Here is a 72,089-nt window from a genome sequence, read left to right on the forward strand (position 1 = left end):
CCTGGCTAAACTGTCTACACTATTGTGATTGTTTCTGAGGGGATATTTTAAAATTGAGATTAGCACTGCAATTGGTGGACTTTGAGTAAAACACAGTTTCCTTTGTGATATATTGGGTCCACATCCAGTCAGCCAACCTGATTAGAACCAGAGACTGTATTTTGAGTAGATGGCTTAGGCCTCCTCCAGTCTGTACTTTAGATGTACATGCAACGTAATATTGGCAGGTTATTTCCCCCCTCATAATCATGACTTTATTGGCTTAGAATGAAGACAGTTTAAAACACTGGTGGTACAACATGCTCTGCACGGCAGTCAGTACATTTTACTGAAATAGAAGTGGGTGCATTTCTTTTTGTCCTCATTCTACATTTCGATTACTTGACAGGGAGAATATAAAGTATTTATAGGAAAAACGGCCTATGTTGCACTTGCATGCCTTTCCTTTGATAATGATTTGATATGTATCTTCTAGTGGGTTTTAAATGGTTAGAGGAAAAAAAAATTACAGTGTAACGAGTAAGAAAACCGCTTAGTGTAAGTAGGAGTGAATCCTCAGTGTATCGATTTAATTTTTCTAAAGTTCTAAAAATTATTTTTATTATTCCTTGACCTCCTCACAGAGCCTCTCAATTTTGTTCATTAAGCTGTCACATGGACAAACTCAGAACATAAGGTCAGAGAAATGCACCATACTTCAAAGGGAGCTACAGCTGTGTGCCACTGTGGGGACAGCGAAACAGGATGGGAATGATTGAATCAGTTGCAAAGAATTCCATCTCAACAGTGAGTCAGGCATCATAAGTACAAACACATCCAAAGGTTACAAGTATCTTATAAATGCAATAGTGAATGTACCCACAAATGAATCTTTAGGCTTTAGCCTTTAGTACCACGAAGCACTGAGAGATACACAACAACAGATCTAAAGTGAAATCATACAATAGATCTATGAACAAGGACCTTCACAATACCAATAAACTTAAACGGCATACAAATGGGCTTTAAGAATGTAACTTCAAGTCTTTTTACAGAGGAACTTAAGTGTGACACATCTAAAAGGAAATAGTTGTTAAAATATAAATATTCATCATTCCCATCCTATCTACATGGCAGCAGCTAAGGATACCTGTACAGGTTGAGAAAGGAAAAATCAGTTTTCTCTAAAAATATAGTCCTTGACAAGTTTTCCATGCTCTGGAAGACCACATTTCGGCACCATAAATTGGCCTTGTTTGTGTGTGTGTGTGTGTGTGTGTGTGTGTGCTGTGTGTGTGTGTGTGTGTGTGTGTGTGTGTGCTGTGTGTGTGTATGTGTGTGCTGTGTGTGTGTGTAGGGAAGGTGGAGTACAGCTGGAAAGTATTGGGAGAGGAGAGTGTATTATTAAAAATCACTGGAGGAAAATTCTCAAACAACTAATGAAAATAGAAAGTAAAGGAATAAAAATCAAATATTCCCCTTTAATAGACAGATCTGTAGATTTAGAAATCTCCATCCATTCCTAAAGATTAAGCAGGTGAAAATAAATAAATAAATAAATAAATAAATAAATTAGAAAAGATTAAGCAGGTGAGCATTGTGAAAAGGTCCCATTATGTAATCTTCTTATTCCATGCCAGAGAACAAGATTTCATTTTGGAGAACAGATTATAGACAGTGGAGTGTGTGAAATACTCTGTGTATAGTAAACTTGTGCATCCTTCCAATTTATAAACATGCAGTGAGCACTTTTACTGCAAAATGTGCATGGTAGACATCTGAGAGATACTAACATGGAAAGAGGACCGCTTTCTACCATTGTTGAGCCTACACTCTAGTGGACAAAGATAATTAACATCTATCCGCTAGTATAGAACAGATGTTTTTAATTTTACAGTGCCTATACAGGAGAGCACAGGAGTATATACATAAAATACCTTGGGATGATGGAGTTGATCGATGTAGAATTTTAGTAACGTTTTCAAAGTTACCATTGAAACTTTGATGTTGTTGAAAACTGAATTTTGACTTAAAACATAAAAATGTATTTTCACTATTATTTTTGACCTAGAACATGTAGATATCAAGAATTTGACATCTCCATAAAGTTGAACATGTGATGAAACTTCTAATTATCTTATAAAGTTGATTTAGTAGTTGCAGTAATTGATAAGAAATGAGATTTAATCATTGTTCTGCTCCAGTCAATATGAATATTCTAATGATGACTTATGCTTACTCACATAATGTCTATTGTGCTAAATTAACTAGTAAAATTACATTTAAATACTGAAAAGATAGGCAGCATATGGTTGTAAAGTCATGAAGGGCAAAATTAAATGTAAAATTTTCATTATAATTAAAAGTAATAACATGATGTAATACATATACAGAAAATGGAGGATACTGAGCCTGAACTGGCTATCTCCAATAACCAGACAAGACTTCCAAAAGAGGAACTTGGACACCAGCTCAGCTACAAAACCTTTGATTTACAATTTGTCCTGCCAGGATGATGTGCTGAGGTATAGGTGGCACAAATATTTGTTTTTGAAGTACCTTACCTCAAATCCTTTCTTTTTTTATTTTATTTTATTTTTTTTGATGATTATTTTTTTTATTAATTTATTCTTGTTACATCTCAATGTTTATCCCATCCCTTGTATCCTCCCATTCCTCCCCCCTCCCATTTTCGCATTATTCCCCTCCCCTATGACTGTTCCTGAGGGGGATTACCTCCCCCTATATATTCTCATAGGGTATCAAGTCTCTTCTTGGAAACCTGCTGTCCTTCCTCTGAGTGCCACCAGGTCTCCCCCTCCAGGGGACATGGTCAAATGTGAGGCACCAGAGTACGTGAGAAAGTCGTATCACACTCTCCACTCAACTGTGGAGAATATTCTGACCATTGGCTAGATCTGGGAAGGCGTTTAAAGTTTACCTCCTGTATTGTCCTTGGCTGGTGCCTTAGTTTGAGCGGGACCCCTGGGCCCAAATCTGCCTATCATATTGTTCTACTTGTAGGTTTCTAGGACCCTCTGTATCCTTTTATTTTGCTATTCTCCCATGCGTCTCTCATTTAGAGTCCCAATAGGATGCCCTCCCCTCTGTCCCAGTTTCCTGGTAAGTGAAGGCTTTTGTGGGACATGCCCCTTGGGCTAGTATGCAGATATAAGTGAGTATATAAATTCTTTCTTTAAGATAACATGGTATTCCTACTTTGGCTTGAGAATGACACAGTGAGCATAATATCATGGAAGAATTAAAGACAAGTTCAAAAAGACTAACATAACCCTGACCAACTTGGAACCAAGACGAATTCACAACACAGTCAAAATTTTTGCTTGACATTGATCCTAAATTAAATGAATAAGCATCAATGACAAGTAAACCATCATCTAGTTGACATTTAGACAAAATAGATAGAATGATTTGTCTCCTGTCATTTTTGATGTAACAACTGAGACAAAACAAATTGTGAAGCTTGAGCTCCATTTTTCATCATACTTGTTCAAAAGTTGTCAAGAATAAATTACAATATAACATAATAACTTATTTATAAAAGTCCAATAAAAAGATGCTTAATCTCAGAGTAGGCAACATGAAATTTGACATAAAACACACACATGCTTACACAGAGGCCCCATGACACACATACACAGAGTGAGAGAACAGAGAGAGACAGAGACAGAGAACTCAAGCTTTATAGGGACAATATGATTCTACTGTTATTAAAGCTGAAAACGCCAGAGTTCACCTCATCTCTCCTCTTACAGCACAAGCTCTATGAAGCCAATTTTTATGCACAATGAGAATTTCAACTGAAAAATTATATCACAAATATATCACATATCTGGAACGCTTATAATAAAATATTGATTACTTGGGGTTTTCTCCCCTAATGAAATACTTTGCTCAGTGTATTAAAGCAAAGATAAAAAGAAATCCCACCCAACCTTATTTGATCTATTTGAAGTATTGTTTTCATGTGGTATAATGTGTTAGAACTGCGATTTCCTTGCTGAATTATTGTAGTCCCTAAATGCAGTGTTAGGTCATTTCTTTCACAATCTATCATGTATAAAAGATAGTAGCAGGTAAAACAATACATACAGAAGTGCCAAAACGACCATCAACAATACATTACGTGGCATAGCTGGCAGCAGATATTTCTCTGGCTCCACCCTCTATTTCCAACTGTTCTTTTTAAACAAATGTTTCCAGATTAATAATGCAGCAATCGTCAATAACCAAACATTAAGCACTTTCATTCTGCCTCGTTCCCAAAAGTTTGTATGTCTGTGTTCTTCTGCACAAACAATGAAAATATATTTTGTGCTGAAGCAGCTTCCACTGACTAGGAGCAGAAGGTTACGGGGCTTATGTACAAACTTCGTGACCTTGATGTAGACAGTGTGACTTTGAACAAAATGGCTGGCACCAGATGCTCAGGGAGCCCCAAAGTAAACAGCTCCATAGAACTCTTCTTGGCAACATGTTTTTGTGTGTGTGTGACTGTATAATAATATGCCTGGAGCTCGTGGACCTTACCCTATCCCTTCACCCTCACCACCAGCCTTCCTATGTGTGTCTGTCTCTAGGCCTGGGCAGCTATGTGCCAGGCTGCGTGTTGTTTGCGCCTACCTATGTGTGGCCCAGAGGTAGCCCAGATGGCTTGAGCCTTAAGTGTCTGCTGTTGGCTGCTGAAGCCTTCCTACATAGTCCTCTGTGTTCTGGAAAATAAAACATGGGCTATCTGTTGGGCACCAGCAGTGTGTGCCTGGGGCTCCTCCCTTCTCTTCAAGGCACTAGGGTTTATAGTCCTGCTCTTTACCTGGCATGGGAGCGTGGACTCACAGCCTCAGTTCTTCAAAGCCTCATTTTCCATTGCAAGCACTGCATGGCCATTTCTTATTTAGTACTCATCATTGAAACAATAATTTAACACCATGAATGCCCGCCTGGTAATCACTTGTAGTTTCTGCTGGCTTTGTTTGAATGGATCTCAGAAAGGTATACAGTCATCCTCAAGTTATTTAGCCTCCTTTATTTCCAGATTTTGCTTGAAGTCCTATCAAGGACCTGAAGCCCTCAATGCTGAAATATTTATTTAGAATATATAATTTACCTGAATGGACTTGTGAAGTAAGGTAACCGCAGACAAAGATGAAAGGAAAGTGAAAGGTTATCAGTAGGAAAGGCTTCGTGTTGCTGCAGACCTAAGAGGAAGCGACGTGGGAGTGAGTCAGCACAGCACAGTGGAACGGGGTCTCATTCAGAGTTTATGGTCACAACTTGGGGAGTGGAAGAATGCAAACAGTAAATGTCACAGGCTCATCTCAATCTCACAACGTATGAGAAAAAAACCCCTAAATGATATGTAGAAAATGTTGTTGTTTCTGTAATCAATATTTGTTAGACATCACTCTGTTGACAGCTAAATGACAGTGGGTGTGACTGAATAGGCATCTCACGTCTCCCGTAGATGCCTTTGTGACTTTAAAATGAACACACTGGGCAAAATGAAAGGTGTGTGCTCAAGAAGGACCTGCCTAGCTCGTCAGTTTATTATAGATCTTCAAAACTGAATGCGCCTTGATTCCAGACTACTAAATGATTATTTTCAATATATTTATATCTTCTGATAATAATTCAAAGAGTAATAGGTTCAGGTTTTAAGGTTTCAGGGGGCTGGAGCGATGGCTCAGCAGCTAAGAGCATTTACTGATCTCTAAGGGGAGCCAAATTCTATTTCTAACACCCATATCTAGCAGCTTATAACCAACTATTAACTCCTTCTCTATTGTCTTCTGGCCCCTGAAAGCACCAATACACACACACACACACACACACACACACACACACACACACACTCACACACACACACACTCACACACACACTACAAAAATAGATTAAAATTTATGTGAGTTCAGGTTATACTTTTTGACAATCTTACTCATTTTACTTGTTGAAATATATCCAACTTTCTGAGAGACAGCATCTTAGTCAACAAAACGGAACACATATACAGTACAGAAAATTGCAATTCTCTTTTCTGCTGAAATGATCCGTGCTGCGATCTGGAGATTTTTATGTTTTATCTCCATCTACAACATGCATTATTTGTCAGAAACATAATCTCTATTTAAAGCTGCTTTCGAGAGATGATATCCATCTCATGATCAAATTTACATAAATTTTCTATCAGTACTGTGCAGTGCAAAACAAGCAGCACTACTGAGTAACTGTTCCCGCTTAGAACATTCTGGATAGACTTGGACAAATTTATCCACTTACGTTTTATAATATTCACAATTAATTTTTTTGTTCCTCAATTTATGAAAAGAATAATATACTTTCCATTTCAATTATTTTTAGTAGAAATCATTGTTCCTATGAATAAATGTGCTCACTTTGGAGAGTTTTTAAGTGGAATTGACCTTTGGAAAAAAGTAGCAACTTTTCTGCTAAAAATCCATATAACATACATATATATCCTGAGACCCCTTTTCTTCATACTGCCACTAGGCTAGGTGACATTATTGACTTTTCTTTCTTACATTTGTAAGGGAACTCTGGCCATTCGATAAACACTTGCTGATGGATGACTTGAAAATTCTTATTCTAGTTCAAAGAAACCACACAATGGCTATTTATCACCTTTATCCATAGAACTATGCAGTTTCTCTTCCTTTGTATACTGCTTCCAAATCTGTTTTAAAGATAATTGTGTTAGAACAAACATATTTAACCATAAATGTATGTGTGTGTGTGTGTGTGTGTGTGTGTGTGTGTGTGCGTGTGTGTTCCCAATAATTATAATGTTTCCTTATTTGTATAGATGAGATTTGAGAAGTAAGATGAAAGGAAGAAAAACGGTTATTATGACCTGTTCCTACGGATGTCATATTTACATCTGCTTTTAAAATTAACTTTGCCTGAGTGTGGTGATGCATGCTTGTAATCCTAGGACTTGGGAAACAAAAGCAGATAGATCTTCATACACTTGAGGTTTGTTTAGTTTACGTAGTGACTTTGAAGCCAAAAATAGGAGATGACTCCTTTCAAATAATTACACACACACACACACACACACACACATACACACACACACACATATATACAAAGGTTATATTGTTCATGATGGCATTCAATTTAAAAAGAAATAGGCAATTTATCTATATTCAATATAATGTGTTCATTCATGTTTTCAGTTCATTTAATCCCTTATTGGAAAATACTTGGAGTAAGCTGTACAAATAATTTTCATATCCTATAACATGGTTTTTGTTCAAGTCAAAATGAATATAAACACAGTATCAATCATATAAAACCAACATAAATATTTTAAATACATACCTATTACACTCAAGACTTTAGTTATGAATGTTAATGATATCTGACCTTTCATCAAATATTGTATTAAGACCAGCACACATACACATCAGTGATAGATGATTGACTGATGATAGATGATAGATTAGATAGATGATAGATAGATAGATAGATAGATAGATAGATAGATAGACAGATAATAGGTGATAGATAGATACATAGACAGAGAGAGATCATAGATAATAGATAGAGAGAGATAGAGAGATAGATAATAGACAGACAGACAGATAGATGACAGAGTGAAGCAACATTTTTTAGCTATACTAAATTTTTAAGGCTTAAAATTTAAGCTTATAAAGTTTTCCTCTTTTAAATTTTCTAAGAATAAGTGGCTTTGTTTGCTGTTATTTCTAAAACCTTAATTCAAATTCTACCTAAATACTTTTTAAAAGACCCTCTGGGAAAGATGTGTGAAATTCTAGGCATTTTCTAAGCTCTATGATCACTGATTGCCTCTTTAATTTTTCCAAATTCTACCTATGTTTCTTCAGAATAAATACAAAAGTTAAAGTCCATACTTTCTTCATTATTCTATTGCAAAAAATTGAATAAAAACATTTTTCTTACATGTTTAGCACTTACAAAAGATGAACAAATGTTCATCACTATTTACATCACAACTGTGTGTGCTCATGATAGAGAGATTCAAATGATCTGCTGTGGATAGAAGCCAATGAGCATCTCATTTGAAGGAAAGGGGATTATAGATTTCCTTTGTTCTAAAATTAATAGTTATTTCATCATAGACTTTTAGAATAATATTTATCTTAACATTTTAATCTGAAAATCTTAGTTTTTACATTTTAATTATTTTATACAGAAATATATCCTATTCTTGAATTCAAGAATTCTTGTATTCTTGAAGATTCTTGCTAATAGCACTCCAAAATAAACTTGTCTCTATTTTGCCTTTTAAAAAGTACTGTAGGTACCTAGAAAAATAACCAAAAGAAGCAGAATAGTTTAATGACTTTAGACAAATAATATAAATCTAATAATTTAAACTTACAGTAAACTGATTTACTTTGAACATGAAAGTAATTTATTAAATTAGTCATGTATTTGTCTTACTTTTTCTAACTTAAAATATAATATCAATTACCTTTTAACTTTTCATTTGTAGCTAATATGCTAAACTCTCTCAGCAAACATTGAACATAATGAAGATTATAATTTATGGCATGTTATTATTGACTTTGTCCAATCAACTCTATACTCAAATCTTCATCTTCCCAGAATGTTTACACAGTTAACAAAACAATCTCAAATATCATATGAACTGATTATTTTAACTGCTAAGCAAAAATTTTAATTCGTACCCCACCCACCAGAAAATATGAGTTACACAAGTAACCCAGTTCTCACTAAAAATATGTGACTGGGACTTAAGCACCATTTGAACATAGTTAAGGTTACTGACAGGTTTTTGCTGTTAGACACTTTGAAGTGTACTTCCCAGTAGGCAATATATTGAGGACTGAAATAGTTAATCTTTGTTGTCAACTTTTTTAAGAACAGAATTACCTGAGAGACAACCATCTAGCAAAACCTATGATAGATTGCACAGATTAGGTTAACTGAGATTAGAAGACTGGCCTACTTGGGCAGCACCATTCCCTGGGATGGAATCTAGGACTCCATTAAAAGAAGAAAGTCATCTGAGCACAAGTAATTCTTGCTATCTTCTTCCTGATGTGATGTCACTAGTGGCTTCAGAGTCCTACTACCTTGACATTTACACAATGATGGACTATACTCAAACTTTGAAGTTGCTTTTGTCAGGGTCCATTATCAAAGCAACAGGGAAAGTAACTAACACAGGGAGCCAGTTAATTTTACTCTTCAACAGTCATCACACCCTTCCATTATGTTATGCTGTCTTAACAGAGAGATGTTGACCTCTTTTTGTGATCTGTTGGACTGACATCACAGCAGTCATAATGATGGCTCTGTGGACCCTAAGGAATGACACTTCAGTTGCAAGGAGCACTACAATTGAAGCCACACCTGCTATTCCAAGAAGACACGATCTTCTCCAGACCACTCCAGATAGTCTGTCTTGGAAGACAGCACTCTAAAATATACATCTGTAAACTCCAGATAGCCTTACTTACATGTAGCTGTTCTCATTCAGGCCAGGTGGCTCAAAAGGAAGCTGGTTTTTGTTTGTTTGTTTGGTTGGTTGGTTTGGGGTTTTTTGTTTTCTTTTGTTTTGTTTTGTTTTTGCACACTGAGTGAAATTCTGTTTTGTTGCCATGCACAGACTATGACAGGTAAAGCTGGCTAGTTCTATAAGCTGCATTGCAGCTGAAAAATTATACTCAGTCATTGCTGTCGCACTCATTGGGCACACTGCATAACCAGATACCCAGTTCACCTTTCCAATCAACCCCCTGCTGCTGTCATAGTAGACACCACAAGAAGTTTCGATCAAAGGGTTTCTCCTTGCCTCCTTGTGATCATGTGGAAAGTAGACAGACTGGGTAACAAGAAGAGGATATAATCAAGGTGGCATCCAAACCCATGGCATGTCCCAGGGAGCTGTACCAACTGCAGAACCCACGGTGGTAGTTTTGACAGTTGGTAGCAATGGCGGAAACAGTAGCCATGAGAAGGAGGCTGATGAGTTCCAGAGAGTGACTGAAAGCAGAAAACATGGAACGGAGGTGATGAAGGATGGTAGTAAAAGGGGAATGTCTGTTTTAAAAAATGCAAGAAAAAGAAGCTGTGGAGGCTAAAAGTGAGATTCTGCTAACTGGTACTTATTAAAGTTCCAGGAAGTTAAAAACCTTAAATCTTGATATCCAAAGTTAAATAACTATCAGAAGCTTTGGGTCTTGACATTCAGGACTTGAGAACAGTAACATTAAACACTGGTGTTTGGCTCCTATAAAGCATGGGTCACTGGTCACTTAGGACAAGGCAACTGGCAAGACCCAAACTGTGACCCCTGACCTAAGTGCTTAAGATGCAACTCTTTGACCTCTAGAACAGTAGTTTTCAACTTTCCTAATGCTGTGACACTTTAATATAGTTCCTTATGTTGCGGTGACACTGAAGCATAAAAATCATTTTATTGATACTTTATAACTGCGTTTTTGCTAGTTATGAATTACAATGCAAATATCTTATATGCAGGATATCTGCTCTCCAATCCCTAAAGGGGTAGCAATCCACAGATTGGGAGTCACTGCTCTGGAGCTTGGAGCAACGAAATTAATTCACTGGACAGAGCCATAAACCCCTGAATCTTACTATTGCCTGTGATTCTTTGGCACAGGACCATAAGCTCAGAGGAAGCTCCCCACTGCCTACTTCAGACCTCCATCCCCTGATAGAGGAAAAATAATAATCCAGCCAGATGATTGGTGACAGAAGCAATGACTGCTTTTCATGGTGATCACATCTATGGATTACAACTATCCAACTCTTTACAAAGCAAGTTTTATTGAACATTCTTCGGTTTATCTACCAGCGATGTGTACAATTATTCCTCTGTTTTTTTTTTTTTTATTTTGATCTGGGTTTTGTTGTTGTTGTTGTTGTTGTTGTATATTTGTTTGTCTTTTTTCTTCTATTATTTCTGTCTTTATTAGTCATGGTTCCCTAGAGTAACAGAACTTCTAAAATGAAGTTGATAGATGATAGAAGATAGATAGAGAGATAGATATAGATAGATAGATGATAGATAGATAGATAATAGAGATAGATAGATAGATAGATAGATAGATAGATAGATAGATAGATAAACAAACAGACACAGATAAAGAGAGATAAGACAGAGATATATAGACACAGATATAATGAGGATTTATTAGAGTGATTTCCAGGCTACAATCCAGCTAATCCAATGGCTAGTTGTGAACAGAAAGTCCAAGAACCCAGTAGTTGCTCACTACACTGAATGTCTCAGCTGGTCCTCAGTATATGCTGGAATCCTGAAGAAGTAGGTTCTAATGCCAGTGTAGGAATGGACGTGACATCAAAATGAGGGCAAGCAGGCAAAGAGCAATTGCTTCTTCCTTCCTTGTCTTTATATAGACTCCTAGCAGTTAGTATGGCCCAGATTATAGGCATGCCTTCCCCATGAAATCTGAATCTAAGATGTGTATCTTCCCATCTCACATGTGTGGCCTAAAAGTGGATGCATCCACTTCAAACCAAGTGACAAATCTCTCACAAGTGTTCCCTCCACTCCTGGGTTGTATTTAATTTCAGAGGGACTCAAGTTGACAACCAAGAATATCAGTCACATGAGCCAGCCATACTTTGTTATATTTTAATTTTGATATTTGCTTTTCTCTTTCAATTACTTTCTCGGCTCTGCTTCTATTTTTGTTTAATATGGCAGCTTTCATTTTTGCTTCTCTACAGTCATTGTGTTAGCAACTATTTCCAATATTACCATCATTATTATTAGAAATATTCTTGTATCTGCATATCTTCACATTTTTATACTTCTTTTGGTTAGATAATGACATGTAAGTATGCATAATGCTTTCTCTCTTGATAGAAATAGTGAATCTCATTTCACAAGGAAGGACTCTCCTACCATCATATTGTAGAGAACAAAGTACTTGAGGTTATGATGAAAGTAGGTCTGATCCATCCCACAGGAGCTGTAGAGCTTTGCCAATCACCATAATCCATAATTGCCACAAATAGTCATAAGCTAGGAATGTAATATATTCCAGGTACTTTTTCTGCTTTGTTCTCAGTTACTTCAGATATTATAGCCAATTAAGTATAATTCACTTAAAGATTTATAGCTCTTATTTGTCATATCCTCTTCAGTGGGTATTAAGACTATTGCATTCATCTGGAATAAGATACGATATTTTAATATTAAAAATGGTTGTTTTCATTTAAGTTTTGAAGTAAAGATGAATTACAAGCGAGCTGTGATTTCAAGGAGTTTAAATTTTACTGAAGGGAAATATTGAGACAGAGTGTGCATCCTGTTGTAATGAGAGTGCCTGATGAGATTCAGAGAGACATAATTATGCTAATCCAATTTGGGAAGTTTAAAAATGTTTTGTGGTTTTTTAAAAAATACATGTACAATATATCATATATATTTAAATATACGCACATTTCACTAAAATTATGTACCTATCAACATATTCAATACCTATTCATTCACTCATATCTTGGTGAAATAATGCAAATATTTATTTACAAATTAATATTAATAAACTATACTCCAGTTGCCTTACATGTTGACCATTTGTTTGCCATTTACAGCTATTTTTCAATAGTGATTTATTTTGTGCGATGTTAGCAAAATTACGTGTGAAAAAAATACAAAAATCCTTAAGCATTGGCAAAATTTTATTGAAACTTGATGACACACATATTAGCCAGATTAAAAACAAGTGTTAAGTTGAAATCCTTATTTGTCCCAACAGGTCAGTGTTGGCAGCTATAGCAGCTGTCTGTGGAATTGGTCTCAGTCTCCTGACCTTCTTCCCCTGAGCTCTCTCAGCAAATAAGAACAATTGTCACCATCATTTATGTTCATTTAAAAATGGTAGAGCAATCCTCCCTTTTCTCTCAGACTTTGGCTGCCTGAACTAATTTACACCTGAAGCTTAATTAGCTCCCTAACTGTCTATCCTATAACTTGTTCTAACAACACTTGGAGAAAACTACCGGTAATTGCATGAGAGAAAGACCTTCTCAGAAAGGAACAAACCTTTCCATGATGAAATATACAGGAGTTTGAAGTAGGTCTAGCCTCTGACCTTACCACCAGAGTATGCAGAAGACCAAGGAAATAAACCGCAGCTCCTTCACCATTAACAAAATTAAAATGTATCCCTGTGAATGTAGAAGGAAGGGTTATTTTTCTACCCTTAACTTGTTTATTCAGAAAATGGTAACATGACCTTGATTCAAGATTCCTTTATGTTTGTATCTTTTAAAAATAAATGTCAGGAGAACTGGAGGATCCAAGATGGCGGCGAGCAGGGTGGACCGCATTTGGAGGCTCCAGTGAACAATTCAGGGAATCGCATAGATTTCTGAGCCAGGAACACTGAGGTCCGAACATCACGGCAGCGGGAGTGCTCCACGGTTCGGAGGGACCAGGGTGCGGAGGAACTGCGTGCCCCTGCACACGGGAGGAGCGTGGATTTTCTCTGATCGGAGCGGCAGCAGCAGAGGCAGCAGCACCAGCGGCACCAGCAGCAGTGGCTGAGGTTTGCAGCTCATAGCCTTCCGGTGGAGGTGATTGGTGTAGTGGCTGGTGGGAGTTGCTGCGGGAGAGGGGACTCAGCGCAGGATTTGGGTTGGGTGGAGCCTTCGGACCCAGACTGGACTCGGCGGACAGTTCGGCCCCAGAGTCCTGGGTACTGGCCCGGCCAAGCAAGCAATTCTGCCCGAGGCACTAACTCAGCGTGGCCACAGCTCCCCTGCTGTGGCACAGGCTTAGTTGAGCACACAGCTCCTCACTAGGCAGCACCTCAGCTCAGCGGCAGCTCCCCTGCAGTGACACAGTCTGGGCAGAGCACTCGGTTCCACCATTGGCACTAACTAAGAGCAGCCACAGTTCTCCTGCTGTGGCGCAGGCTTCGCTTGGCCAAGCACTCAGTTCCACCCTAGGCGCCACCTCAGCTCACCGGCAGCTCCCCTGCAGTGACACAGTCTGGGCGGAGCACTTGGTTCCACCATTGGCGCTAACTCAGAGCAGCTGCAGCTCTCCTGCTGTGGCGCAGGCTGGACAGAGTGCTCGGTTCCACCAGCTCTAAGACTCTGGTTGGACACAGTGTGCAGTTTGAATCCAGAATTCCTGGCTGAGATTGGTGGTCAGTTCGGGCCCTGAGTCAATAACTGACCACAGCACGCACTTTGGGCCAAAAGGCCCTAGCAGAGCTTGGTGCGTAGTCTCAGCCCAAAAATTCTGGCTGGACCCTGTGTGCATTTTGGGCCCAGAATCCCTAGCTGAGCTTGGCAGACGGTTCAGGCCCTGAGAATCTAGCTGAGTTCAGCCCGTGGTTCGGGCCCAGTGCTCCTGGCTGGACTTGGCAGGGAACACAGAAGGCTGTGGATACCTTGGCCTGACCCAACGCTCATTCAGAGACCCAGAACAATTGCAGGATCCACAGCACGGGGGGCTGAAGATCACTGGCTGTGAGAGACCAGAACAACAGGGCTAACCTCCTAACATCCACACCAGTGAAGCTTTGAGCTCACAGCTTAGGGAAATCATGAGAAAACAAGTGAATCTATCGTCAGACACCCTCCATCCAACTCTGGAGCTACCCAACAGAAACAAAGATGGCAAGATGTCTAAAGGACAACAAAAAAGCATAAGCAAAAAACCCCAAAACAACATGGCGTCTCCAGTTTCCAGCTATCCCAAAGAAAACAACGCAGAGAACTCAAATACAACGGAAATACAAGAAAATGACCTCAAATCCTTAGTAATGAGGATGATAATGGAGAAAACAAATAAAATTCGTAATCAAATGCAAGAAGACGCAGACAAACAGGTGAGAGACATAAAAGAAGCACATAGAGTGGAACTGGAAAAATTGCAGGAAAATGCAAACAACCAGATGAAAGAAATAAATAAAAGGGTTCAAGCTCTGAAGACCTATAAAGGGGCAATGGAAGAAACTCAGGAGTATACAAAAAATCAGATGAAAGAAATCAAAAAATCAGTTCAAGATCTGAAAATAAAAATGGATTCAATGATAAACACACAGACAGAAAAAAAACGAGAATGTGAGAGCTCAGAGAAGAAGGCGAGCAACACAGAGGTGAGCTTTTCTAACAGAATCCAAGAGATGGAAGAACGAATCTCAGGTCTAGAAGATACAATCACAGATATTGAATCAACCATTAAAGAAAATGCCAAATCTGGAAAACTCCTGACACAAAACATCCAAGAAATTAAGGACACCATGAAAAGAAGAAATCTGAGGATTATAGGCATTGAAGAAAGGGAAGACATCAGACTCCAGGGCCCAGAAACTATTCTCAACAAAATCATAGAAGAAAATTTCCCCAATCTAAAGAAAGGAATGCCTATAAACATACAAGAGGCCTACAGAACACCAAATAGAATTGACCAGAAAAGAAAAACTGCCCGCCACATAATAATCAAAACACAAAACATGCAGAACAAAGAAAAAATATTAAAAGCTGCAAGGGAAAAGGGCCAAATAACATTTAATGGTACCTATCAGAATTACACCCGACTTCTCAGCAGAGACCATAAAAGCCAGAAGGGCCTGGACAGAGATCCGGCAAACCCTAAGAGACCACAGATGCCAGGCCAGACTACTTTACCCAGCAAAATTATCAATAACCATTGATGGAGAAAACAAAATATTCCAGGACAAAAACAAATTCAAACAGTACCTATCCACAAATCCAGCTTTACAGAAGGTACTAGAAGGAAAACTCCATCCCAAAGGGTCAAGCTACAACCAAAACTACCCAGGAAATAGATAACTATCCCATGGCAAAAACACAACTACACAAACTCTCGACTGGAAACAACATCAAAATTAAGACTCTTAACAGTCACTGGTCATTAATATCTCTCAACATCAATGGCCTCAATTCTCCAATAAAAAGACACAGACTAACTGAGTGGGTACATAAACAAGATCCAACATTCTTCTGCATCCAAGAAACACATCTCACCCATAATGAAAGGCATTACCTCAGGGTAAAAGGTTGGAGAAAAATATTCCAAGCAAATGGTCACAAGAAGCAAGCAGGCGTAGCCATTTTAGTATCGAACAAAATAGACTTTCAACCAAAATTAATCAAAAGGAATGAGGAAGGACACATCATACTCATCAAAGGTAAAGTCAACCAAGATCACTTCACAATTCTGAACATCTATGCTCCCAATTCAAGGGCACCCACATTTGTAAAAGATCTCTAAAAAAGCTTAAACCACACATTGATCCCCACACAATATTAGTGGGAGACTTCAACACCCCACTCTCACTGAAGGATAAGTCATTGAAGCCGAAACTAAGCCGAGAAATAATATCATTAACCAATGCCATGGGTCAAATGGATCTAACAGATATCTATAGAACCTTTCACCCAAACAGGAAAGAATACACCTTCTTCTCTGCACCCCATGGAACCTTCTCCAAAATTGATCACATCGTATGTCACAAAGCAAGCCTCAATAGATACAAGAGGATTGAAATAATACCTTGTATCCTATCAGATCACCATGCTCTTAGGCTGCAATTCAACAACAACAGAAATAACAAAAAGCCTACACGTACGTGGAAACTAAACAACTCTCTGCTAAATGACACCTGGGTCAGAGAAGAAATAAAGAAAGAAATCAAGGAGTTTCTGAAATTCAATGAAAATGAAGAAACAACATACCCAAATTTGTGGGATACATTGAAAGCAGTGCTAAGAGGAAAATTCATAGCACTAAGTGCCTTTAAAAAGAAATTGGAAACATTGCACATAAGCATCTTAACAATACAACTGGAGGCCCTAGAAAAAAAAGAAGCAGAAACACCCAAGAGGGGTAGATGCCTGGAAATAATCAAACTCAGGGCTGAAATTAACAAATTAGAAACTAAGAAAACAGTCCAAAGAATCAACAAAACCAAAAGCTGGTTCTTTGAGAAAATCAACAAGATAGACAGACCATTAGCCAAACTAACGAAAAGGCAGAGAGACAGTATTGAAATCAACAAAATCAGAAATGAAAAGGGAGACATAACAACAGACACTGAAGAAATTCAAAGAATCATAAGATCCTACTTTGAAGGCATATATGCCACAAAATTTGAAAATCTAATGAAAATGGACGATTTTCTTGATCAATTTCACTTGACAAAGTTGAATGAAGAACAGATAAACAAGCTAAATAGTCCCATTTCCCCTACAGAAATAGAAGCAATCATCGATGATCTTCCAACCAAAAAAAGCCCAGGGCCAGATGGTTTCAGTGCAGAATTCTACCAGACCTTCAAGGGCGAGCTAATACCGATACTCTTCAAGCTACTCCAAAAGATAGAAATGGATGGAAAATTACGAAATTCATTCATGAGGCTATAGTCTCATTGATACCTAAACCTCACAAAGACTCAACAAAGAAAGAGAATTTCAGACCAATTTCTCTTATGAACATAGATGCAAAAATACTAAATGAAATACTTGCAAAACGAATACAGGAACACATCAAAGATATCATTCATCATGACCAAGTAGGCTTCATTCCAGGCATGCAGGGATGGTTTAATATACGGAAATCCATCAATGTAATCCACCATATAAACAAACTGAAAATAAAAAACCACATGATCATCTCCTTGGATGCAGAGAAAGCATTTGATAAAATTCAACACCCATTCATGTTTAAAGTTTTAGAGAGATCGGGGATACAAGGCACTTTCCTCAACATAATAAAGGCTATATACAGCAAGCCAATAGCCAAAATCAAAGTAAATGGTGAGATACTCAAGGAAATTCCTCTAAAATCGGGAACAAGGCAAGGCTGCCCACTCTCTCCATATCTCTTCAATATAGTACTCGAAGTTCTAGCCAGAGCAATAAGACAACAAAAGGAGATCAAGGGTATCCAAATGGGAAAGGAGGAAGTCAAATTATCCCTCTTTGCAGATGATATGATAGTGTACATAAGTGACCCTCAAAATTCCACCAGAGAACTCCTAAAGCTGATAAACACCTTCAGCAAATTGGCTGGATACAAAATTAACTCAAAAAAGTCTGTAGCCTTCCTATACACAAATGACAAGCTTGCAGAGGAAGAAATTAGGAAAACCACACCCTTCACATTAGCCACAAGCAATATAAAATATCTAGGAGTTACCCTAACTAAGCAAGTGAAGGACTTGTATGAAAAAAATTTCAAAACTCTGAAGAAAGAGATTGAAGATGACCTGAGAAGATGGCATGATCTTCCTTGCTCATGGATCGGGATAATTAACATAGTAAAAATAGCCATCCTACCAAAAGCAATCTACAGATTCAATGCAATCCCTATCAAAATACCTACACAATTTTTTAAAGACATTGAAAGTTCAATTCTGAACTTCATATGGAAAAACAAAAACCCAGAAGAGCTAAAACAATCTTGTACAATAAAAGGTGCTCCGGAGGAATCTCCATACCTGATCTCAAACTGTACTATAAAGCAATAGTAATTAAAACAGCATGGTACTGGCACAGCAACAGGCTGGTTGATCAGTGGAATCGAATCGAAGACCCAGATATGAATCCACATACATATGGTCACTTGATTTTTGACAAAGAAGCCAAATCCATTCAATGGAAAAAGGATAGCATCTTCAACAAATGGTGGTGGTCTAAGTGGAGGTCTATGTGTAAAAAAATGAAACTGGACCCATATTTGTCACCTTGCACAAAACTCAAATCCAAGTGGATTAAAGACCTCAACATAAAACCAGAGACACTAAGCCACTTAGAGGAAAAAGTGGGAAAGAGCCTGGAACATATTGGCACAGGAGACAACTTCCTGAACAGAACACCAACGGCCCAGGCCTTAATGTCAACCATTAATAAATGGGACCTCATGAGGCTGAAAAGCTTCTGTAAGGCAGGAGACACTGTCAAGAGAACAAAGCGACAGCCTACAGACTGGGAAAAAATCTTCACCAACCCTACATCTGACAAAGGTCTAATATCCAAAATATATAAAGAACTCAAGAAATTAAACACCACCAAACCAAATAACCCAATAGAGAAATGGGGCTTGGAACTAAACAGAGAATTCTCAACAGAGGAGTATCAAATGGCTGAGAAACACTTAAAGAAATGCTCAACCTCCTTAGTCATCAGGGAAATGCAAATCAAAACAACTCTGAGATTCCATCTTACACCCATCAGAATGGCTAAGATCAAAAACTCAAGCGACACCATATGCTGGCGAGGATGTGGGGAGAGAGGAACACTCCTTCATTGCTGGTGGGAATGCAAACTAGTACAGCCACTTTGGAAATCTATCTGGTGCTATCTCAGAAAAATGGGAATAGGGCTTCCTCAAGAGCCAGCTATTCCACTCCTTGGAATATACCCAGAAGATGCTCCAGCACACAACAAGAAACTTTGCTCAACCATGTTCATAGCAGCCTTATTCATAATAGCCAGAACATGGAAACAGCCTAAGTGTCCATCAGTAGAAGAGTGGATAAAGAAACTGTGGTACATATACACTATGGAATACTACTCAGCTATTAAAAACAAGGAATTCCCGAAATTTGTGGATAAATGGATTGAGCTAGAAATGATCATAATGAGTGAGTTAACCCAGAAGCAGAAAGAATCAAATGGTATATACTCACTTATATCTGCATACTAGCCCAAGGGGCATGTCCCACAAAAACCTTCACTTACCAGGAAACTGGGACAGAGGGGAAGGCATCCTATTGGCACTCTAAATGAGAGACGCATGGGAGAATAGCAAAATAAAAGGATACAGAGGGTCCTAGAAATCTACAAGTAGAACAATATGATAGGCAGATTTGGGCCCAGGGGTCCTGCTCAAACTAAGACACCAGCCAAGGACAATACAGGAGGTAAACTTTAAACCCCTTCCCAGATCTAGCCAATGGTCAGAATATTCTCCACAGTTGAGTGGAGAGTGGGGTATGACTTTCTCATGTACTATGGTGCCTCACATTTGACCATGTCCCCTGGAGGGGGAGACCTGGTGGCACTCAGAGGAAGGACAGCAGGTAGCCAAGAAGAGACTTGATACCCTATGAGAATATATAGGGGGAGGTAATCCCCCTCAGGAACAGTCATAGGGGAGGGGAATAATGGGAAAATGGTGGGGGGGGGAGGAATGGGAGGATACAAGGGATGGGATAAACATTGAGATGTAACAAGAATAAATTAATAAAAAATAAAATAAAATAAATGTCAGATTACAAACATTTAGTAATATACACATTTTTAAAGGACAATGAATCATGAGTAAGATTTCATTTAATTCTACAACCTTCAGCTGTCCATAGAGAAGAAAAATATTTACCAAAGTAACCACACGAAATGGCCAGCCACGGTGTCTTTCACAAATGTCAGCACAGAGATTCACTTAGCAAAACCTCAGTGGTTTTTTTTTTCTGTTTGGTTTGGTTTGGTTTTTCACTACAGGGTTTCTCTGTGTGGCCCTGGCTGTCCTGGACTTGCTTTGTAGACCAGGCTGGCCTCAAACTCACAGAGATCAGCCTGCCTCTGCCTCCCAAGTGCTGGGATTGAAGTCATGCACCACCACGCACAGCTCACACACATTATTTCCTGATCCGTGGATATATATGAGAAGCTATTTTTCCTTAAAAAGAGAAGAGATTCCCAGATCCAAGAACACAAGAGCCAAACATGCAGACAGGACATCATCTTCTCTCTCATGTCATTGACTGCCTGATCCAATCTGCCTGCAACGTGTTATCACCAAGCACAGCATAGACGGGGACAAAATCACACCCAGTCTTGAACTCAAGTCACAGCATCATTCTGAAATACTAGATAACCATTCTGAAAAGCCAAATTCTGATTTAAAGACCTCATAAAATGGGTAAAGAGAAGAAAATAGACAATTTGTCCTTTCACAAATTATATTTCTCAAAATACAATCTGTTTCTGAAGTGCTTTAAATAAGTAAAATATCAGTGGCTAGAGACCCATCGAAAACCCAGGTTTTGTTCTCAGAAGCCACAGATGATCATAACCAACTGTCACTCCAGTTGCAGGGGGACCAAATGCCTTCTAACCTCTGCAGGCATAGATCATGCGCAGGATGCACAGGCATGCAGGCAAGACACTCATACACACCAATGAATCTAAGGCAATTACAATTTAAAAATTACCGTGGAACACAAATGCTTTTTTTTTTGTTTTACTTTTGTCTGTTAGATTCCTTTTTCATCATATTCTGAAGACAATTTTATTTGCAAAATATAAAAACAAAAAAAAGCTTATCTTGGAATCTGAGAGCACGTGCCATGCTAATCAGAAGCACATTTGCTTAAGCTTAAAACTGAGAAAGTGGCCTGTGCTTACATACTCCTAAGCATATTTCATAAACACAAGTGTATTTTTCTTTCCTAACAAGTGCTGATCTCCCATTAAAAACACAGACTGCAGAGGCAGAAAGTGCCTCTAGCTCCAAAGCCAGCTGAATGGAAGGAACACAATACCATCTAGTGTTGACCTCACACACTGTCTGCTGATGAGGTCTGTGAGACTACCGTAATGTAGAAAAGGGAAAAGGAGTGATCCCAATGTCTCCTGTTTTAATAATGTGAAAAATAACTGTTATCTACCGTAAATACTTTCTGCTTTCCTTCTTTTATTTTTGTAGAAACTTGTCACACACACCATCATTTAAAATAAATGAGTATCCTTTTAAAATTTGCTCTATTTTTGCTGTGGATCCACAACAGTAGCATCTAGGTTACTGAGCAGTATTCCTTAACAGGATGGCCTGCCTAGCAGAGAAAATGTCAACCCACAACCCCAAAGTGCCCAGTTATCAATAAAGAGCGCCAAACTCCAGGTTCTGTTGTTCCTAACCAAACTCATTCCTAAACAATCCAACGATTCCTCAGTTGCATGCTGCTCTATGTAGTGTGATAAGATTTCAGGCCTCCTGTCCTAGATGGTAAAGAGGTGACTCACCCCTTTATTCGGAGTCCCTAGGCAGTAACATCACCTCGCTGCGAGTCAGTTGCTGAGTTATATCTGCTGCCAGATCCAGCCATATGCTCCTGGCATACTACAAATAGCCATAGTTATTATATGTTATTATCGTTGCTACTGCTCTTTTAATTTCCCTAATTCATAAATGAAGCTTTATCATGGGAGTGTGTGCAAGCAGCCAGCCTACACGGTCATCACTAAAGTGTGTGGCTGCAGGAACTGTGTGGGGGTCTTGGCAGCGTGGGCAAGGAGGGAAGTCTGCAGTGCCTCCCCGCCCGGTTACCTCCATCACCATCAGCAATAGTTCAGCCTTGTTGGCGGCATCTACACAAAGTTTATTTTCACTGATTCTTGGTATTTTTTTTTTCTTTTTCGTTACTTTGAAAAATTGGCATGTCCTCAAATTGAACTGAAGTGCTCTCTGTCTCTGCAATTTAACCCAACCTTAAATAAGACTTTGGATCAGTAACGCTTTCACATCAGGATCTCTGCACACAGGAATTCTGTGCTTTCAGTCTTTCTCTCCTCAAACATGGTCCACTGGTTACTTTCACTGAGTGGGCACAGAATAAATACTTAAGTGTTTGTAAGTAAAAATTCACATGTATTTTCTTTTATGCACCATTCGACGTCAGCCAGATTATATGAGCACTGATTTCAAAATACACTGATTTGTATATTTTATCTGGAAACACTTGCCCGCAAACATCATTCCCCCAAAAGGCTGTCATATGGCATCTGTTTGAAGTTTATCTTGTTACATTCAAGTTTCCCCAATATGACTTACTATTGTGGTGCAGCAAGAACGTTTACCAGAAGTCAATCTGCAACTCTTGTAACATACCTGGCTATTTTAATGAGCTGTAACTGGTACATAATAAACTAAATGTGTCTCATAGAGTTCACAGGGTCATTTTGACACGGGCATATTCCTATGAACCATCTTCTTAATTGAAATAAATAAACATGTCTGTCTTTGCCATAAATTTCTTCTATGCCTACGCCATCTGTCTCTGTGTGCCCCATTCCCAACAGTTATGGATATAATCTTCCTCCTAAATTAATATATTAAATTATATAAACTATTAAGTTTCTAAAATATTCTATAAATTTGTAGATCAGCTTTTAAAGAGGCGACTAAATCACAGTGAAGCCATCAAGGTGACTCTGATCTGACCATCCTCTTTAAGAGGAATATTGGAGATAAAAGGAGACACCACGGGTGCGGTGTCTTTACTCGTGGTAAAGGCCTTGTAAGGAACAAAGCCTTAAGACAGTCATGAACAAGCCAGGGGACAGACAGGCAGAGGAGATCAGCTCCACCACAGCTGGCTTCAGGCTTTGAGCCTCTACATCTGTTAGAAAATAACTTTCTGTTTTTTGAACTATCAACCAGCAGCATCTCGAAGGAACAGATCTAGTACACTGTGCGCCAAATAACCATTGGCCCTCTCTCTCTCACTAGAGGTTAGGTCAGAATTTATCAGATTTTACATAGATTCTCTGATTTTGGTCTGGCTTATTTTACTCAGTGCAAATTCTTTAGGATCCCTTTGTGTTACTGCCTTATCAGTTCACCATACTTGTCACTGAGTCACATTACACTAGATGGTATCTCACACTCTATCACACACTCATTTGCTCCTGAACATTTAGGCCGTGTTCTGACTCGAATGTGAAATGTCCACTGTACGTTCATGGGATTGAGCACTGGGTCCTCAGGCAATGATGCTGTTTGAGGGCTTAGACCATTACAAGTGGAGCATTGCTGCAGACATGATTCAAAAACTCAAAGTTTTTTGGTCCAGTTCTACTTCCTGTTCCCTCCTGTTTCCTGACTGTCGATGCAATGTGGCCAGTCAGTTTCCATTCCTGCTCCCATGACTTCACCCCTAAAGATATATACACCCCCCAAAATTGGAGGCCATAATAAACCCTTTCTTCTTTAAGGCTTGTTTGCTTCTTGGAGCTTTTACAAATGCAGCTTCTATGGACACTTATTTACCAGTTTCTTGTAAATATGGGCTCTTGAGTAGTTATCTAGAGTCAGAGTGAACAGATTGTATGATAGATGTATGTTTCAGAGGAATTGCTAAGCTGTTTTCCAAAATTGTTCCATTTTACATGCCCCTTTACAGCATTTCAGTGACAGTTCTTCCACATTCTTACTCTAAATTGACATGCTGAGTCATTTTAACCTCAGATCTTTTGTTTGTTTGTTTGTAGTATTTGTGTTTTTAGTTGGCATTATAAAAGTGGGATAGAGGTAAGGACATCCTATTAGGACTCTAGGTGACAGAAGTATGAGAGATTGAGGAAATAGAAGGATCCAGATGGTCCTGGAAACGTACAAGAAGAACACTATGGTGGGAGGATCTGGACCCAGGGGTTCTGCTGAAGTTATGGCACCAGCAAAGGACTATATGTGCAGTTAACATCGAACCCCTACCCAGATCTAGTCAATGGACAGGACATTCTCCACAGTTTGAGTGCAGAGTGGGGACTGACTTTCACACGGACTCTGGTGCCCTATTTTTGTCCACATCCCCTTAATGAGGAGGCCTAGTGGCACTCAGAGGAAGGATAGCAGGTTACCAAGAAGAGACTTGATACCCTAGGATCATATACAGGCAGAGGAGGCCCCCCTCAGTCACAGTCATACGGGAGGGAAGTAGGGTGAAAGAGAGAGGGAGGGAGGAATGGGAGGATACAAGGGATGGGATAACAATTGAGATGTAACATGAATATTATCAATAAAAAATAATTTGCATTATAGTAACACAGTGCTACTGGGAATCTTTGCATGTGATTATTTTCTATAGTGAGTCTGTGTTATAAAGTGTGTGCTCAAACGTTCTGGTTTTTTCCCTATTATTTAGCTATTGAGAATACATGAAGGTGGTAACCAATTCCATCTTAAATGTCATGACAGCAAGTTTACTTCTTTTAAAGCTCATTCTTCCTTTTTTACTCTTTCTCACAGCCTTTACTCAACCTTCAGACTCCATTGCCCGCCCTGCAGTTACAAAGCTCTTGCTGGGTCAACCACAGACACGGCTGAGATCCTCCTCCCTGACTTCTTCAGACATGTGCAAGTCCAGTTCTCTCACATCTAAAGTAAAAATGCACATTTCATTCAAACATCGGGCAGAACTCAGGGAGTCTTGTGGAAGACTGAGGGAAGGAATACAAGAAGCAGGAGCAGTAGGGGACAGGAGTTCCACAAGAAGTCCCACCAAGCCAACTAATCTGAGCCAGGGAGCTTGCAGAGACTATAGCACCAACCAAGGACCATGCATGGATGCAGTCTAGACCCTTTACACACAAGTAGCCGATGCGCAGATGGGTCTCCATGTGAGTCTGCTAGAAAAGGGAGAGAAGGCTGTCTCTGACATGGACTCTGTTGCCTGCTTTCAGATCCCTTCCCCCTGGTTGGGGATGCCTCTCCAGGCCACAGGGGAAGAAGATGTACTCAGTCCTGATGCAACTTGGTATTTTGGTGTGGGTTGCTGGGGGAATGCTCCCCTTATCTGAGGAGTACGAGGAAGATGAAGGGAGTGTGGTACTGGGAGGGGAGGGGGGGGGAGAAATGACGGAGATGTAAAGTGAATAAATACAAAAAATAAATAAACTAATTAAATACAAATAGGAAATAAAAGACAAAAAATAAAACCTATGCAACATTCTAACTACTCTGTTGATTTTGCTCATTCCATACAAAATAATTCTTTTGAGCAAGTTATTTATTTGTCTATTTTTCTTTTCTCCAACCTACCACTGCCAGGCTTTTCTACACTCATTGAAAAAAAAAACCTGTTCTTACTTTCAAAGTTTATATTTTTCCACATAAACAGTTTGCCTTTCAGCTTCCCCCTCACTGTCATTTTTAGAACCCTTCACATTACAGACTCTCGTACTGGTGTGCATCTTTCTGAGTTTATCCATGACTGTCCTGCTTGGGCTCCTCCCTAGTTTAACTTTCCCTAGTTCCTCCTTCATCTCTTCACTGTTACTGGACGGGCATGTCCCACAGTTTGTCTTATTCTACATAATATACTAGTGACTTTAATGGGTTGTCTGTGCACATTTGGTTCTCATTTTTATAATCAGACATGTAAACCCAAGGTCCAGATGACTCCAGGAAAACAGTATCTTCCAGATACCACAGGATGGAAACACATATGAACTCAGACTGTGGCAGCATAGGCCTGTACAAGTTCAAAACAGAGGGTGTCCTAGCACTGAGAAGGGGGAGTGAGCATAACCTCCCATGCCTAACCAAGAAGCTATGTGAAACTGATATACACAGGCAAAGGAAAAACTCTGTTTTCTCCAATGGAGTATCAACTGGATATATTATCCCTGATTGGCTAAATAAAGATACTGAAGCCTATGACTGGGCAGGAAAAAAAGGGAGGCAGAGAGTGAGGTCCTTGGGCTTGGGATTACAGAGAGGAGGATGAAAGAGGAAAGGAGCAGGAAAAGATATAACAGGAAGAGGGGAAGCCAGAGAGCGAGAGGAACCACCATGAGGCAAGATAACTGATGAGCACATTGCTGCAAGGACAGACTGATGGAACAGAAACTGCCCAGGAGTCATCAGATTGGCAAGTCATTGACTTCTATGTGGCTTTTAAGGGTACTAGGATTAGAGTAGCTCAGAATCTGCCCAGCTTACATCTTAATAATAAATCATCGTCTCTCTGTGTCAGTTGTTTGGGAACTAGCTGGTTAAAGAAACCTGCTACTGTAATAATATAAAAAGAATAATATTTACTTTCTATACTAGAATTAAATATAATATAGTATAGAGCACCTTCATTTTTGAAAATAGAATAAATGTGTAATGAGATAAGCAAACTCAAATTCGAAATGTATTAGAGGCATTCATCCTCTGTGATGTTCTGATTCATTCTTTTAAAAAGTGAAGTATACTAGATATGAGTAAATATTTCACTTAACATTTTGTTTCTTGCATCCTATGCTTATAGAAGAAAAATTACTTTCACATACCATACATATGACTTCTAATGATTTGATTTGGACTGGTTAATGCTTTGGCCCCACTTAAAAATTGAAACAAATAGGTGTAAAATAGTTTACTTGCTGTAATTCTTAATGTGATGCACATAATGTACCTTACAGAACATAGAAGTGGAAGGCCTAGGCATTGGGCTGAGCACTTAAGCCACGTCCACCACAAGCATGAGAATCAGAGTTCAGAAACCCAGAACTGCACACAAACGACAGGTGAGAGTGTCAGTGTGCAAAATGGCTTTCATCAATCTGACATATACCCTTGGACATCCCTGAAAAGAGCAAATCACAGTAGAGAAACTATTCCCCTAACACCAGACTGTGTCCATGTCTGTGAAAAACTTCTTAATTGCCGATTGATGTAGAAGGCAACATCCTGCTGCATGCAGTACTATCCTTAGGCAAGTGGATCTAGACTAAAAAGGAATGGGAGTTGAGCACGCCCATGTGGAGGGGAGAGTGCAAAGAAGTGGTGTCTACCAACGGTCTCTGCCTCAGTCTCTACTCCAGGCTCTTGCCAATGGTCTCTGCCTCAGTCTCTACTCCAGGCTCTTGCCAATGGTCTCTGCCTCAGTCTCTACTCCAGGCTCTGGCCTGAGCTCCTGGCCTGGCTTACTTTGAAGATGGACTATACCTGTTTAAGAAAAATGAGCTCTCTTTTTTTCTAGTCTTTTATCACCACAACAGGGATGAAGTCTAGAATAGACAGTGTGCCTCTGTTTCCACCCCAAATAGAAGCAGTGAATGTCCAAAGCAAAATGGTTAATGAGATTAGTCATAGGAGAAAGGCATGATTTAGACTGAGAAGTCATGACAAAAGAAATAAGATGGGGGAGCAGCCAAAGAGGATTCCCTGCATTAATCCCTTCCACGCACACATGTGCAAGAGTGAATGCACATGCACACATGTGTGCCCACACACATGTAAAACACACACACACAGACAACTGGAAAAAGAAAGGCAAATACATGGAAACATTAATGTATAGGTAAAAACAATATGGAAATGGATATATCTAAGTTAAAATAATTTTTAAAATCCTACCTAAACTGCCTGATTTCCCATCGTTTCTATCTTACTGTTCAGTATTAAAGACCTTTCTCACCATAAAATTTTTCACAAGGAAATGAAACATTAAGCCAGGACTGATGAGAGCCTCTTCAAAGGAAACTGAAAGATAATTCACACACTAAAGCCACCTTTTTCATTTCAATTACTGTACTGAAGTCAACCAGGAGTACTCACCACATGACCTGTGAACACGTGAAATCAGGGCAAAATCTGTATTCTATCACTCACTAGCTGTGGACGGCAGGTGGATCATTAACTTCTGGCTCTCTATACACTCACATAAAAGTCATTGTAAAAGCAAGACCTTTTCAATAAAATGAACTTAATGAAATATATGTGTCAATCAGAATAGGCCAGCTATGCTTGGATAGTCAGAACTATGGTCAGTAAGCAGCAACCTGCCTTCCCCCAACACACACACACACACACATACACACACACACACACACACACACACACACACACACACACACACACCACACACCACAATTGCTGAATACTCAAGCTGTTTCACACTCATGGTCTAGGAACATAGTGGTAGGAAACTGTTCATGATGATGATTCACAGCATCCTTTTTCCGGGAAAGGGACTCAATGGCTGCCTCTGTAATGATACTAGGCTGCCAAGGAAGGAAAGGAGAACATAGTGAATGGCACATCAGCTTACAGTTGCCACACAGAAGTGATACACACTACTCATATTTCACTGATCAGATCCACCCAGATATGTGGGAGTGTGCACTACCCCATGTCTAGGATAATATCCAGAGGTATTTTATATTTATTTGATTTAATAATTTGGTCAGTAATTTAGTAATTTGATTCAGTGAATGTAGAACAGTAATAGATAGCAAAGGCAGTTCCCTTTACTGGGGGCTCACTGTGCACAGAAATCTGATACACACCTTGCTGTATCCTCTCATGTAACTTTCAGAAATATGGCTGGGCATTTGATGTGCCATACACTTCTCAGTCTTTGCTCATTCCTTATTTTTAAATGACACTTTATTGGAAGCAAGAGGTTTTAAATGCTACATCATCCTTAGAATTACAGGAAGCTATCAATACCTGTGGCACCACTACTGTATGTGAAATTCACTGCAGAATCAATCTATGCTTAAAAACAAACAAACCAAAAACCAGGTAAGGCAAAGTCAGTCACTCTTCCCTGTCTCTTCTGCAGGAGCTGGAAATAATTTCTAAAACAGTACATCTGCTATTTGGGACTGAAACAGTGGAAAACACAGGGATGGGGAGAAAGTTGTGAGGATGCAGCCAGAACTTCAAAGGGGCTCCTGTCAGCTGCCTGTACCCTCTTACCTCTGGCCTTCCTGTGGTGTGTGCAAATAACCCTTCTCTTTTATGAGCCAACTCTTAAAGAATAATTTGTTATTTTAATCTGAATCAACCCAACAAATGTGAGTTATATCCCTGTGGAATAAAAATGAGCAACTGTGAGGCATGAGGAGGTTGTATTCAGTAACCAAAGTCACAGGACAAATGAATACCAAAGCTGGAACATCAGTCTGTAATAGCCTGGCACTAAAATCTGAATGATTAACTAAGGGGCTCTAATTTCTCCTGAATATGCACTCAGGTCTAAAATGTTATGAATCCAACTATAGGCACACGATGTTTCAAAGCATATGATAATGAAGTCTTTGATAAAAATTTCATTATCACTCAAGCTTAAGAAACTTCAATTTTAGCTGGGCATGGTGGCACATGCTTGTAATCCCAGGACTCAGGGATGCAGAAGCAGGCAAATCTCTGTGAGTTTGAGGCCAGACTGGTCTATGAAGTGTGTCCAGAACAGCCAAGGCTACACAGAGAAACCCTGTCTCAACACCCTCCCCCCAAAACCAAAAGAATGAAAGAAACTTCATTTTTATGAAATAAAATTTATATAATTGAAAAACCCTAATAAGTACTTTCATATTTCATAAGGAAGAATCAAGGTATAAAAACAATCAGACCAACACAAAATCTAATATCCAGCTTTGTAAGTTGAATTCTGTAGTTTGATGTTCAGTGTCTGGGACTCATTCATGAACTCTTGTGCTCCAAAATGCTTGGGCAGCTTTATTTTTAGAGCTTTGCCATTCATAGAGCACACAGTCTCCCTTTATGGCTCAAGCCAACTCCACACGTGCTACAGCCCTTGCCAGATCTATATTGGTCTTGGCATTTCCAATATCCTGGGATCTCCACTACAGGTGAGGCTACAGCTTTACCAGTTGCCTCTCCCATCCTCTCTTTAAGGACTCCTATCCTGCTGCCCAATTCAAGGTCTCAGACACATTCCATGACCCTTCAACCTTGTATTTCTCATGTCTTCAATACTAGAACCTTGTGGGAAACTCACAGGTTGCCAAGTTCAGTGGACCCCTTGATGTGAAACTCTGTCTCCTTAGCCCACAATGGCTGTGTGCTGAGTCTGAGGAACTATTGCCAGAAGAGAGGTGACCATTGAGGTCAACCTCCATGATACTGAGCTTTTGTTAATTACAGGTGGAGTCTCACCCTCGGGTGTCCAGCAGCAGGAGATTCCTAGTACAAATATATCACACAAGGATCCCTCCTTGATAGAATCTTCCCCCTGAAGCTTCACAAAGCAGGCCTCCATTGTTTGCATTTCTCTTAACTTTCTTATCTCTCAAGCTCTCGCAGAACAGCCCATTAATTTATGAGCACCCAAATAGCTTTTCCAGTTCAGTGTTTCAAATGTTTGTGTAATCCTCCCACTCCTCCCACCAAAAACCATGCCAACCAAGCAAGGACCATGCATGGGCTGGACCTAGGCCCCCTACACTCTTGTAGCCTATGGGCAGCTCAGGTTTCATGTGGGTCTCCTAATAAGGGGAGCAGGGCCTGTCTATGACATGGACTTGGTTGCCTGCTTACGCCTGGCAGGGCTGACAGGGCTGACTCAGAATGTGCCCAGTCCTGAGGCAACTTGATGAGGTGGGGTAAGAGGGTTGGGGATCTATTATCTAAGGGTAGGGGAAGGGATATGGGAGAAAATGGAGGAAAGGTGGGACCTGGAGGAGAGGAGGGAGGGGCTATGATCAGGATGTAAGTGAATGAATAAATTAAAATTTTAAAAAACCCCAATATGGGGGGCTGGAGAGATGGCTCAGTGGTTAATAGCACTGGCTGCTCTTCCAGAGGTCCAGAGTTCAGTTCCTAGCACCTACATGGTAGCTCACAGCCATCTGTATTATGGTCCGATGCCCTCTTCTGGTGTATGTGAAGCCAGTGTACTCATACACATAATAAATAAATACCTTTTAAAAACCCCAATATGGTCAAGCTTATCACCGCAAAGGCCCCTGTTCCAGGGCCACTCATTGTATTGTTCCAGTGTGTTTTCTGTCGATGTGCTAAAACACTCTGACTAAAAGTAATTTAGGGAAAAATGTACTTAGTGTTTAAGTTACAATCAGTCATCGAGGGAATTCAGGGCAGCACTGAGGGCAGTGACATGCAGGCAGGGAGCACAGGTGAGGACTGTTCACCAACTTGCTATCTTCCTCACTGCCTCAGGCTTGTCTTCCTTCCGTTAGGGAGCCCAGACCCACCTGCCTAGGAATAGACTGCCATGGTAGGCTGGGGCCTACTTAGCTAAAAATTAGAAAACATTCCCATACTCATGACCACAAGCCATTTTGTTGGAAGCAATTCTTCAACCAAGGGTTCCACATTCCCAAAGAACTCTAATTTATAAAAAGTTAAAAATACATCTTACCAGTACTGATATGTGATTGAATATGGTTTATAATGCAAGACTAGCAACATGAGTAACTGCAAGGCACCCTGTATCCTCATTAATCCTTGCTTTATACATATAGAAATGGAAGTTGTTAACTTAGATACTTTGGTTTCTTCAACTCTGTATAGTCTGATTTTAGGGTAGAGATGAAAGCAGTTAAACTTTACACACCTAGCAATTCTTTGCCCATCCTCTCTACAGAGTAACTGGAAACTGCTTATTTAATACCAATCTTTATAGCTGCTTCCCTCATGAGGGTCTGTCCATATCTGCCTATGCGCTGTGTTCTGGCATTTTGCAGAGACATGTTTAAAATATAATTAATTGAAGCAATGTTAACACGCTGGAATAGAAACAGAAAAATTCAAATAAAACATGTTGAAATCATCACTAAACATTCCTTTCACTCTTTCTTTTAGAAGGAGCATTTTATTAATAAGTATTCTGTGGAGAAATAATACTGACTGAATAAATACACACACTCACAAGCACACATGTTTGTGTTTGTGTGTTTGTATGCATGTGTGTGCACATGTGTTGGGGGATGGTCTAATGTATTTTGATGCTATTTACTGCTTGCTGTCTGTGTGACCCACCATTTGCTTAGTAAAAAGCCATCCCACCTGGGCAGGGCAGGAGATAGATGGGGCTAGGAGAGAGAGGAAATCTGGAATGTAGAAAGGCCACCAGGAGGAGAAAGGAAAGAGACCTGAGGAGAGGAGAGGAAGGCCGCCATGGGTTAGCTGGAGGAGAAGCACATGGCCAGTGGTGTGGATGGAGAATCCAACCCAGATGAAGAACATTAGCAAGTATTTGAGATTATGGATGGGAGGTAGCTTGATAGAGGTTATTGGAAACAGATGCCATGGGATTAAGACAGGGATCCCATACCTGCCCCACTATGGGAGGTAGTTTATAGGATTGATATCTGCCCTACCCCAGGTTAATTAAGGCTATTTTAAAATATAACAAGTGTCTGTGTCTTGATTGATTGCTAGCCGAGCCTATAGGTAATACAGATAATACATATAATTTAAAAACAATATGCATGTGTGTGTGTATGTGTTTCAAAGAGAATTTCTTGGACTGTCATTCATGAAACAGGCTAGGTAGACCAAAAAGACCTGTCTACACTCTGAAGGTCTAAGAACAGCATATCTTCCCATCCAGACAAATGGCTGAATGTCTCAGCTACCCCGTGTATCAGTCAGTGAAAGACTACAGTTTCTGGATAAGTACTGGTCTTTACATTCAAGGCAAGAAACTGAATTTCAATGTGTTAAAAAAAAAAAAAAAAGATGGCCACAGTACTGGTAGCAGTAGCCTGTGTGCATTTTCAATTAGCAAAACAAAAGGTGGGTAACAGCAACCCTCTGTTTATCTAAAATCCCTTCCTATCTGTGCCACCAGAATGTAAAGCTCACCAAGATGGGCAGGGGGGGAGTCTTCCATCAGTTCACTCCCCCAGCACATAGCTCACAGACCTACCCAGAGGCTGGTCTCTCAGTCACTCAAGACCCAGTCAAGTTGGCAACCAAGGTTACCCATCACAAGCACCAAGTTACAAGGAAACTTAACTAGCCACAAGGCTCAACTAAATAAAAAGGTTTGTCTTCCCTCGCAGCTGCTCATAATGGCATTAGCACAACCATGTTAGAGCTAGTGTTATTGTGAGTTATTAATTAAAAAAACATTGAAAATAATGGCAAATATTACTTTGGAAATGAGGTCCCCTTCCCCCTCCCCCCCCGGGATAGGTGGTGATGATGTATTTGGAAGTACCTGTTGTGCCTAAGTATGGTCTAAATTTGAGTGGCATAGCAAAAGAAAAGAATCCATTTCCTCTTTCTTATACTCCTATCTGTGCTTTATTTAGCGAGATAGTCTTCTTTCGCGAGGATACAGGATGTTGTCATTATTGGGCACTCTGGCCACCTTCCTGACCTCATCTCTGTCTATAGGTCTCAGGAACTAATAAAATTATTAAGGAAGTTATTTGTGACACTCTTGTTGTTGTTTGGTGTGTGATGGTTGTGTGTGTGTGTGTGTGTGTGTGTGTGTGTGTGTGTGTGTGTGTGTTATTTTTTTTTTTTGAGGGTATGATCTTGAGGTCTTGACAGGGAGAAAGCTTGCATTACCCAGCCTCAGATTCAGCAGGAACTTAATCATGTTGTGCCATCTAACAGCTAGATGGCTGGTGAAATGTACACTAATTTTATTCAATAGACAAGCAGTCTTAGAAACTCTTGAGTTACAATCCTATGATCTCAATTTCTGCATAGCATAGTGCCGGCTATATTTCTGTGGACACTGATTATTGGCAACTGTATTGAATTCTGAATCACTGTGGAAACACAGCTGTGATATGTCTGCAAGGATATCTCTAGAAGTGTCTAAGGATGAAAGGCCAATATGACTTCGGTCAACACCATATTATAGGCTAGACTAAATAAAAGGTAAAAGCAAACAGAACCACAGTTTAATTCTCTGCTTCCTGACTGTGTACATCGTGGGACTGATTGCCGGTGGTTCATGCTGTCTTGCAACTGTATCCCATCACACCTTTCCCACAGTAATGTACTGAACTGCTTAAACTGTGAGCCAAAGCAATGCTTTGGTACCTTAAGTGGCATATGTCAGACATTTTATCACAGTAGAGAGAAAAGTAAGTAACTTAGAATAGAAAGATCTGTGGCCACTCATATATTTATTCTGTTCTTCATCTACCCCAAAGCACCTCCAAGCGTCAAATGTTTTTCTTCTATTACACTGAAGTGATAGAAATAAACCACAAATCAATGGGAACGGTCAATGAAATTCCTCAACCGCTTGAATTGAGTGTTCATATTTCTTTAAACTCACATCAGTGACTACTTCTATTTGTTGTTTCCAAATGACAAGAAACTTTCAGTGATTGGAACAGCCGTACATCACATTTGCCCAAAAGTTGGTGGAAATAACTCCTTGGTGAAAACGATTCAAGGTCATATCAATTGTGTGTATTTTTATCATTTTTCTCTATAACCAAATATATATTGTCTAAAACTAATTTTAGAAGTCTTTCTTATGTTTGAGGAAAATCAGAAATCAAAGCAAAAATAAACATTAAAGGGGAAGAAGACAGTGTCTAATCAGGTTATTTTCTTTACTTAGTACCGAAACTTAAGGCCAGTTAGTCTCGTGACTATTTTTGTTTTGTTTTGTTTTTTGCTTTTAAAGAATAGGTACTTATTTGGTTATTTATTTACTCATTTATTTTTAAAGAATAGACATTTATTTTCTCCATGTTCTAGAAGCCAGAAATCTAAGTTAAGGTGTTGGTAGGAATGGTCCATTTCTGAGGCTTTTCCTCTTGGCTTCCATGTGCCTTTCTTCTGGCTTTGTCATCACTTGCTTGTTCTTCTGTCATGGAGCATCTGTCTCAATGTCTTTACTAAATATTATCAATACTTATAGTTAGAACACAAATAGTGGATTTCATTACAACATTTTCTTTCAAACTGTCTACTGTTCTTTGTTCATATTTTCCCTCATTATCTCCACTTTTTTCTGTTCCCATCTTCAATCGATGCAATCTATGTCATCAAAATATATGTGTATAGTGCATGTGTATGCATACATGAATATATATTTGTGTATGATACATTTATATATACTATAAAATTATACATTATATACACACATATATAATGTGTGTACATTTATGAACTGTGTAAATATATAATATATATATATATATATATACATACATACATACATTTTTGGGGGAAGACAGTTAGGTTTTTTTAAAAGAATTTTGCCTACAATATGTCATTCACAGTTTAGTGGGAGGCCACACATCTAAGGATATACATCCTCAGCACAAATTGGACTTGATGGATGGTAAAAAACAAATGCATAAAGTTGGGTAATTAGGGAAAGGAGCACATATCTGGGAGGAGTTGGTGGACAGTTTAATATGCCTAAAACAGATTAGTGATGTTCTCAAAGCATAAATAAGTAAATGTTGGATATAAATAAATCTTGATATTAAATAATAAATTCACTCCAAAATATACACAAACACATACATACACATACACATATACACATACATAACATCTATTGTCTGTGCCAATCTCAGGGCTCATCTCAATTCTCTCAAATAGAAAAAGTAGCTGTGATAAGCAATGAAGATGATTATTCTTTTGCAGTTATATAAGTGACTCTAACATATGGAATAATATTAAACTAAACTAATAATATACTTTAAGAGACATTGAAATTAGTAATGCTGTTTTAAACTTTGTTACAAAAGCTTGTATCCTACAAAAAAAAACATGGTGATTTTATGTGTAAATACCTCTGACATGCATTTCTCTAAGCCAGTACACATTAACAGCTATTAAACACTAATTATGCTTGTTTCACACTGTTGGTTTCTGAAAATACTTATCTCATTTTTATTATCCTAGTATTCCAACACACACACACACACACACACACATATACATATATATATATATATATATAATTTTCATGGATTTTTATTATCATCATTATCATGTAGTCTCAAAGTTTTCAACAATTACAAATCCCTATGTGACTCACTAAGGGTGGACTTTGATAACTCATGACTACATATTTATGCTCTTAAAGAAATTTTGACTGCTTTCAGGAAAATTGGGAGAATGTCTTTAAGATTTTTAGACCCACTCTCATACCTTTGCGGAAGCCATTGTCACACGAAACATTTAAATTCTAGAATATCTATAAGAACATACTGAGAATGGTCAGAATATTCTCCACAGTTGAGTGGAGAGTGTGATACGACTTTCTCACATACTCTGGTGCCTCACATTTGACCATGTCCCCTGGAGGGGGAGACCTGGTGGCACTCAGAGGAAGGACAGCAGTAGCCAAGAAGAGACTTGATACCCTATGAGAATATATAGGGGGACGTAATCCCCATCCAGGAACAGTCATAGGGGAGGGAATAATGGAAAATGGGGGGGGGAGGAATGGGAGGATACAAGGGATGGGATAAACATTGAGATGTAACAAGAATAAATTAATAAAAAAAAAAAAAAAAAAAAAAAAAAAAAAAAAAAAAAAAAAAAAAAAAAAAAAAAAGAAACATACTGAGTATTGGATCCTGCGATTCACAGCTCATTTCGTTCATTCTCCAGATAGCCTCATGTCCATTTCAAGAAAATCCCCATGTAACACTTTTGAGAACAGTAAGTAGGCTGTCAGACATAACTCTCCAGCAAATTGTATTCCTCTTACTTACTCATTATCTTCTAATTAAAAAATTATAATGGATATCTCACTGTTACCATTAAGAAATAACTAAATAGAAGAATGTGTTCATTATGACAAATTCTGTCATCAGTATGCTTGTGGTAAATAAGTTTGTAAAGGCTTCTAACCTATTTACTGATGATTGAAAGTAGCAATAAGATGTAAAGTAGTGGAGATCACTTCTTTCCATGTGGCAGTTTCGGGCCTTATGGTCAAACTCCTGCTTGAAAACAGCTTTGAAAATGATGATGAGGATATAAGCAGCATGTGGGATAGACTCCTGGAGTTCCCTCGGATTCTGATCCCTGAGTCATTAAAACCCAACACTTCACAGGCAGGAAGGAGGCGCCTAGTCAGTTGATCTTTAAAGGGAATGCTATCTTGGCTTTCCTCATGAGCCGCTATAGGCACAGAGGCTGGAAACTTAAAAACAGAGAACCAAGAGAAAGAAGAAGTGAAAGAGATGAGATAAAGGGGAAGTTCAGAGGGATTCAAAGAATGAGAGGACTTCTACCTGGCCTTGCTGACTTTCAACAGAATTATTTCTAGGAAACCTGCGTTATCTCTAACAGCAGGGAGAATTCAGAGAAGAAAATGAATCCTGCACCCACCTGTCCTTCTGCTGAGTGCAACAAGTCTACCCTCATCATGCAACTAACTATGTTCTCTTAACAACTGCATACAAGCACAGAAGAGAATCTTCTCAGAGCTTCCAGAAATGCATAACCTGGGCTTTGCCACCACCTCGCATTAGACCTTGTGTGACTCTAGGCAAATAAGCAGTTGAGCTGGGTACTGTTTCAAACAAATCATGAGATAATTATTTTTATGTTGTCACTAAATTTACAACAATTCCTCATTTTTGTGTGTTTTGATGTTGCTTGTGTGTTGTTGTAGTTGTTGTTATTTCATTAGTTGCCCATAACTCTAGACCAAAAACCACTATTTAGATTTCTGTGTATAAATATTTCATGGGTCAAGTTTTTAAATTTAACAATTATATTAGAGCCTCAAAGGGAATCAAAGTAATATTAAAGGAGGCATGGTGGTAACCAATATTTTTGATGTGTAATCAAACCATCCTTGTGACATTTTTTAAATGGTACTATCACTACCTCCACATTGTATCACGTGGCATGAAGCCTTGGTAGGTCAGAGATTAAAACTCTCATTAGAGACACACATTCTAAGAATCCTTTCTTTTTAAAGTGTTTGATGGAACATTGGCATTGTTTACGTCATAATAATAAAACAGAATTTTTCATAAATATTCATTATTCTAATGCAAAAATGTAAACACACTAGTTTAACATGTTCTTTGAAAATACAGTCTTCCCACAGCTAGAACTGCTGTAAAGAAATCACTGGCTCTAGTTCCATGAGCATTATAGATTAAAATTGGGGTCAGAACCATTCACCAAGGTAAATAGCTAAGTGAAAAGAGCTTGCCAATCTCCAAAGGATAATGCCAAAATTCAAGTGAGATATGTTACATTAAGTGTACAAGGGATGTACACACCTCTGCCCTTGAACACTCATGCCGTGCCTTCAAAGACAACTTGTTTATAAAACGCCTAGATGAAAAGCTAAAGTTGCTACCCTCCTCTTTTTCTCCCAGAGCCAGCAAGTGACAACAGATCCATGTTTACACCTCTGCTCTGGTTGGGCTTCCACTCACGTTCCAGGCTTCTAGGTAAAAACTCTAGTCTGAAAGAAAGACTGTGTCTTCCATTCCCAGCTTAGGGCTCACAGTGTGACCTAGTCATCTATGTCTGTGGACACAACCTCTAACATCACCTGAAAAACTCACAGCTGAGAAATTGAAGCTACATGGGATGAACAAAAGCCCTTCCCACCCTTAGCTTCGTAGACATGCTGTAAGTGCCTGCTCTGTAAGTGGTGCTTCTGTGAGGCTGAGGAACCTTTGGAAGGTGGGGGTCTGGTGTGAAACCCTTCTGATTTTAAATGGATGTGCCTGAGATGGCTTTTGGAGCCCGAGTCTATCCGGTATTTCTCTTTTGTTTCCTGCTGCTGTGGTTATTTTCTATGGCATGTATTGTCTACTGTGGATGCCAAACTCCCCTGCCCAAGAACTAACACTGATGAGTTTGCCTAGGCACAGGCTGAGACCGTAAAACTAAGTGTCAAGCATTTCTTCTGTATGAGTTAAATTAGTCAAGTGTCTTACTGTGATGGCAGAAAGTTGGCTAGTCCAAAAGCTGAGGAAACACATTTAACTGATGTTGGATGCTGCGGAGAATTACCAGCATGAGGATGCTTCTGAAGGGAGTCAGACACCATCTGCAGTGCTCACCTACCTTCTCACTACACTCGTAGAGGCTGGCTGGTGGAACAGTGAGATGAGACTCTGACATGCAGCTGCCGAAGGTTGAGACATTTATAGCCCCAGTCTGGACTTGGAGACAAATTGGGCCTTTTTACCCCCATTTGATTTTCTGTCCAGGAAAATTTTAGAGTGTATTTTGTCAGTGCTTGAGAATATGATAGGCAGCTAGGAGAAGTAAACTACATGAAAGGCAGAACATTAAATTTTTCATGTACTGAGAATATTGGGGATTGGGGGAGAGAATGAATCCTAGCCTGTCAGTTTCTGCCTCACTGCTGCTGACATTCCACCTATTAATTTCCTTGAAAATACTCGACTTGTGGTGTAAGCTTTTACTCTCACATAAAATAAGATATTAGGAATTTTGTATTTTTCAATCCATGCTAATCTTTGCCTCCCCCTCCCCTTTTTGCAGGTTACCTTTTAATATAAACTCATGAAACCCAATAGCTTATCTGAGTCCACACAGCACCTGTTTGCCTCATAGAAGAATCTTGGATGCTGAATTTCATCTTGCGTGTACTCATTGAATTAGAGAACCCCAGAATATGGGACAGGAATTCCTATCTCTTAGATCTATTATGTACTAGTAGAAGGCTAGCAAATATCTACCTCAGTGTTTTCCCAATAAAATTACAGCATCATCTTTCTCAATACAGACATTCACATAGCTGCTTTGGATGATTTGTGTGTCATGTGCAATAACACGCCTATCACAGAATATTTTTTTTTCCTTGTTAAGAAAGTGGAAACTTGGGCTGGAGAGATGGCTCAGAGGTTAAGAGCACAGCCTAGTCTTCCAATGGTCCTGAGTTCCATTCCCAGCAACCACATGGTGGCTCACAACCATCTGTAATATGATATGATGTCCTCGTCCAGCCTACATGTGTATATGCAGGTAGAGCACTGCATACATAATAAATAAATAAATAAATAAATATTTTTTAAAAAAAGAAAGAAAACGGAAACTTAAGATTAAAGATTAAGAACTTTAAGAGAGGGCATGCAACTAGGAAGTTGAAGAATAATAATAAAATAATAATAATAATAATAATAATACAGAAATAAAAGAGAAAAGAACATGGCTTCTCCTAGGCGTGGTGGAAAATTATGTTTACTGATAGATAGGAGTACATAGCCAGAGACACAGACATCTGGAAGAAGCCAGAGCCAACATGACTCTGAGCCATGAGCCAGAGAGGAGGGAAGGGAGATGAGAGAGAGGAAAACCAGGGGTAGCAGCCAGGAGGCTCCAAGGTACGAAGAGAAAATAACCAAAATGGTCAGATTGCCTAGGGAAGAGCAGCCGAGCCACTTAGGCTGAAGAGTTCAGGGTAGAGGATGGGGTATGGCACCCAGAAAAGCCTTGTAACAGGACAGAGGGATGCAGAGAAGACCTGGCTGCCAACATCTGCTTTTAATATGTTAAATAAGCACCCCACTCATTTGTCCCAAGTTCAAAACCTAAGTGACTGAAATATAAGGTGAATCTAATTCTACAAACACTTAAGCCTTTGTTTGGTCAACTTTATGTCCCCAGGCAAAAGAGCAATGTTTTTTTTGTAAAGTTAGAGCATTTCATACAGAAGGAACTCGTCTTCCTTATGCCTGTGAGCTGTGAACATTTATTGGGATTCCCTGGACTGTTTGTCATCTGCAAGGCTGGGTGCTGCTGCAGACTTAATCGAGCTTTTGTGAAGAACAAAAGAGATGTATTTCATTTTGTTGTATCCAGTCACTGCTGCTAGAGGACACTATGTGTTGTCATTTGTTGTCCCCTGTTGCATTGAGCTGATGAAACTATGACTAAGAGACAAATTTTAAGATGTAATCTATTCCTGGGAACCAGAGCAACCAATTATGCACCTCAAGTAAAAGGACCATTTATCTCTACCTTGGTGCTCAACATAACTATGTGAAATGGCTTTGAAAGGCCCGCGCCCCCTAAAGGATCTTATAGAAATGTATAGCCACCTACTACTATGCATTCCGAGTACTCTAAGCTTTGTTTGTTTGAAAAACTGAAGGGCTTTTGTTTTAGCAGGCTTAATCAGAGCCAGGGAGGATGGAAGAAAACAGGGTGGCTGTGTGATGGTGGTGCGGCACAGTTTCTTTCCTTTGGCTGCAGGCATTTGAGATAACAGGGGTGTCTGTGTCTGCGTAAACTGCACAGAGGTTGTTGACAGCTCTTGGTGAGCACCGCAGGGTGGTGGCAGCACTTTAGACAAAAGCCAAGGTGGTGCTGACGAACCAGCAAGGCAGCAGCATACCACAGTCCCCTGGAGGCATGGAGTAGTCATTCAGTGTGTAGGCAAGAGATCAGCAGCATCATGCTGAGTGCCACACGTTTGAAGGAGCCACTAAATGACAAGGGCAATGCTGAAAACACTAAAATATCACAAATGTCTGTCATCTCCTTTTGAAATCCAGCCTCATAGATGTGAGCTTCTGCCCTCCAAAGAAGGTATGAGGACACATTACAGGTCCCGAGGAGATCTGAAGTACCTGGGCATTTCACACCATGAGGCTTTTTTAGAGGGCAGGCTTAAGCTTTGTATATTTTTCCACCTTTGTACAGTTTTGCTATTTTAAACTTGAAGGAAATTGTCTCTGCTGACACTGCACAGTAATAAACGACAGCCCAGACAGAAAACTAAAGGAGAAAATACAGGCAAGCCACGCTAACACAGCTCCCCACAGGATCAGAAAACAGAACAGGAGCTATTTTTTAGGTTTGCTTTCCAGAAAGAAGACTATTTTAGAGAGGTGACGAGATTCCTATGGAAAATAGGGAGGAGGCAGTGGGAACACTTGGTGAGAGGGATGGTATGAGTCACAAAATCAGCTAGAGAGATGATGTGATTTTTTTTCACCATCAGAGGTCCATCCATACTTGCTCCTCCGTGTGATAACGTGTTGTGTTTCATAATCCTTGAGTCAGTGCAATGGGTCGATCAGGGCAATTTCACGATTTCTGGTCCTGGGTAACCAACCTTTAATAATTCTGCATTCAAATGCTGCTTTCATGCTGTGAGGAACATTTTCCCAGATTATAAATAAGGTCTGTGAGAATTAACATGGGAAGGTTATCTCAGTGTCTGTCTTGCTCAGGAGGAGTCCTTAAGAGAAGTGGAGATCTGGAAAGAGTTCCGAGGAGATGGCTCAGGTTGTAATGCTTGCTTAACAAGCAAGGGAACCTGAGTACAGTCCCCAGAACCCACAAAAAAGTCTCAGGGGTGATGCCCTGTTTAATCTCAGAGCTAGTTGTGCAGAGAGTAAAGGAGCCATGGGGCCCACTCAACAGCTTGGCAGTTCCAGGCTCAAGAGAGAGTCTTTCTCAAAAGACATGGACAGCATTCCTGAGAATGACACTCCAAGCACATACACACTCACACACGCACACACAAACATTCACACACACACGAATAAATTTAAAGTGATTTGGCTTTTCCTGGTGTGAACTTCAATGCACAAGTAAGTGATGGGAAGCGAAGTGTTTGCTCAAATGTATAAATTGAAACTCTACCCCCTACTATGATGATATTTGGGAATAAGTCCTAGAACAATATAACAGGGCATAAGTGGGATAATAAATTAAGGGCCTTAATACAGTCAAATGTGTTTTTTTTTATTCTTTTTTTATTAATTTATTCATATTACATCTTGATTGTTAGCCCTTCCCCTGTTTCCTGCCATTCTTCCCTCCCTCCCATTTCTCCCCTTCTCCACTCCCCTATGTCTGTGACTAAGGGAGACCTCCTCCCCCTATATATGCTCTCAGAATATCAAGTCTCTTCTTGGTAACTAGCTATCCTTCCTCTGAGTGCCACCAGGTCTCCCCATCCGGGGGACATGGTCAGAAAAGGGGCACCAGAGTTCGTGTGAGAGTCAGATCTCACTCTCCACTCAACGGTAGAGAGTATCATGTTCGTCGGCTAGGTCTTGGTAGGGGTTCGAAGCTTACTGCCTATATTCTCCTTGGCTGGTGCCTTAGTTTGAGGAGGACCCCAGGATCCAGATCTGCCTGTCATAAAGTTCTTCTTGTAGGTTTCCAGGACCCTGTGGGTCCTGCTATTTCCTCTTTCTTCCATGCTACTCTTGCCTAAAGTCTCAATCGGATATCCTCTCCTGTGACCCACTTTCTTGGTAAGTAAAGATTTTCATGGTATGTATCCCTTGGACTAGTGTTTTGATATAAGTGAGTATATACCATTTGTCTCTTTTTGCTTCTGAGTGAACTCACTCATTATGATAATTTCTAGATCAATCCGTTTGTCCACAAATTTTGGGAATTCCTCGTTTTTAATAGCTGAGTAGTATTCCATCGTGTAAATATACCACAGCTTCTTAGTCCATTCTTCTACTGAGGGACACTTAGGCTGTTTCCATGTTCTGGCTATTATGTATAAAGCAGCTATGAACATGATTGAGCATATGTCCCTGTTATGTGGTAGGGCATTTTCTGGGTATATTCCAAGGAGTGGGATGGCTGGGTCTTGAGGAAGCCCTATTCCCATTTTTCTGGGAAAGCGCCAGATAGCTTTCCAAAGTGGTTGTACTAGTTTGCATTCCCACCAGCAATGAAGGAGTGCTCCTCTCTCTCCACATCCTTGCCAACATGTGGTGTCATTTGAGTTTTTGATCTTAGCCATTCTGATGGGTGTAAGATGGAATCTCAGTGTCGTTTTGATTTGCATTTCTCTGATGACTAATGAGGACGAGCATTTCTTTAAGTGTTTCTCGGCCATTTGATATCACAACCTCACAAAATCTCAACTGTTACATTCTCCTGCATTCAAATGTGTTTTTATAAGAGAAGGAAACAGCCTGTCTTCATGAGCATGCCAAAGAAAAGCAATGGGAAGACACTACAAGAAGTCAGTAGTCTACAGCCGAGAAGAGAGACCTCGCCAGAACCTCCATGACATTGCTTGCAAGATGGACTTCTAGATTCCAGAGCTAGAAAAAATAAAGTACAGTCATCGAAGCCACTCAATCCATAGAGTTGGTAATGTCAGGACAAGAAGGCAACACAGGGACCCTGCATGTGGATTTTGCTGTTGACAGGGTCATGTGACAAGAAGTTTAGAAAGCAGCCTCTAGCTTAGGACCATGGAAAAGCCAGGATCTCCAAGTCCACAACCCAATTGTAGGCAAGTTGGGGGAAACTTACCTTGATCGGGAAAACTTCTTGCTTCCAAAGTTGCACCCATAACAGCCCCAGGATTTTACAATGCTTACAAATTGTTAAAAGTGATAGGGGAGAAAAAGAGCATTAATAAGGGAGGATGTTCTGGTAGGGATCAATTAGGAAGAAGGGGAGAAAGTCTGGAAAAAAGTAAGGGTGGTTCTCAACCTTCCTGATGCTGTGGCCTTCTAATACAGTTCTTCATGTTGTGGTGATGCCAATCATAAATTTTTTTTTGCTAATTCATAATTGTAATTATGCTACTGTTATGAGTCATAATATAAATATCTGTGGTTTCAGATATTGGATGACTCATGTGAGAAGATCATTTGATTCCCCAAAGGGTCACAACCCATGTCCTGAGAACCACTGACATAAAAGCCTGGACCCAGAGCCTATCCCCTTCCCTGAAGAAGGGCAACTCTGGTGCTCTTCTCATGCCAATGAGATCTGTTTGTCCTCTCTAATAATGTTGTCTCTTTCATTCTCCCTTCTCTTTCTTTTCCCATGTCTGTAAGGCTCTCTTCCTAACTGCTACTTTTACTTTGTAGGTAGCAGTGGCTTTTGAGATCCACAAGTCTGTGTGTTGTGGCTTCTCTGTACCTGTTACTTTAAAATTAGTTGCACCTGCTGCTGTTGCTCCTTTCATATTTTCCCCTTCTGCCACTCTCCCATGTCCTAACCCTTTTTGTCCCACAGAACAGGTTTGGAAGCTTCCTACCAAGACTCCCACCCCTCACCCCAAGAAACAGGTGGCACAACCAAAGAACGGGCTTCTGTATCTTGTTAGTTTCAGGAGCTTCTTGAGATTTCTGAGTTTACTTTCTAAGTCTCTTGAACCATCCTAGGAGAAGCACTTGAACTAAAGCCTCCCAACCCTTAAAGAGAAAAGAATGCTTTAGCTGGAGGAAAATTGCTACATACAACATAATGAGGCTTAAGGGGGAGTGCACTGGTCTTTTAATGTGTTCAAGTCCTGGAATACCTGGAGTACAAGATTGCAGAGTGTGATGTAAGTTCAACACAGATTTAATTTAAAAGTTCCCTGAGCTTTATCATTCACATGTAATTATAGTTAGCTCATTAATTACCTTCTTGAGAAGATTGGAAACTGAATTAAACGGTACTTTAAAAGCTAATTTTGCAAACAATTAAATGAAGCCAAATATAATTGATAATTGCGGTAACAATGGACCCTGAGGCATTTCTCATTTTTAAAATTGTTGCTTACATTTTGAATATGAGAGGATGAAGACACTACAACTATTGAAAAAGTCAAAATAAAGACACTTAAGAATTCATAAGCTGTGATTCAAAACAAAACTGAGAGTTTTAGCAACAAAAATATTAATATTGCAAATGAGAAATTTTGATTGATAATGATCTAAGTCTAATAGCTTTGGAAAGAATATACTGCAATTGTCACAAAAATAAGAATTTGAAAGCAAACAAACAAACAAAAACAGTGACTCTCCCATTGGTTTTATGTCTTCTTCAGGGAAGAGCAACTCTTTTGAAGAATTCACATGTTATCTTTGTTTCCAAACTCAAACCAGTACAGCCAAATGATTGAATGATGTTGGAATGTTATTGAGCACTTGCTTTGTTTGGTCCCTTAATAAATCTCTTCATTTCTGACCTTAAACTGTTTAGAGTCCACAGGATGGCAGTCCATTAGATAACAGAGTACCCAGTAGAGAGAGAGATCAGAAGGATCCAGATGAGTAAGCCTAGGGCTCAGCATGGCTTGTCTGTGCCATCCATACCTGGGCAGGATGTAGGTGATATAAACAGAATATTACTAGACAGTCTGGGTGAGAATGAATTCCTGATAAAGAAATGAATTTCAGGTAGAGAGAACAAATTCTGAGGGGTAAAATATCGCCTGTTATTAGAAGGAACAAGAGAATCTCCTGCACGAGATAAAAGCTTCTTACCAAGCATTTAGGGCACTTGAGGGACTAGACAAGTTTTCACTTGTGTAGTCACTCATTTAAAGCTGGTTTATGATTATCCACATAATTTCATATTGGACCATGTGAGCAATTTTTCACTAAGACAAATACTTTGTGTTAGAGCTCTAGCTTGGCATTAAGAGAAAGTCAAAGAAGTTGGTAAAAACAAGATGAAGAGACAGAACTGTGAGCAACCTTTCACCTGCCATCTGACACTAGTGTGTGTACCAAGTAGTACAAATCATCACAGAAATCCAGTACCTTTCACCCAGGCCTCACTTGCAGCTAATTGTATTAAATAAGAAAACTATGAAAGGTTGAAAATAAGGATGATTTTTTCATTTCATATACAGCTCCCATGGTATATATGGTCATATGACTAAATATAACACATTATAAACATATATATTCACTTGTTATCACTTCCATTTAACTATTTCAGTTATCTGTTTTAATATATCACATCATGATCTTTGTAGATATTAGAACCTAAACTTCCTAGCCCTAATAGACATAGGCCACACAGTAACAATTCAGACCCTCTTTTTCCTGGTACCCTTTCTAGGAATATGATTCGCTATGCCAGTGTGCCTTTTAGTAAATACATATCTCACGTTTTTTTTTTTCTTCTGGTTTTAAAGTGACCTATAAGAGCCCAGTGGAACTGCCTACTTCCTTTATAGCACATAAAAGTCATTACTTTTATCTATAAATATATTTCATCATTGAAATAAGGCTGAGAATAGCTCACTGTCTTTGATAAAATAGGTTATGCGAGTTTGCCCTTTCAGCATACCAAATTAAAAATAAGCATCAATATAATAGAGAATAATGCTTTCATCTTTGAAACAGCCCAAGCACTGCTGAATCTCCACTAATTAGATTCGTTTTGTTGTGTGCCCTGAAGCACAGCATCTTCACATCTCAGAGAAGTGATGCCTGAAACACATCCAGAGAACCTTAGCTTGGACTGTCAAGTCTGCGTCCCTGCATTCACAGTTATACAGCGATGCAGCGATGTGTGTTCTCCTGGCAGTATTTTTCATGAACAGAAATCTGAAGATTTCCTTTCCTTAAACTGGTGAAGCCCATTCTTTCTCCAGCAAAGTCACAAAAATGTTAAAGAATTTTAAGAAACAGCTCAGCAAACACTTGGAGCATATTAGTCATTCTGTCCCTTGACATATTCATCTCTGTCATTTTTTTTACATCACCTTAGGGAGGCAATATCCACAACCAGGCATTCACACTACCTTCAGCCTCCATCTGGTGGTGCATGCCAACCCTTTCACCACTTTGCTTTAAAGGGACCCAAGGCTTCAGAAGAGCAAGCACTTTTCTCACAGAGTAAGCCGAGCATCACTATAAGGAGGCGCAGGGAGGAAGGGGGCTGTGCTTTGTGTTGTCCTCACAGGGGAGGGGGGCAGCCACGTCGTTATTGTTGAAAAGAGGGGCAACTATTAAGAGACATTTTGGATGCCTGTACAATTAAACCCTTAAGACCTGGGATATTCTATTATGAAGAAAGAAACACAAGAAATGGAATTAACTTCACTTTTCCGCCAACATGCTTGCTACAGGAAGACCAAAGAGCATTGGTGAAAAAAACATGGACAATTAAAGCCTGGAGGTGAGATGGCAGTGGATGAGGAGAAGCTACACATTAGTACGTAGATAGTCACTGTAATAAATTAAAATAAACTCTCAGTTAAAAAAAAAACTAGTAGTACACAAAAATCAGCAACTTTTTTCATGGTCTCAGCACATTAGTGTTGTAATTGGTTATTAATATGATACTTTTACTTTATACAGGTCATAGAGAGTATTCTTATACCTTAAAATGAAATTTTCTTTCCATCCTTTAAGCTCGTAAAAGAATTGGCAGTACAGTGCTAACACATACAAAAGATAGATATAGCCCTGGGTCATCTTGGATCTAAATGGGGTTCAGTAGCATATCCATGGTGTTTCAAATCTGACTTTTGTCTGGAAACAAAAGGAGGCACACGGTTGAGCAAATTTTCTTGTGATGTGCTGGAGCATCTTCTGGGTATATTCCAAAAAGTGGAATAGCTGGGTCTTGAGGAAGCCCTATTCCCATTTTTCTGAGATAGCACCAGATAGATTTCCAAAGTGGCTGTACTAGTTTGCATTCCCACCACAAGAAAATTTGCTCAACCATGTTCATAGCAGCCTTATTCATAATAGCCAGAACATGGAAACAGCCTGAGTGTCCCTCAGTAGATGAGTGGATAAAGAAACTGTGGTACATATACACTATGGAATACTACTCAGCTATTAAAAACAAGGAATTCCCGAAATTTGTGGATAAATGGATTGAGCTAGAAATGATCATAATGAGTGAGTTAACCCAGAAGCAGAAAGAATCAAATGGTATATACTCACTTATATCTGCATACTAGCCCAAGGGGCATGTCCCACGAAAGCCTTCACTTACCAGGAAACTGGGACAGAGGGGAAGGCATCCTATTGGGACTCTAAATGAGAGACGCATGGGAGAACAGCAAAATAAAAGGATACAGAGGGTCCTAGAAATCTACAAGTAGAACAATATGATAGGCAGATTTGGGCCCAGGGGTCCTGCTCAAACTAAGGCACCAGCCAAGGAAAATACAGGAGGTAAACTTTAAACCCCTTCCCAGATCTAGCCAATGGTCAGAATATTCTCCACAGTTGAGTGGAGAGTGTGATACGACTTTCTCACGTACTCTGGTGCCTCACATTTGACCATGTCCCCTGGAGGGGGAGACCTGGTGGCACTCAGAGGAAGGACAGCAAGTAGCCAAGAAGAGACTTGATACCCTATGAGAATATATAGGGGGACGTAATCCCCCTCAGGAACAGTCATAGGGGAGGGGAATAATGGGAAAATGGGGGGGGGGAGGAATGGGAGGATACAAGGGATGGGATAAACATTGAGATGTAACAAGAATAAATTAATAAAAAAAATGCAAAAAAAAAAAAAAAAGAGGCACACCTGTTAAATTTGCTCATTAGCTTTTGACTGTAATTGTTTCAGGTCCTTTCTGGATGCTGTAACAATAAGTTCTTGACTGTAAAGTTCTCTGGAGCCTTTGTATGTTTGCATTCCTAAGAATTAGGAACATTAGCTGATTCAAGGCTATTGTTAATCAGTATTAGGGAATAGCTTCTTCGGAGTGTAGCTAAGTCATGCGCTATGATACAAACAATAACATGTAAGTGACACCCAGGAATGTAAACCACTATGTACTTCACCTCCCAAAATCTATTGTAACATTTCTTTTCAGGCTCTTGAAGTTAGAAAATTGCCAGTCCCGTGACATGGTACTCTTCTTTCTCATCACTGTCAACCAGCCTTCACCCTTGCTCTCTGTGTAGAAGCATTGGCATTTTGCTCCAGGAACATTTGCAGGGATTGTCCAGAATCACAGTGTGGTGCATTCTTTGATAGAAAAATGTGCTGCATTGACATGGTAGCTCTAAAATGTAGGATGTATGCTGGGGTTTTTTTTTTTCTTCTTTTTTGGATGATGAGAAAATGTCCTTTCTACTAGAGGGTGAAAAGAAAATATTTGTACATAAATATTATTAGTCATAGCATTCAGCCTCTTAATGAGAAAATATTATTTATCTTTAAGGACTTTGTAAAAAATAGAAAAAATCAAGACTAATAAAAACATGAAACCATTTATCTTTATTAATACAAAATAAATCTTATAAGAAATGTAATTTTTCTTTACTTATAGTATTTCTTTTTTTTTTTTTTTTTTGCACTTAAACTAGAAATCTACCCAACATCCCACAACTAGTAAGGTCATAGAGGAGGGCCTTCAACTGCTATTTCACTGGACCAACTTAATTCCTAGCTGCATTCCAAATATTTATCCTTCTACCCAAGGGTAAGTGTAGCCCTCACACTTTATCAACGAAACTTCTCTTCGCAACAGAGATCATTACCAAATTTTTGAAAAGACAACTGGACAGATGCAGAGATCAGCCGATTGTGGGGTGTCCCAACTCAGTGGATATGCCTGTATGGTGCAACTCCAGCACCTTAGGCTCAGGGAACACATGACAAGGAGACAGAAAGGCTGCATGAGCCAGATTAACCAAAAAGTCTACTGTGAGACACCGTCTCCTAGAAGTGACAGAAAAACGGCTGCCTACATAAGACATGAGGAAGTATGCCATCAACAGACAGGCTACCATGGAAGGGGAAATTTTAGCAGGGCCCACTCCTTCACAAAGAACCATAGGCAACAGGAAGAGTTAGCTGTCTCCAGGGAGGAACCTAATTGATAATCCAGTTCCTGGTGGGAAGCAGTGAAGTCATATATATCAAAGCAACACTACATGAATGCAGCAGGTGGCGTTGATATGTTTATTCATTTATACACAGATATAACATTAGCAGTTAAATAAAAAGAATCCAGGCACCTCAGAGGGAGCAGTGGGAGATGGTTCACGGAAGGGATGAAGAAGGCAGCTAAAAAGGAAAAATAATTTAAATATATATTTTAAAACAATTTTAAACACTGTACTTTTATGTAATTAAAAGCAATTATCCTATTCCAAAGGACATAATAAATATATAAACTCATCCATCATCAATGAAAGCTAATAAAACTCATGTATTCTCATATTTTTCTTCCTATAATTTTTTAACTTATAAATAATCATGATAATAGTTCATAAATATTATTTTAAAGTCTGTTAAGAGCAAAAACAACATTGTCATAATCATTTTCCCATGTTAAAATGTACTGCTTTAGAATATGTGAGAAGAGCTGGGCATGGTAGTTCCAAGTTCGGCTGCACATAGCAGTAAAGTGTGTTATTGATAATTTTGTAACTAATCCACCCTTAACTTGAATCCTTGTCAACCGATTATAACTTTTGGTTTACTATTTATATTCCCAAAGGAAATGGAATAACTAAACATGTGTAGTTGTTCAGTATATAATGATAAATTGTCTTCCTAGAAATGTCCATGTATTTACATCACCGTATACAATGTAAGAAGACTCTCATAAGACTTAGTGTCTTCTTTAAGCACAATGCTTCTCCTTAGAAATTTGCCTTCAAACTCAATATTTAAATAAATACCATAATACAATCATTGGTGTTTGGTGTTCTGTCTTAAATGACAGACGCAAGAGAATCTCTTCTATTTTTCTCCTCCTATGGAATTTAAAGCAGTTAAAAATACATTAAATCATATACACATAAAATAAATTATGAAGTCATCCAAATTTTACCAAACTTACTGACATTCTAAAAAATGTTTGTGATTAGTTTTGTGTTATATATATGAAAGTATGCATAAATTCACATGTATGTGTGATATATGTACACATATGTGTAAATACATGCATGTATACCATACGTGCTATATATGCTACACAGAAACATTTATTTTTGCTTTTCCAAATTGGATTGATATATAATGTGATGGTATGAATGTTTACCACTTAATATAAAATACTTCATGAATATTTTTCTTTTATAAGTGCCCCTTAAAGTAACTTCTTTTAAGCAAGTAAGTAAATAAATAAATAAGTCCCATGTATTTGGTATAAAATATTTAGTCTTTTAATGTCACCGAGAAATGTCAACAATTAAATTTACTGCAAACATTTTTCTTACGCAGCCAGTTTTACTTTGAGTCTTTATAAGAGAGTGATGCTATAAAAGCAGGTAGAGTAAATAAGTTAAAAATAAAATCACATTTTGAAATTGTGTTGTTTATGGTTTAGGGAAATGAGATGACAGAACCAAATAAGGAGAAAGGCTCAAGTGTGGGACAGCGTAGACCCTTATGGAAGTTCCACAGGCTGGGAACACTTTGTAAAGAATTTTTTTGTTGTGATTCTGCAGTGTCTACCGTTTCATCTGATGGAGGTAGCTGTATCACAAACCTACATGTCATGTGTACATGTGTATTGCTTCATAAATAGTAAAGCTCCCAGATAAAGAAAACAAAAGCTGACAGAAATTCAAACTTTCTATTGTTATTATTTTAGTAATTTCTTCTTATTATTTTTAGTTATGTGTGTGTGGCTGGTGAGTGTATACAGGTGTGTGGATGTCTATAGAAGCCAAAGACACAAATCCTTCTGGACACGGCATCACGGGTAATTGGAAGACAACTGCCCTGGAAGGGCAGGTCCATGTTCCTAATTGCTGAGCCATTTCTCCAGTCCAATACTGAACTACATGCAATAGAAATGAGAAAGGCAAAAAAGAGCCTTGGAAATGAAAGGAAATATACATAGCATTTTAATTATTAATTGCAGCAAAATTTAAAATTAGAAAAAAGTATACTTTCTAAATCCTTACATTACAAGAAGGTATATCTCAAATAAATTCATAAGCCTTCGGGGGGTGCGGAGTTTGGCATAGTATCTCTTAACTAGTGCAGTTTGGCCATCATTGCTTTAAAATATGAGGAGCATAACTGGAAATTCCAGAGCGGTTCTGTGTAGCCTTTCTGTCACGACACAAAAGTTTAAATAAAAACTTTACACCTTTCCCTAAGTCGTGCTTTGACTTGTTTCTTCTAACCCATTCTCCATCCTAACTCATTCACACTGTCCTCACACACACTGAGAGACCCACACTCATAACCTCCATATAAACCTCTGCACTGTGGTAGAAGCCACGTCACAGGACATGCCTGGCAGCTACGGGCATCTTTTCCTGCTGGCATTCTTTTTCTCACAGCAACCAATTGGATTCATAGGATTTGTGCTAGCTGACCTCCAAATAGAGCAGTATGTGTTGTAATCAGGAGGGGTCAGCAACTGGGAAGCAAACACTGGCATTGTGTTCACATTCTATTTTTTTTTTAACTCTAACTTTTTTATATCCCAGAGACTTGCTATAAAATTAAATGGATGATTGAATTTTTGAGCTGGAAGCAGTAAACATTCAGTCTAACCTCTACATATTCATGAATTAGAAAAACGTTATTCAGAAAAGTAATGTAAGCTAGAAGAATAGGAGTCTCGAGAAAAGTACTCGCCTTAGGCATAGTCCTTGAGGAATTACACCCAAAGCATAGAGAAACAGACATCTGAATAGATATTTTTTTTCTTACTTTGTAGATTGTTTTGTGAAAAAAAAATCAAACAAAGTAGAAAGTATGATAGGGCCAGAGCTTTCAAATATACTTTATTACAAATGATTTACTAAAGCCATAATGTATTCAAAGTCAAATGTTATCAGGTTCCTCTTCAAAATCAACTTTGTTAGAGCTGGAGAGATGGGCCAGTGGTTAAGAGCACTGCCTGCTCTTCCAGAGAACCAGGACTCAACTCCCAGCCTACATGGCCACACATAGCCATCTGTAAGTCCAGTTCAGGGGATCTGATACCCTCTTCTGTGAGCACCAGATATCAGTGCCCAGACATACAGGTAAAATACCCATACACAAAAAATAAATCAGCTTTGTTTTAAATTTTAAAAAATTTGCTGTTAATCATTTCTGTTCATATTCAGCTCTTCATTCATAGTTAATTTCACTCTCCTATAGTAATTATTTACTATTTTCAAGTGTCTTGATAATATATTTTCTTTTTTAAATTTATTCCTTATTGCCTTCATTGTGAAAATGTACTCCTGCAGTATTATTGTTTGTTGTTTGTTTCTCCTTGTGACCAATGAGCTTACTGTCAAAATTTGAAAGATATTCCCTATTCTCCAAATTATTTTATTTCTATTTTGTAAATTGTCATATTAGTGCAAATGGTGATAGGCAAAGCATTTTTTTAAACAATAGGACTTTGCCAATAGGCAAATAGGACACTGGTGCCTAGGAAAAAAATGGCATTACATTTAATGGAATTGAACATGTTTGGAATAATAAAGTACATGATCAATTAACCAGAAAGTTTATAGACTCAAAACTTTACACACTCATAAAGTAAAAACTCTATTCTTGGTCACCTGCTACCCTTCCTCTGAGTGCCACCAGGCCTCCCAATCAAGGGGACGTAGTCAAATATAGGGCACCTGAGTTCGTATGAAAGTCAGTCCCCACTCTCCACTCAACTGTGGAGACTGTCCAGTTCATTGGCTAGATCTGGGTAGGGGCTTAAAGTTTGCCGCCTGTATTGTCCTTGGCTGGTGCCTTAGTTTGAGCAGGACCCATGGGTCCACATCCGCCCATCATAATGTTCTTCTTGTAAGTTTCTAGGACCCTCTGGATCCTTCTATTCCCCCATTCTCCCATGCTTCTCTCACCTAGAGTCCTAATAGGATGTCCTCCCCTCTGTTCCACTTTCCTGATAAGTGAAGACTTTCATGGGACATGCTTCTTGGGCTAGTGTCCAGATATAAGTGAGTATATACCATTTGGGTCTTACTGCTTCTGGGTGAACTCACTCATTAAGATCATTTCTAGTTCAATCCATTTGTCCAAAAATTTCGGGAATTCCTTGTTTTTAATAGCTGAGTAGTATGAACATATACAGGGGGAGGGGGTCCCCTCAGTCACAGTCGCAGGGGAGGGGGTCCCCTCAGTCACAGTCGCAGGGGAGGGGGTCCCCTCAGTCACAGTCACAGGGGAGGGGAGTAAGGGAGAAAGCAGGAGGGAAGGAGGAATGGGAGGATACAAGGGGTGGGATAACCATTGAGGTGAAATCTGAATGAATTAATAATAATAATAAAAAGAAAACTACACATCTTTCTGTGAAGGAAAAGAATGAGCATTTCCTTTTACTGCACATTTTCAAAGAAGCAGAAACTGATTTTTTGCCGTGTTTAGAATTGGGTAAGCCCAGTCATCTATTTGACAGTAATAAACAGGTTTTTTGGAGCCTGTGAGTTGCCATCCCAGGTGACTTGATGGACCCACATGATGGCAGGACAAACCCAACACCTTCAAGCAGTTCTTTCTTTTTTTTTTTTAATTTTTTTTATTAATTTATTCTTGTTACATCTCAATGTTTATCCCATCCCTTGTATCCTCCCATTCCCCCCCCCCATTTTCCCATTCTTTCCCTCCCCTATGACTGTTCCTGAGGGGGATTACCTCCCCCTGTATATGCTCATAGGGTATCAAGTCTCTTCTTGGCAACCTGCTGTACTTCCTCTGAGTGCCACCAGGTCTCCCCCTCCAGGGGACATGGTCAAATGTGAGGCACCAGAGTACATGAGAAAGTCATATCCCACTCTCCACTAGAAATGATCATAAAGAGTGAGTTAACCCAGAAGCAGAAAGAATCAAATGGTATATACTCACTTATATCTGCATACTAGCCCAAGGGGCATGTCTCACGAAAGCCTTCACTTACCAGGAAACTGGGACAGAGGCGAGGACATCCTATTGGGACTCTCAATGCAAGCAGTTCTCTAACCTTCACTTGCATGATATGTGTGTGCACGTATACACCAAGTCAAAAAATTGTAAAACAAAAACAAAGCCCTTAGGTGATAAAGAAACTGACAGCACCTTAGTGTCAGTTCTCCTCAATCAACTGTTCTCTAGATGCTTATAACACAGTGTAGGTATGTTACACTTAGAACTAGAAGGAATGACATTTACGAGAGTGAAGTTCCAGGCCCAAGGGACTTACTCTATTACTAGCATGAAACTGATGAAATGATTTATCTTTTTTGTTTTTCTTTTTTTTCCTTTTTTTATTATTAATTTATTCAAATTACATCTCAGTTGTTAGCCCATCCCTTGTATCCTCCCATTCCTTTCTCCCTCCTGCTTCCCCCTCATTCCCCTCCCCTATGTCTGTGATTGAGGGGGACCTCCTCCCCCTGTATATGCTCACAGGGTATCGAGTCTCTTCTTGATGATCTATTATCCTTCCCCTGAGTGCCACCAGTCATCCCAATCCAAGGGACATGGTCAAATATGGGGCATCAGAGTTTGTGTGAAAGTCAGATCCTCTTCTCCACTTAACGGTGGAGAATGTCCTGTCCATCGGCTCGTCCCCATGAAAACCTTTTTTGTTTTTCAGGACAAAGCTTCTCAGTGTAGCCTTGGCTGTCCTGAACCCGCTTTATAGACCAGGCTGGCCTCGAACTCACAGAAGTCGGCCTACCTCTGCTTCCTGAGTTCTGGGATTACAGAAAAGCAAGCACCACAGCTACCTGCGTGGTTTATAATTTTAATAAGAGTAAAAAAATCATTGATTTCCAAAATAAACTTTACACACAAGCCTGTCCCAGATCCCACTGACAGTTTATTACCAGTTAGCAAGAACGACACATGCAGAAGTAATTCTCACACTTACCATTAAGTCACATTGGTCATTAGATAAGTGTACACACAGACATGTGCACATATAAAATAAGCCTATAACTATATGATAGGTTTTTACTATTCTTGGAAAAATATATTCAAAGCATACATTAGGCTTTACATGCATTTTCTTACTTGGGGTTTTTTTCCCATTATGAAAAGATCTCCAATGTCATACTCTCACTATCTGGTAGTCACTTAGCAGTTCTAGACTTACAACCCTTTTCCTGGGTTTCTGATACCTCTTAACATCCATTACAAATTGAAAAAGAGATTATTGGTGACATTTTATGAAGATACCAGTGAAGACTCTACAAAATGGATGTATCCTAGCTTTAACATAAAAGCCCTTTCAATGAGAATTGATTTTTAAAAACCTAGATGTTAGCTTTCTGTTTGCATTAAAAATTATGGGATGTTACTATATCAAAAAAAAAAAAAAAAAACTTTCCCCAAGAGTTGGATTAATCCTCTCAGTTAATTATCTTTCAGTGGTGAATGCCATTTGTACTTGTTTTATTCTCAAATTAAATATGCTGACTCCAGAAACTCAAATTACCCAGAAGAGTCTGAAGAAATTAATATTATTCATTTCAGTATCAGGAGAGGATTTGCATTTTCAATGGCCTGAATATTCATCTAAATTAAAGATCATGTCCACTGTTACCTACATTCCCCTTTATTGAAAATACATTCTATCATGTAACAAACTGAAAACTAACAGAGGTACCAAGGGAAAACAAAATGAAAGTAAGACATAGTGACATACAAAATGAAGTGCCACAGAAGTCACATAGAGATGCGCTAAAGGTCACGGGAATCACAAGCATCTACAGTAGTTGCTAAAAGAACCTCTTTCTATGCCTCTTACCTTGTGCATAACAAATGTCCTTCCCAACTGCTCTATACTGGCTCTTGGGAAGTTCAGCATGACATCAGCCTCTAAGGCATGGCTTTTCTTTAATCTTCTGCCACTATACCTGGGTAAACCAGGAAAATGAACTCTTTCTGTTTCTTGGGAAACAAAATAAATCATTTATCTATCTATCTTCTATCCACTGATCATCTTCCTATTTCCATTTATAGGCCAGAAATTTTTACCACAAAATGGTAAATACCTAATGAAAAATAATTGTGAATCATAAGCAAAGTAAATCTCCCTATGCAATGATAATATGCCCATCACAGTTAATACTTTTGAGGTTCAAGTAAACAACTCAGTTATATGCAGCAATCCTGAAACGGTTTCATGACTCTCAGGATCTACTTTGATGTCAGGACATCTTGGAAATGCATACTGTAACTAACAGGTTGCTTAGGATGAAGTGCTGGATGAATGCCACAAAAGGTAAGCTGAATAGATCCCACTACTAACCCCAACTTGTAAGTTCTGTACATTTTACTGGTGTAGAAGTCCTGCCGCCCAGCCCATTTTCATGACTCAGGAGGAGCAAACACTTTTGCTGCGATAAAATTCTTAAGATGGCTCAACATAGCAGTCACTAGCAGCCAAATTTGTTCTAAGCACATTAGCTGTGTTTAAAGAATAAGAACATGAGAAGGGGGGATAATTAAGTGAGTGTTGTTTCTTCTGGAAGAATCTATCATTATTGATTATTCTAATTTCTGAAAACAGGGCAAATTCCAAGTAGCAGGACAAATCTATCTCTTATTGCTTCACCTTGAGCCTAATTAGTTCTACGCATTGGGTCTGGGAAAATAAATCACTGGGTAACATGCTTTCTGCGCAACTCCAGGTTTAATGAGAGACTAACAAGAGATGATGGGATACCATAGAAATCATTCAGTTTCTGATGAGGCACATGCACATACACACCATACAGAAAAGCAACGAAGAATAAGTCCTATGAAGTGATGCCCTATGAACACGTAGCAGTGAGGTATTTATTAGCCAGCCAGATGAATAGAATAGAAATCTACTCACATAAACTTGAGTTTTGGAAGAAACTTATTGATTATGGATTATGGAGTGCAGGGATTTAAAGACACATAATTGAATGCTATCATCTATGTGGTAGAAATAGAAAAGATTGACTGATAGTCCATGTGCCTCAGTATTAATGGATCAAGGAAAAGGTGTACACTATGCAGTGGAGGTAAAGGGGCATCTAGTACTCAGAGGAAGATGGAGAAAGTGTTGCATTGTGGAAACTGTGTGAAGAAATCTTCTCAAAATAAGCATGAACAACTAAAAAGTGTAAACACTTGTAGTGGATCAGGTAACAGTAAAGCAAAAGTAAAAATTGTTCTTGTGATCTGTCCTACAATGAAGACTGTTTCTGCAGACAGACACACTTGGTGGAGACATTGGACATTTAGTATGGTTAGTATTGAGTATTAGTGAGCAGGTGATTAATTAATATATGGAAAAGCATAAGAAATATGAAAATCGTTAACAAAAGTTGTAAAACCAAATAGGTTTGTGAACATTACTGTTAAGAGTTTTTATAAATATTAAGTAAAGCAGAATTATTGATATTATGCAAATGGAATAGAACCATACATAAAGAAAGAAAAAATATAGATGGATAAATGGCTAGATAATGAGGTGTGAACCCAGGAGATGCTGCAGTCAGCACAATGCTTGCTATGAAAGCAGGTTCTCAGTTTGGATCTCCACTGACCATGTAAAAGTTGAGGCAATTGATCAGTGTCTATAGCTCTCATCACTTTGGGAGGGCAGAGAACAATTGCTTCCCTGAAGTTCATTGAGCAGCCAAATTGTTAAGTTTTAGGTACAAAGACATTGTCTCAAAAAGTAAGGGTAAGAGTAATAGAGGAAAACATCTGACTTCTTGCCTCTACACATGCAGGTAAACACAACACACACACACACACAAACATACACACACATGTACACACACATGCACACATACACACACATACACACACGTACACATACATGCACACACATGCACACACACACATACATATATGCACACATATACCCATACACACACATGCACACATACACACATACACACACATACACACACATACACATACACACATACACACACGTACACATACACATACATACACACACACATACACACACATACACACACGTACACATACACATACATACACACACACATACACACACATGCACACATACACACACACGCGCGCACACACACTACGTTGTACTGGGGCTTAGATAAAAGGGCAGGTGTGCAGCTGGATGTTAGACAAGAAGACAGTATGCAGTCAGATGTTCCTCATCCTCTGGTTTTGTAAATTTTCACAGTGGAGTTAAAACAAAAAGTAGCAGAAAACATGGAGTAAGGGCGAGTGAGAATGGAATACAGCTTCTACAGGGGTAATCATGGGATCAATAAACTACCCAAGCGGAAAGGCAATGAAATGAATACCTAGATATGAGAAGGCTCTGCTTATCGGATGATAGCTTTATGTGGTGATAGCTTTATTCAGCTGTGTAAAGAGGTGCTGTATAGTTGTTTCTAAAGGTCTGTAGCTTTATGACTAAATATAAGAAAGTCTAAAAAGAAAGAAATATGGAAATATGCACAAAACTATTATTATAGGATTTATTATGAACTATATATTGATTATAGAAAATAAAGACATCATGGTTGCATATATGGAAACAATTTGTATTAATCATCAATCCAAATATACTTTTGCTTGTTTATTTTTAAAATGGACCTTCACTGGAGAGATGCCTCCACAGTTAAAAACACCTGCTATTCTTCCAGAAGTGCAGACTTCAATTCTCTGTACTCATGTCAGGTGGCTTACAAGTGCCTGAAATCCCAGATCCAGGCCATCTGAAACCCTTTTCTGGAGTCCACTGGGAATCAATACACACATGTATAAATTCATGTACATATATATATGCATAATTCTAAAATTATGGGTAATTGGCACCCAAATGTAAAGTTAGGAAGAATGGGAGAACTGATTTCAAGTGTCATAGAAGAAATGACATGGAAAGAAGGGATGGATATTTTGTTTGAAGACATCAGCAAAAGGTTTATTGTGGCTGCTACTACTGGCCTATCCCTCTCTTTGCTCCCAGAGGTGACTTTCTGTTTTTGCTTGTTTCCTCCTCCTGTATTCTGTCTCATAAAAGGTTGGTTGAATAGCTAAACAGATGCAGATAAAAATGGAGGAACCTGAAGGGGGGGGGGGGAATAGTTGAAATGGGAAAAGCAAAAAGATCACACAATGGCCCCTTCCCCACTCTCCTCCTTTCTCTCCTACCTATTGTTAGGGGTGGAATAAGAGTGGGAAGTGGTGGAAGACAGTAAGGATCCCATAAAGTAGCAAATGCCAACCACAGATCATTGCCTTAAATATCAGGTGAAACAATAATAAAAGAATTAAGACATGAAGCCATGTAAAATCCCTGACTATGAATTCAACAGACCAGTATGATTCCAGTTTAGTGTCTCAGAGTGTTTTGTTTCCCAGTTTAAAAGTGAGATAGCAGCTTTATTTGTAATAGCCAGAATTTAGAAACAAAAAACCTAGATGTCTGTCAACCAGAGAATGGAAAAAGAAACTGTGATACATTTACACAATGGAATACTATTCAGCTATTAAAAGCAAGGAAATCTTGAAATTTGCAGGCAAATGGATGGAACTAGAAATGGTTATCCTAATTGAGGTAACCCAGAACCAAAAAGACACGCATGGTATGTACTCACTTATAAGTGGATATTAGCCCAACATAATGACCTCTGAGAGACTCCACTCAGTGGGGGTCTAGACACAGACTGGAACTCAAAACTGAACTCTGGGTGGAATGCTGAGAGTTGCAGGGAAGAGCAGAGGCAGATGGAAGATCTGGAAGGGAGCAGAAGCTCCTAAGGAAGACCATCAAGGCCTGTGGATTTGGACACAGCAGGGGGCCTGAACAAACTGATGCACCAGCCAAGGACAGTACAAGCAGAGAAGAGCCAAGACCCCCTCTTCTCCACATGGTGGGGAGTGGGGACTGCTTTTGAACATCTGGCATGCATTCTGGTACCCACGATTTGGTCACTGCCCCATTGGCAAGATGGCCTAGAGGGCATACAGAGGACGATGGGGATGCAGGGTGTCCTGATAAAACCTAATAGGCTGTTACCAGACAGGTAGGGTAGGAGGGCCTGCCCTATCAGAGGTCTAGGAGAGGGTAATAGGCAGAAGGAGGGAGGGTGGAAATGGAAAGATACAAGTGAGAGGATAATAATGTAATGTGAATAAATTATAATAAAATATACATTTAAATTTTAAAAAGTGAGATGGATGGCTTAAGTGATTTCAGTTACTAATCCCAATATCACTTCTCTGTAGATTTTACCTCCAAAAAACTGATCATTCCTCACTTTCCACAGCTTATTTATAAATGTTACATAACAGTTATATAATATGTTTATGCATATTCTATTTATTATATACAATGTTTATATGTGTGTTCTTTAAATAGATACATTCTAAAAATTATAAGAAACAAATTTATAATTAGATTAAAATTTTAAGTTAGTTATTATGTATTTGGGAATAAAATCAAAATATTTATTTTAGACCTGATTGGGAGTTAAACAGAAACCTCATGTTAAGATCATTTGTATAATCAGGAGTTTCTCAATTAGGTACTTAGAACATTCCATTTCAGACTCAAAGATGTCAGGTGCTATTCAAGAGTAATATGTGCTTTCTTCCCTTTGGTTCTGTATTTACACCCTTGCTCTTCTACCTCAAGACTTCGTATTCTGGAGAAAGACAGCATGAGCACCTGTGTGCCAGAGTGAAGCGCCGCCCAGTTCCCACAGAACCCAGTTACTTTGCATCAACAGAACCTTGTAACTCCAAGGATCTGTTCACCCAAAGCCAGCTTGTTTCTTTTGTAGTAATGTCTCCTACTGCTTTGCTGCTGATTTGCTTTGGACTATGTTTCAGTAAATCTAAAACGGCAATCTTATCCTCCTGTAAGGACAAAAATGAAGAAACAGTCATATGCTTAGCAGGATAAGATTAAACTGGGAGATTATTCGACAAAGTTCATTTTGGTAATTTTTTTCTCATTTGCAAAGGCATATCTCATTTTTCTTTTTATATCTGATATATAAGCTGCCAACAAAATTATTAAAAATTCATTTTCCTACTATGTGCTTTTACTATGATTCTATGATTTAACATCATGATAAATTAAAATTATTTTTCTTATGATTAATATTTAAATACTCCCCAGAGGATGCTATTAATTTGAACAGTGTATTTCAATCTTCAGTTTTTAGCTTAAAAGAAATAATGATTTAAAAAGTGGTAAAAGATTAAAATTGATTCTAACAATTTAATGAGATAATAATCCAGTAACACTTGTTCCTTGAAAACTATCTTACACATTATAAAACTATCAACGAAATATTTAAATGTAAAAAATAGCGTTTTTATTAAAAATAATATTCATAGATCTAATATATTTCTGGAGGCCTACACTAATCATTACATAAACATAAATACTTCAAATATCTATAGAAAATATTTAGAGGCTATCAGGTTTCTCCAAATATCTAACAGTACTGACTTGGCAAAATTAAAAAAAGAAATAGCCAAGTATTAAGAAAATATGCAGTTAGACAAACTCTTAGTTTTGGTCAAGAGGATTAAAGACCTTTTTTAAGTTCTGAAAAAAAAATCAGTTTCCAGGGCTGAATTTTGTTAGATTCCTTGCTAACAGAAGCACCACTAAGTCCTTCACGTGGAAGTTAGCATGTCGTTTATATGTGTAAGAGGTGGCGCTGACTGTTTGAATACCATGGGTCCAGCCTGTGCCCTATGCACTATAGGAACATCATCCTGTTTCTCTTCCTCTCCCCTCTTTTACCACCATCACAACTCAAATTCTTCTGCATAACACACTCAAAGTATATACTAGATTATTGTCATACTAATATCCTTCAATTATTTTTCCATAGCATTTAAGATAAGGCCCAGCCTCATAAAGCCTTAAAATTGCCCATTTTAAGACCTGACTTATGTTGATTTCTCAGGTCTCAAATGTAGCTACCTCAAATTTTATGTTTACAGTAATTCACTCTAGCTCACCTCCAAAATCTATACACATATTTCTTATTCTAGGAAATCAGTGATAATTCTGCCTGCTGTCAGACCCCTGACTCTGCATCTTCCTCAGAAAGACAAAAGGTGATGTCTCAGGGCAAAGACAAGAAGCAAGCCTGCAGTCTACAACACTGATGGCTATAATAAGAACTTACTATTTTTCTTTGTGAGATATTAGGTTTTATTGAGGTCAAAGTGAAACAGATGAAATGACCCTGCTCTCCCCAAGGGCATGGTACTCCTCGATTCTCTGAGATTAGGGCTTTTTCTGCAAATTATACTGTTGGGTTTTGCTAGGAACAGCACTGGGTGATGGGCTGGCTCTGGGTAGGGTGGACACATCAACACCAACTTTAAGGCCATGAGACATTTCTGCATTTTCTTGTATCTTCTTTAATTTCTGCAACTGCAGTTTTGTAGTCCTCAATATACAACGTTTTCATCTCTTAGTGTTAAGTTGTTCCTTACCATGCTAGTACAGATGAAAGTTTTAAAATACCCTCTGAGATGTCGCTGGCGTACAGAAATGAAACCTATTTTTGTGTTGAATTTATATCCTATCACATTATTGACTTAATTCGTTGGTTCTGACAGGTTTTTATCTTCCTTTCTTTTACTTTAGGCTTTAGTGATTTTCTACATGTAAGTGAACTCCATCTAGAAAGAGATAATTTTAGTTTTTTTTATTCCTTCCAACCTGCAAGGTCTGGCAAACGTCTCCACTCCTGTGCTTAATGGACTTGTAGGAACGTGCTCACATCTCCTGTACTGAATGCGAGTTAAGGAAACACACACATCTGCACTCCTGTATTTAATAGGACTTGCACAAACTTGTTTTATCTTCCATCTTGAAAGAAGTCTCCAGTTTTACCATTTTGTTTGGAGGCTTGTGCAGACTTGCCTTATGTGGTCCTTTCAAGGGATCCCAGTTATGCACCGTCTAGAAGCTTCTCAGAGCTGATCCAGACGTATCAACTAGAACAATTTCTGCTAATCGGAGAGCTCCCAATGGCTATTAGGAAACAGAGGTGTGTTCTGTCCCTCCTCCTAAGAGAACATACACCCCCACGCCTTCCTCGGCTCTTACAGAACCACACTACACAGAAGGCAATGCCTTCCCTCCAGGTAACTGAGATGCCCAGACTCTGCAGGCCACTCAATACAGAACATGTCTTCAACTTATTCAGCGTTCATTGTGAAGCAAGACAGAGGTTAGTTCCTTGGTGAGTTTACCAACATGCCGGAGGCTTTAGTTATGTATCTTATTCCTTGTACCCAACCCGGTTAGGCGTCACTGTTGCTTCGGTACTGATTTATGCCAGCTTAAGAAAGAGGCTGACACAGTTGAGCTAAAATTGCTTAATAGCTCTACTACCTGGTGGTGGAATACCATATTAAAATAAAATAATATAAATGAAATTAGTTGCTCGAGGTATTTACGGAAAGTTAATAAGCATAATTACTTAGTAGTGAACTGGCTAGCAGGTTGTTTGTTTGTTTGCTTGTGTTCATCAGTTAAATAACTAAATGCTAGGAATGCATCTCAGAGACAAGCATTGAAGACTTTTTTTTAAACAAAGAAATAGCCTCCAGCTCTGGAGAAGCCACTGACTGTAAGGGACCTCGGTTTTTGCTTGCTTCAAATATTCTTCTGGTGACTCTGTTTCATTATTTGGTGCTATGTGTCCCTCCTGATAGAGGGATCAGGTCTCCGCTTCTGTCTATAGGCCTGAAATAACTGTGGTAGATCTCAGGATCTGGGCAGGAACATAGCAGCAGCCTTAGCAGGTGGCTATGAGAAGAATCATGGATGTGGATGGAGTGGCCTCCAAAGTAACCTTTTTCTGGAATATAACAGATCAAAAAATACTAATTTCAAATGAGGGAAAATGTTGGAATTAATTATTGTCTGAGAGATAAATTGTGTGTGTGTATGTGTGTGTGTGTGTGTGTGTGTGTGTGTGAGAGAGAGAGAGAGAGAGAGAGAGTGAAAGAAAGAGAGAGAGAGAGAGAGAGAGAGAAAGAGAGAGAGAGAGAGAGAGAGAGGAGAGAGAGAGAGATTTCAAAAACAAAATCTACCCTGATCTGTTAAACTGTCTTTCTGTTTAAATTTAATCCTTTTTATTGGCACAGACTGCTGTGGTCACCATCCTTTTGCTTGAAGCTTTATATTTTCCTCTGGTGTAAATCTTATTTACGACTACCTTGTAAGAAACATGAGAATAAAACTTTTCAAAACTTCCCACTTGAAATTGTCACAATGTGAAAACCTTTGGGTTATATTTTACTGTAATAATACTAATTAAAAAATATAACAGTCCTCAATCCATAAATAAAGTTCCAATAAAATAAACAAAAATTATTTTAGAATGTAAGAAATTCCATTTCACAAAACTAAAACATACAAAAATATTCCACAATCCCTTCAAAGAACAAAAATCATAAAATTATCTGTATAAAATTGTTCTGTCCATACTATGTTTTAATTCATCCTATGCAATTATAATTGTAAGATGTGGTAATATGAAGTAAGTTATAATATATTCTCTCAGCTGTGCCTCCTGCTAATGGTATTTTTATGCACATTTCTCTAACAATGAAGCCAGATTTATAGACTGTAATGGCTGGCTCTACAGCAAGCAGCTAAGAGCAGGGGTTCGTGGTCAGAAAGGTTCAGAGCCCTACCTCATCTGTTTTGCCACTTCAGAAAAATTATTTGAATTCTATTTAAGCTGCCCATAAGCTATAAATATAGAAATAACCCTTTTCAGAGCTCAAGCATTAAATAAGACAAAGTTTATAATCCTGAGAATTTAATGAGCTGTAAGTAGATGATGTAGGCACAAATTTAATACCAATATTAACTTTATTACATGTAAATTTTGAATAAGCATTAACAGCACATGAAGTCTAAAGTTTTTACTTAGACCTTAGGGACTATTAGTGTGGCTTCTACCTTATGTTTCCTGTTACAGTCTCCGTCTACGCCATGTACCCCTGGCTACCAGATGTGTTGATGGGTGCTAAGAAGTTCATCTTGATGTGAAAACACTTCGATTCTGAGTTTTCTCATAGGGAACCCATACCCTCACCACAGCGTATGCTACTACGTTCTTGACCTGCCTTCACACCTGGTAAGTGCTCACATGGTTGACAGGTGCATCAGCTGGTCATGTTTTTTTTTGTTTGTTTTTTTTTTGTTTTTGTTTTTTTTTTTTTGAGGTTTTTAGCACTGTAGTGCACCACGTTTCTACACTACCTATACAAATTCCCTCCAGGTCTTTCTGGTTGCTTCTTAGCCTTTTGGCTAAGACTAAGTGCAGCTCTCCATGTCTCTGGAATTGGGAGCCATTTTGATACTCAGAGAAGCCAAAATACATTTACTATTGCAAAAATGAGCTAATCTTTGACTTTTAATGGAACCGCCACAAAAATCCATGGTAAATCAATCATACCGTTTGACAGTACAAAGAAAGAATACTGTCAATATTTTAAATTGTGTTCTATGTTCACGAAAAATATTTGTTGGCAAACTTATCTTTATCAGACTTTATAACACTCTATTAGGCAAGTCTTTAAAAACTTTTTGGGAACTGTGTCCTCCTACATTCTTTTCTTTTCTTTGTTTCATACATATATATAATATATTATGCACCTATCAGGCCTAAATGAGCCATCTTTATCCTGTTATAATTTCTGAAAACTAAGACTGTGAAAGCTTCCTTGAATACTGTTAAGAATTTACCACATCCTGCAGATGGACATCGCAACTCATGTTGAAGACATGCTGAGGATGAATGAAGATGAATAAATTCAGAGCTGTTTGAATCTTTGGGTTTTCTTTGTGGCACTCAGGTAAGTAATAAGTAATATTTATACAGAATAGATCATTTGGTAATCATACTCCTTTTTCTATAATACTTGTCATTTTTGTTTTCATTTTTTTTTCCTGTAACAGCCTTGATACTTAAAAAAAAAGAACCTTTTTGAGGTGCTGTAGAAACAGCTCTGTGGGAAAGAACACACACTGTAGAAAGGACTCAAAATCACTTCCCTTCACCCACGTCGTGAACTAACAACTGCCTGTAACTCCATTTCTAAGGGACACAATGCCACTGGCCTGATGGGCACTTACATTCACTTGCATGTACAACACACACGCACACACACACACACACACACACACAGAGAGAGAGAGAGAGAGAGAGAGAGAGAGAGAGAGAGAGAGAGAGAGAGAGCATTAGAGAGAGGGGGTAAGCATTAAAAATAAACCCCTTTTTCAAGATAATTTTAAATGAAGAAAAGTAAACCTATCACTAATTTTACTATTTTCCCAGGCCACAGTTCAGCAATGTCAAGTACATCCTATGTATAACCAATCTCCGGAATCTCTTTGTCTTGCAAAACTGAAACACTGTACCCATCAAAGAGCCCTCTTCTGTTTTCCACACAGCTCCTGGCAGCTGCCAAGGGGCTTTCTGTTTCAATGAATTTGCCTACTCTAGGTATCTCGTTCAATCAGACACTACTTATTTTCTTGTGGTATTTTACTGCTCTTGAACAATGTCCTCAAGGTCATCTCTGCTGTAACACGCCTTAGGTGTTCTTTTCTTTTGAAGGCCTTATAACATTCTGCTGTACGTACAGACCAAGCATTTAGCCGTTAGTAATCAATAGCACCAGGCTTGTTTCTGCCGTTCAGCTACATGAACAATATTGCTAAGAATATGAGTGTATGAAACCTTTGCAGGATTATGATTTCAATTCTTTTGTACATATACCACGAAATAGTGTTACTGAAATATCAAGCAGTTCTGTGTTTAAGATTTTGGGGGACTTCTTTGTTTTCTGTAACATTTGCAACATTTGACACCAATTCTCCACACCTTCATAGCTTCTGGGTTTTTTTGTTTTTTGTTTTTTTTTTTTCTTGGTTAGGGTTGTTTTTCGAGACAGGATTTCTCTGTGTGTGGCTCTCCTGGAACTCATTCTGTATATCAGCTGACACATTTCATGGTGGCCATCCTAATGGTATGAAATAGACTATATTATTTTTAATTTTCTATACCATACCAGACACTATTCTGAATGCTTCTTGAAAACTCATTAATCCATCTAACACAGCAATGCTGTTGTCCTTGATTACAGAATCATTGTGAGTGAAATTAAGGCATCTGTAATATTTTCTCTTTCAAGACCAGTTTGTGAGCTGGAAGCCTTAGAAGCGGGCAATGTGGCCAAGCACTGATGGTCCCACCGTTGCACCCACAGCATGCTGGCTTGTCCTCTGTATCTGGAGTTTCTCCGGTATAATTACTGCGTGACACATCCATAGACCTCCATAAGCTTCAGACATTATTCCTCCCATTGCTCGGCTGTTTTTTCTCTGACGGCATGTTTACATGATTCCCGTGGCCAGTGGAGGCGCTAAGTGGAGTGTCTGCACACACCTGTAGCTCTGTGTCTGCACAGCTCTTCTATCATCTGCACCAAAAGGATGTTCTAAATGAATCATCCTCCGGTCTTACAAATCTTCTTCATCCTGTGCAGGCAGACAGGGAGGCTCTCAAATCTCATTTGCTTCCAGCCTCTCAGATCCACATGCATAGCCACTAACTTCTGAAAACTGTCATTCAGTGTATTTTAAATTATTTACATAGGAAACTAAATGCCATCTTTCTCAATTCATAAGCATAATTGTGTTGATTTTCAAATTTAAATTTTGGTCTGTTAGATTTTTTCTTTATTTTCATTCATTTTATAGACCTCTCTCATATTTAGATTCTATAGCCTTCTTCTTTGGTTTATTATGACTCCTTTTTACTAACTTCTACAATATATTGACTGCATAGTTTCAAAGGCATTCCTCTGTGAGCTCTATCAGTAGCCATCTTTCTGATGGTTTTGAGATTCCCAGCCATGGCTGGTTCAGGGTCTCATAGGATTACTTCTGTAATGTCTCTCTTATATAGAGTATAGGGAGTGGGCAGGAAATAAGGTGTCAGGAAATATGATGTCTCCCAGGACGTAAAGTAGCCTGAAATTGTGGGACCAATTGGTTTCTGTTACATGGCTGTTGGAGGGCAGGAATCGCACAAGGATGTGCCCAGATGGACCATGCTGAGTCATTCCTATTCAGAAGTATTTACCAGAGACTGTTGCTGAAACTCAAGGCAGGCTTGGTTCTGTCTTCAAGGCCTCAGAGGGCTGACAGATTCACTTATGGGGCCCAACATGCTTATGCATTTTTATAGCCTTTGTACGTATGACACACTTTGTTAAAGGCCCACAAGTGAGCATTTAGAATCATGTACATCAACTGCCTTATTTAGAAAATTTGAAAATAATCATTTCATACATATAACTAAAGTTGTATGGAGGGTGACTACTAGCCTCTAGATACATAATTGAACATTCCACATGCACACATGCATGCACGCACGCACAACACACAAACACACACAAAGAGAGAGAGAGACAGATACAGGGACAGAGACAGAGATAGAGAGTTATAGAATGTGCACTCCAAGTCAGGCAGCTGCCATCATCGTAAGATCTCTTGCTCTGTTTGCAGAGTCCATTACCATCTGGTGTTTGTAGAGTCCATCACCAGCTGGTGTTTGTAGAGTCCATCACCAGCTGGTGTTTGTAGAGTCCATGATCAGCTGGTGTTTGTAGAGTCCATCACCAGCTGGTGTTTGTAGAGTCCATCACCAGCTGATGTTTGTTTGTAGAGTCCATCACCAGCTGGTGTTTGTAGGGTCCATCACCAGCTGATGTTTGTTTGTAGAGTCCATCACCATCTGGCTCGGGCTGTTGACATTTCCTTATCTGAGAGAATGAGAAGAATTTTTGGACCCACGTCTGAATCCAGCCACTTTACCAGGTCATTCATATACAAGTAAACCCTAATTATTTGTGGCTTAAGAAAGTGGAACCTGCTAGAGTATATAGGCTGGGAAAGACTAGCAATAGAAGGGCCTCCATCTGCGTGGCCGTGAAGAGCCATTGTCCATGCTGATACACAACTTCCAAAGCAGGTGCTGTAGGTCCGTCCCCACTCCTGACAGTAACCTCACATGTACTAGACAAGTAAGCCCATTGGTTCCCTATGGTGAACTTTGCTAAACCCACACTGCGTTTCTAAGACCATAAAGAAAGTAAGTAGACATTCTTTATGTCTACAATGAAAAAGGAATCTCATAACGTGTACACTCACACTTAGACACAAAGCATTAGTCAGGTGTAGTAACACATTACAGTTTAAAACAGAAATCTCTAGCCCAGTATATTTTCAGATTGCAAACATCTCTACCAGAAGAGAGATAAAAATAAGCAATGAAAACAGAAGTTTCCCATATAATTTTGTGTCATTTATGTTAATTTTAATGAAATATCTTCTCTGAGATGCTAATTTAATTTATATTCCAAATTCTAATTTATGAGTTGTATAAATAAAATAAAATGTCACTCCATTAAACTTTGTCTACTTTATTGTATTTTATTCATTTTTCTTGTTCCCTGAGAACAGTATGATTTCATATAATTTTTAAGGGTACATCAAAAGTCAAGGATATTTAACTAGAGTCAGTTAAAATGTAATTTATCTATTTAAATAGCTCACTAAAGTTTACAAAGATTAGTATATGACATTTACTTTCAGCCCTAGAAGAAAAAAAATACTTTTCTACATGAAGAAATATTGCAAAGGGAAAATTGAATTAATTTTCTGTCTGTATACAATATATGGAGAACTGTGAGGACAGATTTTTTTTATTCCTCTTCTAGAATGGAAAGTGATTATATAAACAATCATTTGCACTAGGAGAAAAACTTGCTCAGTATCAAATTTCATTAGAAGAACAAGAACTTCTATGTGTTGAGTACCATCTGTGTGTGCATGACTCAGCTCAACATGTATATGGATTGTAATCTAGGTGTAATCTAGGTATCAAATTTGCAGCCAGTACAGTGTGCTAGTGAGACTCTAGGTAAGAGAAATATAGGACATGGGGAAATAGAAGG

This window comes from Acomys russatus, chromosome 2 (assembly GCF_903995435.1).
Source record: "Acomys russatus chromosome 2, mAcoRus1.1, whole genome shotgun sequence".
In the NCBI taxonomy this organism is placed as follows: domain Eukaryota; kingdom Metazoa; phylum Chordata; class Mammalia; order Rodentia; family Muridae; genus Acomys; species Acomys russatus.